Genomic DNA, 72089 nt, shown 5'->3' with positions numbered 1-72089 from the left:
TTGTTATTCTTACTCACATGTCTGGGCGTTTTGCCTGCAGGGTGTGTGTGCCTGGTGCACATGGAGGTAAAGAGGGAGCTGAATGCCCTGGAACTGGAGTTTCAAGATAGTTGGGGGCTGCTACATGTGTGCTGGAAACCAAACATAGGTCCTCTGCGAGAGAAGCCAGTGCTCTTAACCATGTGCTGATCTATCTTTCCAGCCTTTTTTTTTTTCATGGACTTTTGAAGTTTGCAATTTAATTATACAATTGCCCTTAACTAAACACTACTATTCCCTCTGTTTTACATTCAGGAAAAGCAAGACCTTAGAAGAACAGCTAAGTTGCATAGAGACAGTCTCACAGGTACTAAGAGAGAAAGCTGGAAATCAGATCCAGGATGCTCTGCTCCACACCACTGCTGTCTGGCTTCTTCAGTAGCCACATGTAAACTCAAGAAGGAGTCCTGCTTCAGCCCACCCTGTACGGTAGCTGTGGCCATCTGCTTTAGTAAATAGAGTGGGCAGTAATTGAAAAGAAAGTCATGGGCTGGTGAGATGGCTCAGTGGTTAAGAGCACTGACTGCTCTTCCAGAGGTCATGAGTTCAAATCCCAGCAACCACATGGTGGCTCACAACCATCCATAATGAGATCTGATGCACTCATATGGGTGTCTGAAGACAGCTACAGTGTACTTACATAAAATAAATAAATTATTAAAAAAAAAAAAAAAGAAAGTCATTACAATCTCCCAAGTGATCATGACTAAGGACAGAGCCAATCTTTCTAGACTTGGAGTTAGATTAAAGGCCCTCTATCACCCAACTTCCCTGCTTCACAGAAAATAAGAGGCCCTTGAGTGTTAGCATGTTGTCTTAAAAGAGAACTGTGTCCACAGTGACCAGACACCTTACAAGGAATTTAACCAACTCAGCCATTGAAAAGCTCACCTACATTTCCCCCAGGACACTAGCAATGTGATTAAGGGATCCAGGGGGGTCTTTCGTTTGTCCCCTCTATCTTTCTTCTTTTTCATTTTAAGTTCTCTATGGGGTTTCCTGAAGCTGGATCCAAGGCTGAAATTTCCTTTAGTCTGTTCACTTCAGAGAGAGAGAAAGAGGAATAGAATGAGGAAGACAAATTTCTATTTTTCTGATCCAGCAATGTTTACACACAAGGCTCAGTGGAGACACAGGAAACAAAGTTCTTTTGTCTGTGTAACAATAACCCCCGGGGAGCTGGTGCCATCCTGTTGGGCAAGGTTGCAGCGCCAGCCCTATTGTGTAAGTCGTGAGTGAGTGTGTCTATGCTTCTGTCGCCAGAGACTGTTGTGTGCTCAGAACAGCGCCCATTATGCCCACGTTGCTAGAAGGACTTGGACTCACAGATGGAAAACACTCACTGTCACTGTCCCCTAACCTCTGCTTTGCCATCCAAATCTCACGTTATGGATATAATCCAGACCTCTGTCATTTGAGGTCCTCTTGCCCTGTACTTCTGAAACAAAAGCTATTATACTGCACCATGAAAATGTGGACGTGGAGACATAAAGGGGCCTGGAACACCAGCCTCCAAGGGGGGAGTGGGAGCTCCATTTAAACTTTAAAAAATCAAGGAAAACAAAACACTTCCGATTAAAAACAAGCTTTCATGCCTTTGTGCGTGCACACAGAGGTGTATTCATGAGAACATTTCATCAAAATGCTCAGGACAAGAGCGAGTGACCTGTCCTTGCTTTCAGAAGCCGGGAGGTGTGGCTGGAGAAGAGGGCCAGACACGAAGGAAGCCTGAGCTTGTGCCGAACAAAGCTCGTTCCAATCAGTGGGCTCCGACACAGGCGGAAAGGGCGCACTTTAACTAAGACACATGACAGGCGGAGAGTATAATCTCTGAACAAATGAAAGATGCAATCACCCTTTTTTTTTTTAAAACAACTTCTCACATCTTTAAAACAAACACATCTGAAAGCAGGTTGTGTTTCCTTCCCATGAAGGAAGACCCAGTGCTCATCACAAATACCCAAGATATCACCCCTGGCAAAGTGGTAAATATACTAGGTTTGTCATTTAGCTCTCTAAGAAGCTCAAGGTAATTTTGAAAATGTAGCCGGGTGGGGACTAGGTGCAGGAAATAGCCAGCATGTTCCTCAAGTCCAAAATGACTTTGACAAATCATTTGAGGCTCACCTCAGGTTTTAGCACCACATTCTCTGCCTGCAGGATCCAGGTGGAAAAGATGCAGCATTTTCTTAAAGCTGTCCAATGCCAAGCATCACATCTTCCCAGCCACCCTTTCTTAGACCAAAATGTGTCTATTGCTTTCCTCCTGCCATCCTTCTACCCAGAAACCCTTCCTGCTGGCATGCCCTCTCTGCCTACCTCTCTTTGTCTATCCAGCTCCTATTTCACAAGTGATCTTTAACACAAACCCTTCCTGCAAACTCCAGCAGTGGATGGGTGAGGAAAACCCTTTCCTGCAGCCATCTGCCTAGCTCTTACTACAGATATTATCAGGCAGTACTGAAACCTTTCTCTGTGGCATTGGGAGCTGCCAACAATATGCCCTTTGGTTAATTAGAATTCATGCTAATTCTATGACCTACAACAGGGACAGAAGGGTGGCTTTGCACCTTGGAGATGAAAAACTAGCTTATGCCACTCAGTATTGGAATGCTGTTGTTGGGGGTGTTGGTATTGATGGTGGTGGTGATGGGTGTGTGCGTGTGCGTGTGCGTGTGAGTGTGTGTGTTGCTGAGGATGAAGTCAAGGGCCTTGCACATTCTGGGATTCTGGGTCATGTCTCCAGGCTAGCAGTGTCCTCAGAAATACTATTCTTATCACATCAATTTTCTAAATAAGAGTTTCTCAGGCTCTCTGTTGTCTTCAGGGACAAACTATCTCGTTCTCCCTTCACTCTGCCTCCTGCTAGACCAGATGTTGTCCTGGTCTCTGATGGCAGAAAGCCATCTCTGTGTGCCATTGTCAAACCGACTCCTGACTTCATCCTTCTGAGTCAGTCAAACCTGACCAACTTCTCATTCCAGTCTGTTTATTTCTTTTGCTTGGGTTGAACCCACAGTTTTTGCAGGAAAGTGGGGAAATAGTAGGAGAGGCAAGAGATGAGAGAAAGGGGGTGGAGAAAGAAGATAGGGCTGTCGCAGAGAAGAAATAGAAATGTGAAAGAAAGAGGGAGAATGGGGTTTGCACCAAGCCACCCAGTCACCTGACTTCCCAGCATGCATTGTGATCTGGTAAGTTCTGCTTTGGAATTTCTAAAGTCAACTGTCCCCTGCTGAAGTGGTACTGAATGAAGACAAGCCATTTGCAGTCAAAGACGGCAAGCCAAACAGATCCTCTTGGGAAGTCCTACTCATCCACATAATTCCCGTCCATTGTGCATGGGCATTTGACTCCTCATCCTTAATCCTCATGATGTTGTAATTTATACACAGAGAGACAAACAGAGACACAGAAAGAGAGATGTGTGTGTGTGTGTGTGTGTGTGTGTGTGTGTGTGTGTGTGTGTGTGTCGGAGAGGAGTAGTGGAGAAGAGAAGAGAGGAGAACATGATATCGGTGTGGTAGAAGTCAGTTCATCTATTTCTTTATCACTGTGCATCTATGTATCCCAAGCTGGCTTTGAACTTACAGTCCTCCAACCTCTGCCCTCAAGGGTTGGGATTACAAGTGCAAATTGCCACATGTATTTAAGCTGTCTAATAATGAGTACTATAAACTGAAACAGAAAGGCAGTGTGTTAGATTTCAACAGAGTTCTTTTCAAGGCAATTATTTTTAAGGGGACTCACCCTGTATTTATAACCATTTTCGTTCCCTTCTTAGCTTTGGCATCCTCACCAAAATCCTGCCCCTAAGGTCCATCTCATGTGCATACAACACGGCAATGTACCAGTCGAAACCATAAGTAATTCAACCTATGGCCAAAGCCAATTCCAAATTATTTGTCTCAACAGAATTACCTGAATTTGCCAAGCACTCTGATGCTCTATAACCATAATTACGTTTCATAATTTGTTGCTCTGTAGACACTTGGAGACAGAAGTGGTAAATTAATTATAGCATTTTTGTGACCTCGAGACTTTCTCCATTAAGACCAAGTTAATTCTCACCATGAGAAGATTCATTTTTCTGAACAGAATAATATGGGTAATAAACAGGGAGCATAAGTGAGCGGTGTGCACAAACGGCTACTATCAAACAGCTCTGCGATCACAACCCAGCTCCGCTGAAAAGCCATTTACGTCAAAGGCATTAACAGGGGATGTGCTAAGCATTTGATTGGTTTGGGCTTTGTGGACAAGCAGCAGCAACTCTCAACGATTTGAATATATGCTGGTGACAAGGTGAAACCGAGAGTAGGTATGCTCACCTCAAGGTTCATAGACAAGGTCTGAGGTGCTTTGGAAAAAGAGGAAGACTTCATGGAGACACCTGGGGAAACACTCGTTAGAGGCACTTCAGATCGTTAGAGGCTACTGGGCAAGTGCTTTTTTTGAAGGATTTCTCACTATCCTTCAGGCTTACTCTGATTATGTAGATGGTATGTAGAACAGCCCTTGAAGTAATCTGAGCCAACACTCCGGGGTGTTGGTTTACCTCCAGTGTATGTGTAAAGCAGGCAAGACTGTAGCTTGGTGGCCTTGCAGTGAAATGCGCCTTAGCTGATTAAGAAGGACTTTTCATAGCATCATTCTTGTTGGTTAATAAGCTGTCCAAGTTCTGACCTAGCTTCGTCCACTTCTTAGTGAGGATTCTGGGCAGCAGACTCTCACTCATGAACAACATCAATAAGAGGGGACAATGGACATAGAACTAGCCAAGATACATGTTAGTGTCCCACAATTTCTGAGACACTGACTTAGTCCACATTAACCAACATGTTATTTCCAAAAGCTAGTATGAACCTGATTTCTTTCCACAGAGTGTAAGTAGAAGATATAAAATTTGGAACAAAATTGAATCATCAGTGGCCTCTCCTAAGTGGGTATGACTGGCTTGTAGAGTCTGTCTACTATTTAGATGTTTTTATCCATCGATTTTGACTATGAACGTTAGAAAAGATGAGGACATCATGTCGCAGTAGAATGTGTGGTACTTATACTTACAAATTCTACCCAGTTCTAAACAATAGTTAATTTGTGCCAAGAAGCTAGTGAATAAAGTGACAAGAAAGTAATAACATGGTTTTTAAAGGGATGAACATACATACTATGAGGAGATCAGCCACTTAACGTGTCTGCATCAGACAGCTATAAGAAACTTGGGATAGATTAATAGTCTTTATAGCTGGGATTCTTATTTCCCCTGGAGAAAAAAAAAATTGGGGAAATTAAGCCAAACAGCTGGTGGATGGCAAGAACTGATATTTTCACCAGCCCAGCTTTGGAGAATGTCAGGGTGGCATGAGGCTCCTGCAGCCTGGAGGGGTGGGACCCATGCAAGCGTTCAGAAACAGACAGGATGCTGGCTATGTGGGGCCTCAGCACAGCGGCAGATCATTAAATCCCAGGCCAGGAAGACGGCACCTTTTGGCATACTGAGTTCTAATTGCAAATATTATCGCTGTTTAAAAGTTCTAAATTGTGGATGTTGTGGGCAGAGAAGAAATGCACAGCGGGCTCCTCAACCTCTTGTGGTAACACAGTCTCTCCTGAGACTCTACAGAGAATGTGATCCAAACCTAGGGTGCAGTTCCTGACACCTGGCATCTACTGGTTTATGGGGCAAATGAACACTGCGGGGAGAAGATTTGGGTTGGAAATTTCACACTGAAATAGTTGTTCTCAAATACTCTTCCAACACATCAGAAACAGTCCTTCATATGAAAGAAATGTCAAGCTGGTAATATTTGTGTAATGTCCACCTAGAACTTAAATGCCTCAAAATAAACTGTAGGTATCCAGGAATGCAGATGCACACATAATTCTAGTTGTCCTTGGAAGCAACAAGAGCATGGCTCCAGGTTTCCCAGCAAACATCCAAACCTTATGAAAGGACACAGTATTTACACCGGAGTCAAGCACATTCTTTGATATACTTTAGGTCAGATCTAGGTTATTTATAAAGCCTAATGAAAATTGTGAAATAGGTTGAAGCCATGTGAGTGAGACCTGTGGATGTGTGGGGCAAGGGTACATCACTCCCATTGGTCAGTCCTTAGATCAAGCCCCACATTCTCTAGGGGCTGCACGCCGTGCCTCTGGGGACAGCCTAGAGCTCACTTGGACATTATACGCTTATTGTTTTGAATTCCCACACACACTGAGGGCAGTGACTCTATCTTTATTTCTTAGTCAAAGCCCATTCTCCTGACAGAAAGAGAAATTGGAGAAAGAAGAATGTGGGAGGTTGGAGACTATGGAGGACGCTAGGATGGAAATGTCTATGCAAAGAGAAAGTTGAACCACCTTCAGATTGTTACAGGGAAGCAAAGCGAAATCGAGAAGAGTGTTTCCCAGCCTCCCTTGCAAGACTGATTTCTGTGTAGTCAAGTTCTGATCAGTGCAATATTGACGGAAGTTCTATGAACATTTCCGTGAGTACTGTCTCCCACAACAGACAGCGTGTGTTTATTCATTCTTCCCTTGGAGATAGAATGCAGATGCAATATTAGCGTCTGTGGCCGCCTTCTTGGGACATGAGCTACTTATGGGAACCAAGGCACTGTACAAGACCATAAATAGAAGTGCCAAGTCTCATGGCATTTTGTGAAGCAGAACTGTATGCCATGGATAAACTACCAGTCTCTGAACAATTGAGAGAAATATTGTATGTTTTATTTGTATTGTTGTTAGTGGGGTCTCTATTGATTTGATTTGATTTGATTTGATTTGATTTGATTTGATTTGTTTATAGGGTCTCATGTAGTCTAGGTTAGCTTCCCACTTGCAGTGTGGAGGATGACCTTGAATGTCTCAACTTCTGATCTTTCTGTCTCTACCCAAGTGCTGAGATTGTAGTTGTGCACCACTATGTCTGGGTTATGCAACTTGGGGGATTGTGCCCAGGACTCTAAGCATGCTAGCCAAGCCCTCTGCCACTCAGCATGGATGTCTCTGTTTTCTTAATAGCCAGAGTTAGCCCTAACTGATACAAATGGGCGCTGGTTAAGCATTCTCCTGCTTTAGGATGCTCACAGGTAACTGTTGTCCATTTTGGAGAAGGTTTAGCCATAGTGTAGAAATGCTGTCTTAAATCCTGTTTAGTTTTTTTGATGCTGTGATAAATACCATGACCAAAATGAATGGGAGAAGAAATGGCTTGTTTCAGCTTACAGGTTACAGTTCACTACCAAGGGAAACCAGGGCAGGAACTCAAAGCAGGAACCTGGAAACAGGAACTGAAGCAGAGACCATGGAGGAGTGCCACGGCTTTCTGGCTTGCTTCTGTGTTCAGGTGCAGCTGCCCTTCTTACACCTCCAAAACTACTCACAGTCGCCTGGGCCTTCCTACGTCAAAATCAGCAATTGAGAGAATACCCCATAGACACATCCACAGGCCATTTGCTGGAGGCAGTTCCTCAACTGAGCTCCTCTCTCCCTGGTATCAAGTGGACAACCATTACAGATTTCTTGCAAGATGATAGATTATCAGATTCTCATTACAGTCCATTGATGGTCAGGCCATGCTTGAGTACCCAGTGGTGACTGCCTGGCATGTAGTGTATGTGTCATTATTCCTGACTTCTCTAGACCATAATGATCTTTAATACCAGGGTGCCTGGTTCTGGACTTGATCTTTCCGATTCTTAATTCTTCAAATACTTCCTCCCCTTCCTAATACCCTAGCTTTCTGGCGCTACTCTGGTAATAGCCTCTTCTAAGTCCGTACAATTTCTTACCCCTGTGATGGATGTCTCAGGATACCTTTGAGCACACACAAGGACAAGTAACACACTGACCTTTATCACTTCTCCTGTTTTATCAATAACCTGGGCTTTTTTTTTTAAACCCACGTGTACTATTTATGTTCAGATGGCTAAATAGGTTGATTTTCTGTGTTACAATGTGTTTTAAATTAGTGATCGCAAACCTAAACTTGAACTCAATGCCAAAACTTCCGAGTGGACTTCAGAAAACAATCTGTCCTCCATGGGACTCAGTTTCCTCATCGGTTAGCAGACTGTCTCTAATGCTGGCTTTCCCCAGAGGAAGGTGCACCATACACACGCACATTAGTGAGTCGCTACTGCTCTCTAGTGGCTACAAGACAACTTGCTGTTCTTAGAGACAAGGGAGGAGGACCATGTTCTCTCAACTATGAAACAGGTAAGCTTCCCCCCCCACACACATATTATTAGGCTGCCACAATATAGTTCAACAATTGAAACTGTCATCTGGCTAATTTAAAGCAAAGAATAAAATCTCACAGTGGCCATCATAAATTAGACCGGTGGTTCTCAACCCTTCCAATGCTACAACCCTTTAATTTACTTCTTCGTGTTGTGATGACCCCCAAAACGTAAAATTATTTTTTGTAGCTACTTCATAACTGTAAATTTGCTACTGTTAAGAACCATAATGTAAATATCATTTTCCAATGGTCTAAGGCAACCCCTGTGAAAGAGTTGTTTGATACCCAAAGGGGTCTGGATCCACAGCTTGAGAACTCCCGAGTTAGACAACACTTTACATTTAGTTGACATAAGTCATATAGGTAGGTTTACTGGTTTGTCAAATCTTTGTAAGAATTTAAAATCTTATTCTAGTATGTCTTAACATGAATCAAGGCTTGGGGCTCGAAATGGCCTCCAACGTCTCCTTAGTTTGCAGTTGACACCTGTGTCATCATTCACTTCCACAGTCCTTGCTGTCTGTCACACGCTTTGATACTTCAGAGGCTGCTAATACAGCTTTTGGTGTGTGTCGGTGAATACACACATCTGTGTGATGTAGAGGGGTCATTCCATCGACAGAAAATTAAGCTGTGACATCTGACAAGTACTTGGTTGTGTGTCCGGTACAATTCTAAGCATTCACATATTCCGTTCTTCTGACGATCACATGAAATGGATGCAGTCATAGCGTTACAGATGAGAGAACTTGGCAGGGCTGCCAGGAGGAGTGCACACGCTCCCCTCTTGAGTTCATGTATGACAATGTGACCTGGGCCAGCTGATGAAATGTGAGTGGGCAAACTGAGGCTCTCACTTAGAACGAGAGTCACCCTCCAGTCTCACAGGGAATAGAATTAAATCCCCAGTGGTTATAGAATCAAAGCCCCTATTTCCATGCTCTGGGGTCCTTTGCGTTGCCAAGCCAACCACTGTACATTAAACTCTTCCTGTTTCATGAGTCTTTCTGACTTCTGCCTCATCCCTCAGTCTCCCATGCTTGTCTCCTCTATGTCCCCAACCAGAGAAATTGGTTGGGGACATGAAAAACCATGTAATTAGATTAGTAGCCCACCCTAATGAACCAGGGAAGTCTCCTCTTTTATAACCCATTGTTAAATTTAACTATATTTTTGGAGCGTGGGAATGATTACCATTTCCCTTCCTGTGTATTGATGATTATGACTCTAAAGAACCCAAGGATCTGTAGAGAAAATATCATGTGCATTGTATGGATGCATCACCTGTCAATTAAAAAAAACCTTTGACCTATCAGAAAGGGTAGAATAGGAGGTGGGACATCTGAGAGGCAGAGAAGAACATAGCTATATGGCCAAGATATTTGTAAATATATTTTGAGTCTGAGTCTTATTTCTGGAAGAATTGGGAGGGGAAGAAAATCTAACTTCTGCAATAACCCCTCTGTGAGCCTTATTCACTGGCTATCTTCCCCTTGACTGCAGTTTCTATGAGGACAGGACAGTGCCTTCTTTGTGTATACATCACTGTATTCCCTCACAAGAACAGTTTTCAACCAACTACAACAAACAACCACTGTCTGAATGACTAATGCTGTTAACTATCATGCCTATTTGGTGGCTGAGGGGTAAATATTAATAGCCAACCTTCATCCATCGACATTTGCAGTCTTAGTTTCTTATATCACAGCAAGTAGAGTTGTTCTCTTTAAAGTAGTTTTCAAGCACTGGCAAACAGAGATAGGAGTAGCTGTAATATCCCAATTCTTCCTTCCATGGATTCACTCACCTGCTTTTCCTTAAGGTTGCTCGCATCCAGCATCTTCTGCAGATGGCGGAATAAGATGGTGGAATTGATTCCAGAATGGTCAGGACCACAGCACATGTAAACAAAATGCAGGCTCCAATTTAATCATGAAAGTTATAAGAAGTTTTTTAAAAGCTAACCTAAACTAAAACTATAAGAAAAATAAGAAAATAAAAAATGCAGATCATACAATCATGTAAAGATTACCCCCAAAACAAACAAACAAAATAGGACTGGGGATATGGCTCAGTAGTTGATCACTTAGCTAGCATGTCCGAGGTCCTGGGTTCAATCCCCAGCTCCATAAAATGGAATCCATAATTAAGCAATATAAATTGCATTTTTAAAATGTAAAGAGGGAGATGGTATAAATATAAGAAAGGACTATCTAAATATTAAATACGTAATTATGAAGGCTGCAAATATACACCTGACAATAGGCTCAGAGGTGCATCGTCTTTTCCAGGGCTGGCCACAAACTATCTCCCATTCACATCTCTTGCACAATATGACTCTGCCATTTCCAGTGAAGAGACAAAGTCGGATCTCCTCTCCTTGGGATCTGAGTTGACTCTCACATGGTTGAAAACGTAAGATGTGATAGAGGCAATGCTACGAGACTTCAGCAGAGCAAAATCAGAGGAAGCCTGCTCGTCTTCCTCAGTCTGTGAGATGCTTGCTCTCTAGACACATACTCTGAGAGGCTCCCCCAAGAGCCCAGCTGTCACAGCTAAGGCCACACCCATGGAATCACCACAAGCAGTGGCCTGGGAGTCAGCTCTTCCACTCTAGCGGAAGCCCTACCCCTAGACCTGGTTTTCAGGTGAGTCCAGCTTCCAGCCACTCTAACCTTTTGTGTCTTCTATGCTGGAGCCTGACATACATACGTTGGAGCAGAAAGACGGCCATCCTTGCTGTTCTCTGCCCAAGTTTCTGAGTCAGGGTCCAGGGGCATAATAAGAATGGGGCCCAAGAATGCCATGCAGACATGCAGCACTGATAGCCAGAACAGGCTCCAAACAGGGAAGAAAAAACAGGAGAGAGAGAGAGAGAGAGAGAGAGAGAGAGAGAGAGAGAGAGAGAGAGCTACAAAGGATCAAAGTGTGCAAAATGGAAAGCTATAAAGTAATAAAGAAAACCAAAGGATCTGTACTCACAGCAGGAAAAGTTAACACAACTGTCAACAACAGAGCGAATTTCTAACGTTTATATCTAACCCGCAATGCAATGCTGATCTAATTAGATGCACCTGCAGGCTCATAATTCTGTGTGATATATAATACATGCCCTTTGCAGATTAAATCTTAACTAATTGTTTAAAATTATTTTTACAGTGATTCACCTTGAACCTATGTTAAGCAACCTAAGTTTGATCCCCCCATCTCCCCCCCCCCAGGACCATGTTGTAAAAGGAAAGAACCAATTCCCAAAAATTGTCATTAGACCTCCACATGCAACTTACGTTAAAAGAAATCCCAAATAGTGCAGAGTTAAACCAGCACAGTGTGAGCAAGGCTCCCTGATCTAACTCAGGAAATAGACAGGTGACAAGCAAGTGACATCCAGTAGTAACGTGTGTATACCATGTGTTCGCAAATGCATTATTAAATAATTCACAGTTTAAAGAGAAAGCTTAAAAGGAAACTGAAGATGCCGAGAGGTGGCCGACGAGAACGCTTCGTGGAAGACTTGGTATGGAGCAGAATCAGCACTTGGAGGGTAACATATGCAATTGTTAGTCTTTTCAGAGAGAGGGGCCAGGAACCAAAGCCTCCTGCCTGCTAGGCAAGTGCTCTGCCACTGAGCTACTGCCCCCCACTGGACGGACTCTTTTTAGTTACAGAAAAATTCAAACACACAAAACTAAGGAGGACCTTATGATAGACATCTACTCATCATCCAACTTTAACTCTTATCAATATTTGACCATCTTTGATTATATATAGATATTGCCCACAATCCTTATGTTCATCTCTAAAAGGCATGCCTTAAATGCATGGCATTGCCATCATGTCAAGTAAATAATTAATAATTCTCTAGTAGTTGTATCATTTGTTTGAATCAGGATTCCAAACAAGATTTGGTTCTTATATGGGTTTAAATGTCTGCAGATATCTATAAACTCCACACTGTCTTCTTTTTTCCCTTTGATAATTACTAGTTGAAGGAGTCTACAAGGGGGAGGTGAGATGGCTCAGTAGATAAAGGCGCTTGCTGCCAAATCTGACAACCTAAGTTTGATTCCCCAGGACCATGTTGTAAAAGGAAAGAACTGATTCCCAAATATTGTCTTTAGACTTCCACATGCATCATAGCACACATGCAAACAGACAACACACACACACAATAAATAATAAATAGTACAAACATACATGCATACATACACACATACATTTTTTTTAATTAAAAGGAGCATACAAAAAAGTTTCTCTACCAAAATTTCCTACATCCTGTGTTTCATTGATTCTAGTCCCATGGAACCACTGAAAGCATTCGGGGTGGTTTCCTCTTCTTCTTATGGTTTAATTGTGGATCAAATCTGTTTTGGACACTTCCCAGGCAGTGGCATGCACTCCCCACTGCAGCAAAGCAGCAGGCTTTGGCATCATTAAGGATCATGGCCTACATCCGAATATTCACTAAGGGCTGCAAATGAAAGATGCCCCATGTATAATTAAAATTCTTCCAAACACAGCTTGCCACAACTACTATTTTCCTGTAGGAACAGCCTGTATAAGGAAATCAAAACAAATGCTACATTCTCCCCATTTAACGGGTTTTTAGGATAATGAACTAACATCCTCACATTAAACATCACTGTAAGGCATACTTCTAATGTCCTGATTAGCTCGTGGATTTTAATAAACATGATCTACTTCAGTCCTCTGCAGATTGGATTCTCATTTGATGGTCATATTGTCTCACTGTTGGCCAGAGAAAATGAAAGCCTCTAATTAGGCATCAAGATCCTATTGTTGTGACCCAGCTCATCTTGGGTAGGGTCTTCGTTATCTATTGTGACAGATGTTCCAGGATCATTTTGTATATTTTCTGCCCCAGATCTGGACTCAGCCATTCTTCAGTAAGCATTAGTTCTGTTCCATGGTGTGACCGTTGGAGAAATGTGTTTTCTTACAGGCAGCTTGGAAATAAGATGGTTAGTTATCCTGTCATTTCAAGATGCTAGAGACAGAAACTGTTTCAGCAGAGGAGCACAATAGTGTGAAAAAGAGAAAGGAAGACCTATAACACACTTCCTTGCAAAAATCTAGTGTGATTCATTTAATGATAATAAACTTTTAACCAGTCTGCATGAGAAGGAAAAGGCAGACATGAGAGGATGAAGCTCTATCCACAGAGGACATCAAAAGTCACGTCTTAAGCTCAATACATCGTGCTTCCTGAGCTTCCAGAAAAAAACACAGCTCAGTTCCCAGCACCCATGTGAGGTGGAGCTCACAGTATTATAACTCAAGTGCTGTGAGATCTAATACCTTTTTCTGACACCATATATGCATATTTTACACACATACAAACACATACACCCATACACACATGGAGAGAAAGAGAGAGGGAGGGAGAGGGAAAAGGAGGGGAGAGAGACTTTTAAATCCAAAAAGAAAAATAGAATATCTGGACAAAACTATGAAAGAACTGAATAGCAATCAAAAGATTTTGCCCATTCCCAAACACATGGAGCCAGGAGAATGGGTCCTGTCAAATAGAGAATGCATGCTGGTTGGCCACTGTGTCCACAGTGACTAGAAGAGGACCTGAAACACATTTAAATTGTTAAATTTAAACAATTTAAATGACTGCAAACAGTTTCAAAGATAGAAATTACTTTATGGAGACAGGTGAGTATATTTTATATATTAAAATGAGAGAAGGAAGAAAAGTGGGGAGGAAATGACAAGAGAAAAAGAGAAAGAGAGAGAAAGCAAGGGGGCTATGGATCAATCACTTTATAAAAGGAGATGAAAGATATCTTAGGTTAAAAAAAAATCATTAGGGACTGAAGAGATGGCTCAACGCTTAAGAGCATTTTCTACTCTTCCAGCAACCACATGGTAGCTCACAACCATCTGTACTGGGATCTGATGCCCTCTTCTGGTGTGTCTGAAGAGAGTGACAGAGTGCTCATATTCATAAAATGAATAATTTTTTTAAAAAAATCATTAAATTTAATTCCATAATATATTGTAATAATGCAGAGTGTATCCCAGGAGTGTGGGGAGAGTTTATAACACTAGGTGAGAACAGGGTGAGATCGTCTCAGTAAACGCAGGATAAGGTTTGAAGAAACTGAACCTTTTCAGGAGCAAAGATCATTTTTTTTTCCACCAAGACAGAGCATTTATCCGTGTCTAAAATAACGAGTATATTAAAGGGAAAGTCACTGGAAGAGGTCTCTTGAAGACAAAAACAAGGGCAACATGCCTTTGTTGCTGCTTCTACCGACCATTGTCTTGAATGCCAGCAACTTAACTGTACATGCAGAGAAGAGTTGAGATGAGGAAACAGCAGCTCAGCTCCTCTCTCCAACAAGAGAATTCAGAGGCCCTCAAGGCATGGCACAGTGTTCAAGCGTTTACCTGGCACACATCAGGTCCTGGGTGTGGATAGCAGCACTTCAAATGGTGACGATTCAGCAGGCTCACTAGAGACAAAGTGTATATAGAAAAATCAATAGAGAGTCTATGCAGTAACAATTTATTAGAAAACATAATAGGGCCATAGCTCATCCATTGTGTTAAAATATAAAAGTCCATACGAGGAGCCTTGAAACAAATAGTATATTTTGTGGAGGAAAATCTTGTGAAATAGTATTGAAGTTCATGAAAGCAGATCTGAAGGAATCGAGACATTCTACAGTCACAGGAGGGAAGCATCCGTCTCCTAAAGATGGCAAGTCTTCCCTAAAGTAACCCATACATTAAATGTAATCCTAATCAATGCCTAATCAATATCCCAACAGAAGTTTTAACTTAGTAGAAAGCTGGAGGTCTTACTTAGCAGGCGGTGACAAAAGCCTCATTAAATTCACAGAGAAGCATAAAAACTGGAGAAGAGAGACACGGCAGGTAGAGGATGAGCCACCGGGGCCCGGACATAGAGGGAAGTCATTGTCCCATAAGATTTCAGATGTTCTACAAAGTTATCGTAACTAAGAGCGATGGGTACTGGTGCTACTATGGAGGAGATACCAGTTAGCATCATATCCCCGAGCAAATTCCTCAGAACAACCCCCCAATCCCATCTGGAAACTCAGCTTTAAAACGTCTACATGGTCTGCCCCTCGGAGCATAGCAGGTGGTGTGGCTGCTGTGTCACATGTGTGTCAGTAGGTGGCAGAGAGGAGAGAGGCTATGCCTACACTCAGTGTTCTGACTTGTGAACATCTGAATGATTAGTAACCTAACATCCCTTTAAAAAGCAAGCTAAGATGACCACCAGTCTGTCCCCAGGCAGGTCTCAAGGAACAGACCATATTGGAGATGACCGCTGCCTGGCGCCATAATGCACAAGTGGGGTATAGCACTCCTGAGACCACTCCTGAGATAAACCCAGACACTCAGACACCCCAGGCGCCACTAAGTCAATAGTGGAGAAATAGAAGAGAAAAAGAAACAGAAGGATGTGGGGATGTGGGCACAGCAAAGAGAGGCAGAACTGGAGACTTGAGAGTAGCTAAGAACAGCCCAATTTAAGTAGCCAGTGATGCCACAAGGGGACCATGGTGGGATTCTGACATGTGCTGGCACAGAGTGTCACATCTGGGTCTATGGCCCTGCAGTAGGAGGATTCTGTTACTGCCAAAAGCCAGGCAGATGTCCCTGGTCTGGGCTGTCACCCAGGGGCTTGTTGATGTCTTAGGGTTGTGAAGAACTGGCCTCAACCCTTACCTGGGCATAGTGGGAGAACTGCTCCTGGAGGTATGAGAGCAGGAGAGATGATCCTACCCTAGCCAGCTGCAGACAGACAGACAGACAGACAGACAGACAGACAGACACACACACACACACACACACACACACACACACTGCAGTTAATTACAGGTGAGCTGGCCCCACGTATATGACCACAGGAGACTGAGCCCTACCACTCTCATGTTGTGGCACGGATGAGGAAGAGATACCCTCCTCCATACTTGCCCCTCACTACCTGTGGCAGGAGGGAGAGCTGGCCCTCGGGTCATGAGAGCAGGAGAGCTGGCCCTGCCCCTCACCAGCTGCAGCACTCAGGAGAGCAGACCCTGCACCTCACCTGGGTAGCAGAGTAGAGTTGGCCCTGATTTGAGGGATTGCTGGTGAGCCGGCCCTGGGCGTGTGATAGTGGGAGAGTGGGAGGGTGGGCGGGATGAACAGCTCACAGACCCCTCAGGCCTAGATCTAGGGCTTCAAATTGGTTCAGCCAATTCAACGTCTACCCCATTAAGGGACTGCTGGAGTGTATGAAGGGACTGGTCCTACAGATCCAAAACTACAGAGTTTCCATGACCCGGGACAACAACATGATATCCCCATGAGGATCCAGTGAGTCTCCATGAGGAGCCAATATCGATAGAGTATCAGAAGCCAGAGGCCGCGCACCAGACCAATGGGTCATTGCAGCAAACGTTTGCAAGCAAAAAAGTGTGGACACAAGGGTGTATGTACTGTGGGACACCGTGACACGCCGCAGCTTTCACAGTGAGATTTTTTTTTTCTCTGTTGTGGGGAAGTTGCAAGGGTGGAGGACAGGTACAAGGGGAGGGGCGTCGGATGGGGTGCATGATGTGAAATTCACAAATAACCAATAAAATTTTTTTAATCTACATCGTAGGTATCTTATAGGAACTGCACTTTTTTTAAAAAAAAAAAAATGATGCAAAGTCGTTGATTCAGAAGGAAATAGTAAGAACATTTTTTTAAAAGAGCAGAAATGTGTTTGATCTTAGTTACTAAAAAGAGCAATGAAAGTATAATGATGTGCTTTATTAAAAGTATTAATTAAATCCAATGGCCCTCAAGCCTGCTCCTTTCTCTCTTCTGATGCTGGCTTTCCTCAAATGTAACCCCGCCTCTGCCTTTGAATCTAGAGGCTGCCATTGCTTTCTTTGCTGGTCACTCCCTACCTACTTTCCAATGCAGAGAGCTAATTAAAACCATCAGTTCTTTCCTGTGAGTCTAACTACAGCCCACACAGCAAGGAGAAAACAGCAGCTTACTGACCTGGGCTGTGGAAAAGTCAGATACTGAGGATGTCTAACAAATCAGAAACAACCTTTTAATATTAGAAAATGGTAACATCCTTCAAGCCCACATTTAGATCATTTAATTTGATTACCCTGCTAGGTTTATTTCCCAAGTGTTCAGGTCTTCAAACTTTAAGATTATCTAGTATAAAATCTCCCACGTAACCCAGGCTAGCCTTGAACCCTCCGTCTTCTGCCTCAGGTTTCTTATCATACCACCATACCAGGATCGGATATTTTACAGCCACAAAAAAAGTAAAAGCACTTTGGAGGCATGTTCAATAGTAAAGTAATTAAAGGATAGATTTTATTGAAATAAATAATAAAATTGTTATTTTGAGACAGCTTCACTCTATAGCCCAGGCTGGCCTCAAACTCAAGACAGTCCATAGGCCTCAGTCCCCAAATGCTGGGCTAGATGTATGAACTACCATGTCCAAATTACTTAATTTTTGAAAAGGAAAAATAGATTGCAAGAGTTCGTCTCTTCTCTGCAGGAAAGGGCTGCAAGTTTTCACTGAGTTTCTAGGTCAGAGTCTAATCCATGTAGCCAGCTCCAGAGTTTAATATTGCCACTGCCTCTGCTCTCCTGAGGCATAATTTTCTTTGTGAGTGCCACAATTATGCTAGACAAGTGATGACTTTGATAGCAAAGGAAGAAGATTAGAAATAATTTCTTTTAATTGTCCGAGTTTTAAAACTCATTACATGTGACACAGATGCTTTCAACAGCACGGAACCAAATTCAGATTGCTAACCCCAAAAAACCAGCTGAAACAGGAGGCCGAGGTCAGTCAGGAGTAGAATAAACACTAACCCCTCACACTGCTTCTCTGATCCAGGTATTTCTTCCCACAACTCTTGGTTCTCACTAAAGTTGGTGGCATGGCCTTTTAAACAGTCCTGACTGGAGTGTCTAAACCTCAGAGGATTCCTAACACCTCATTACAAGATGCATGATATCCCCACGAGGGTCATTTCCAAAGAATATGCACTGATTATAGGCCAGTAAGATGAAATGGGCCATGATGTATATATAACTCTTACCTCCCCGCCTCAAGAAAGCACAAGATAAAGGCAGTTTTAGGAGGCATATTATCCCTCTCTGGAGGGGCAGAATCAATACAATATAGGCGAAATTATGAGAGAATTTATTAGATTGAAGTGTCTAGACCATAGCTGTTAATAGAGTGCCAGCCACAGAAACATGAAGACGTGAATGGATTCCCAGATCCCACAGAAAATATCCAGGAATGGTGGCAGATTTCTGTAACTCCATTGCAGGGGAAGGAAGGAGGAGACAGGAGATTCCCTGAAGCTCACAGGCCATTCTGCCTACTTTAGTCAGTGAGTTCAAGATTCCGTGAAAGAACTTGTCCCAAAAAATCAAAAGCAAAAACCAAGAAAGACAAGTTAGAAAGCAATCAAGAAACACTTGGCTTTGACCGCTGGTCTCCACACACATGCACAGCCACACACATATAGGTAAATAGACTGCATGCACACACACAGCAACATACATACACATGCAGCTTGGCTCACACAATGAAAGACTGAACAGTCCCGACATGGTACTGAGCCTGCAGTACAGAGAGTTAAGAGAACCAGTTATCTTTTCAGTCCCAGAAACTGAAAGGCTCCAGACAAGAAGAACCAACCCAGTGCAGCCTGGGTCCAAGGCTGAAAGCCTGTAAGCACCCTGGAAAGTTGCTAGCTGGAGTCCACATTGAAAGGCTGAAGAGTTTGGGGCTGGAGAGATGGCTCAGGGGATTAAAGGCACTGGCTACTCTTCTAGAGACCTGGATTTTATTCCCAGCACCCACAAGGTGATCTATGAACACTTGTAACTCCAGTTCCAGGGGCTTTGACTCCCTCTTCTGGACTCTGTGGGCACCAGGCATGCATGTGGTAGGTGGATATACATGTAGGAAAAATACTTGCACTCATAAAATAGTAAAACAATCATAAAGTATGAGAACAAACAAAAAAAAAGCTGATGAATCTAGAATCTAGTGTCCACTGGCTGTGGCAGAAAAATGCACCCATTCAAGAATTGGCCTGTAGCAAGCCTCCCCCTTCTCCCACTTTGTGCTCCATCAAGGACCTCAGTTATTTGTTAACACCCCCAACATTCAGGATGAGTCTTCATCTATTAGTTCTGTACTGCACATCCCTGGAAACACCCTCACAGACAGACACACCCTGTTGTCTTGTCAGTTTTCCAAGTGTCTCTCAATCCAATCTAGTTGACAACCAAGGTTAAGCATCTCAGAAGGGTACCCTGCTCAGAACTTCACATCTTGGGTTAGTAAGATGTGGGCAAGGCACTTGCCTCCAAGCTTGATGACCTGAGTTTGATCACTGGGACCCACTTGGGTGGGAACAGGATACTGGCCCCTGTATGTTGCTCTCTGACTTCTGCCCACACGCCATGACATGGGCACACGAAAATAAAAATAAGTTTTAAAATGGTTTATGTTGTTCATACACTCATTTGTCTTTGTTATGAGGGGGCAGCCGCTCTAAGAACAGAACTTCAGGTAGCAGTGACATCACTATTCAGTGGTAAGAACCCTGTTCTCAGGTGTCACAGTATCTCAGTCCTCTTGAGACAGAGTGGTTGATTCACACAGGCACTTCGACTTTTATTATTGCTAACTTTCATCTCAATGCTTACATTTCATGGACTCCTCAAGTCTGGAAATGAGAGCTCTCTGTGGGTTAAGTTTAAGGCTTCCTGACAGACGACAAAGCAGGGATCTTTGGGGCTCAGTGGCAATTTTAAAAAGAAGTTTAATTGAAGTCTGAGATGTTGCATAAATGGAAGATATAAGTTTTAATTGAAAAATAATTATAACCACTTAATCATTTTTAAATGAGGGCTGTAATTGCAGTCAGTGCACAATGGCCACATACAGACACCGAGATCCCCGCAATAAAGCAGGGATGGTACAGCTTGATTTGCTAATAGCACTTCCACTTCTCCTCCCTTTTGTCTCAAAGATTAATTCAGGCAAGGGCTATTAGTGCTGTTAATTGGTTCTGCAATTTAGACCTTGTGTCTGTGAATGAATGACTGATGCAGTCGCTCAGCCAATAAATGGAAGCACTTCGTCAATGCTTCCCATTGTCCAGTAGGGCATCATCCTGGCTGCCCAGCCTTCCTCCCACCAGCCACTGGGAACAAAAGGCCCCAGTGCCTCTTCTAGGTCACAGCTTCAGAAGGACCTGTGGTAGATCAACATGATGCCTTTGAAATGAATCTGACTCATTAGATCTAATGGATATTCACTAGCTTTCTTTCCTGCTTACCAGATTTCGGGCGGGGGCGGGGGCGGGGGAGAATTGGTATTTGTGAATCCTCCTCTCATCTTATTACAAGGCTATGAAAGAAGAGGAGGTCCAGCTATTATGAAGCTTGGCAAAAGAAAGCACCAACTGTGACATTAGCTAGAAGATAAATGTACCCCCAGGTCTGGGGGGGAGGAGCCCCTCCTTTAGTTCCTGCAGTGCCTTCTTGGCAGGGGCATCACACCCAGGGAGGCTTTGGAGACTTATCAGGCCCAGCGGGATAGCACATGGATCGAATTCCCCTCAAGGATTTGGAAGATAAGTGTGTGTTGAAGCATCACCAAAGACCGTCCTGATTGAAGACCATAGTCACCAGCGGTCATTAGTAAAAGCCATGCTGAATTTCACTACTCAGGGAAGGTGCTGTTGCTCCCCAAGAAAACCCCTCCTCTGCAACTACAGAACCCTTTCAACTGTGTTGAAGCTTTCCTGAGCTCAGCCGGTCAACGGCTTGCCCACCATTTTAGCTCCCGGGAGCAGTCTTAAGCCAGGAAAAGCCAAAGATGATAGGGTGTGTCATGCTCCAAACCAGGGGAGGGAGGTAAGAAAGAAAAGGCTCTCTGAGGCCAGTTGATGCTGAACTTGGAAGCATGAACATCCCTTGAGTGTTTTGCAAACTGTACGTCAGAGCTGCACATTAGGGGTTTTGCCCGTGAGGTGGGAGGTCTGTATTCTGTTTGGTTCGCATTCACAAAAAGGATCCTTCACTTCAAAAACGAGTACTTAAAAACCAGTTCTATCCCAACAAGAAAGATTACACCGTGAGGAAGCGCCACCACTCAGATGAGAGGGAAAACCACAGCATAAAGAAGCAGTTTCTAGAAGAGCAAATAACTAGGCCCAGGCCTCCAGCCACAAACTTCGATGAAAGAGAAAATAACTACGTTTAGTAAATAAAGATGATGTTCACTTTGAGACTCAGTTTACTGGTGACGAAACCTGGAGTCTGCTGGTTTTCTTGAAGACTGGAGAAAATAGAGAAGCATCAGATATGTATTGCCTGTGGAGAACTTAAAGGTAATAATCATAGTCACTTAAGTTTTGGTTTGTATTATCTTTAAGTGATCTTCCCTATGATGACATTGTTAAATAGTCCTCCCTAAAGCATCTTATGTGGTGTTAACATCTGAATAATTTATGGTAATAAATAAGTTTCAAATTGGCATGATTTTACTATTTCTCTTTGAATAAGCATTTTTCTATTGAAAAGTTAATTAAGAATATTCCCCATTGGCCCCAAGGCACACAGACATACCTGGAGATATTTGTTTCAGGTGTACATTCTGAAGGGTCTGGATCACATGTGTTTGCTTTAGGCATAGTTGAACATGTCTCGCTGCCTAGTGTACTGCGTGTTCCCACCTGTCAGCCAGAGACTGGAAACTCAATAACAGCATTATTGTTAAAAGAGGATGTTACTACAATCCTGCCACTTTATGAAACCACATGAAGATTTTCTTCTGTTTAAAATGGAAACGGAATGCAAACATCATTATAATAGTCTGCATTAGAAAAAAAAAATATTGGGGACAGAGAGATGGCCCAGAGGCAAGAGCACTGGCTACTCTGCAAAGGATCCATTTGGCAGCTCGCAACCATCTGCAACTCCAATTGCAGGAAACCCAAGGCCCTCTTCTGTCTTCCATAGGTCCAAGGAATGCATATGATACACAGACATACGTGCAAGCAAAACAGTCACATGCATAAAATAAAATTAAATATACAGACAAATATAGATATATTGTAGTCCGTGATATAGTGTATAAATATTGTAGCCAGTACATGTGTAATTCCAGCACTCAAACAATGGAGGCAGGAAGATCACCAGTTCAATGACAGCACAGGCTACATAACAAGCACTAGCAACAGAAGGTTGATAAACTGTCATAGCCCAGTAAGGACCAGGTAAGGCAGCTCCCTATCCTGATCACCTGCAACCTCTCAAGAAATGTATCTCATCAGCAAAGATAGTACCACTGAGGCTGGAGCAATGTCTCAGTGGTTTGGTGTGTGTTGCTCTTTCAGTGGATTCAAGTTTAACACCCAGCACCAGTGTCAGGTGGCTCATAGTATATGTAACTCTCACTCCAGAAAATCTGAAGCCTCTGGCCCCAGTAGGCACCTGCACACATATGCACAGACACACATAAATATAATTTTAAGAAATAGAAAATACTTTATTTTGAAAAGGCTAGACACTACCTGGAGTAAAAGGAAAGGAAAAGATATGACAAGCAAATAGTAAAGTCAAGCAGGTGCAACTATTCTAATATCTGACAAAATAGATTTCAAATGAAAACCAATCAGTAGAGACAATGAAAGCTACACCATAGTCTCTAAGGGGAAAATCTATCAAGAGGATATCAGGGTTCTGAACTTATATGCACAAAATAAAAGTACACTAAGTTTTATAAATAAATGCTATTTCTCTAATAAACAGGTCATTGAGACAAAAATGATTCAATAAATTATATGGACCTAATGTATATTTAAAGAAATTTGACCCAGAGGCAGAAGAGATGGCCTATCAATTGCAGAGGACCCAAGTTTGGCTCCCAACACCCCCAGGGTAGCTCACAACATCAGTAATCCCAGTTCCAAAAGAGCTTTCGCCCTCTTCTGACCCATGTAGGTGCCAGGAATATACATGATCCACTTACATACATGCAGGCAAAACATTCATACACATAAAATAAAAATAAATTATCTTTTAAAAGAAGAAATTTTACCCAAGCACTAATAAAATATATCCTTCTCAGGAGCACATGGAATATTCTCGAAAACAGATCACATTTTAGAAAAGAAAACAATCCTTAACAAATATGATGAAATTGAAATGATGTCCTGTATTCTCACTGGCCACCATGAACCAAGGCTAAATATCAACAGTAGTAGGAACTGCACAAGGAGCACACACATACACACACATACACACACACACACACACACACACACACACACACACACATTGATAAACAAATCAAGAAAGAAATAAAATAATTCCTATAATTAAATGAAAATGAGAACACAATATGCCAAATAAGTGGGACATATTAAAGGCAACCTTAGAAGAAAAGCCTATGGAGCTCAGAGCCCACATAAAGAACTATTAGATGGGCTGGAGAGATGGCTCAGTGGTTAAGAGCACTGACAACTCTTCCAGAGATTCTGAGTTCAATTCCCAGCAACCACATGGTGGCTCACAACCATCTGTAATGGGATCCGATGCCCTCTTCTGGTGTATGTGAAGAGAGTGACAGTGTATTTACATACATAAAATTGATAAATAAATCTTAAAACTATATTAGATCTCAAATAAATGGCTTATGGTGCATTTTAAAAACCTTCAAAAACATAAAAGTAGTAGATAGGACAAAATCATTAAGATAGGAAATTCATAAAATAGAAGTGAAACGTTAAAAAAAATATGAAGAATCAAAATGATTCTTTGAAAAGATAAACAATACTAGCAAACCCTCAGCCAAACTGACCAAAAGTAACAGAGATAAAACCCAAGTTAACAAAATTAGAGGTGAAAATGGACATAGCAAGAGATACCAATGAAATCCAAAAAAAAAGGACATGCCTTAAAATGTAAAGTCCACTAAACTAGAAAGTTTAAAAGAAACAGATGAATTTCTAGAATCTAGATGCATGTTATCTACCAAAAATTAGATTAAAATGAAATAGGTAACTTAAACAGGCCTGTACCAACAATGAGACTAAATCAGTAATAAAAAAGACTCCCAGCCAATTGAAAAAAATCCAAGGACCAAATGCATTCACAACAGAATTCCACCAGACCTTCTAAGAAGAACTGATACCAATACTATTCAAAGTATTCCACAAAATAGAAAAGAAAGAAATGCTTCCAAGCACTTTTAATTAAGTTAGTATTATCCTGATATTAAAGTCAGATAAAAGCATGTACACACAAAAAAGAAAATTACAGATCAATTTCCTTGATGAAAAAAGATGCAAATGTTTTCAGTAAAATGCTTACAAACCAAAATCAATATTGTATCCAAAAGATTGTCTACCACAATTAAATTGACTTTATTCCAGAGATTCAAGAATGGTTTTATGTATTAAATCTGTAAACAAAATTATCACATAAATAGACTCAAAGATAGAAATCATGTGACCATCACTAGATACAGAAAAGATCTTTGATAAATCCCAATGTTTTTTCCATGATTAAAGTCATGGAGTTGCTGATGATAGAGACAGCATATCTCAATATCATAAAGGTTATACGTCTGAAGTTTACAGCCAACATCACAATGAATGGAAAAAACCCTCACGGTATTCTCACTAAGATCAGTGTATTCATTCTCTCCACTCATCCAATATGGTGGGTGCTTGAAGTCTTGACCACAGCAATAAGACAAAAGAAAAAAAAAACAGAAAGAATACAAGTAAGAAAAGAAGAGACTAAAGGGTCTTTTTTCACATTATATGATTCTATACATAAGAAACCTTATGGACTCCACCAAAAACAACTATTAAAGCTGATAAATATTTTTGACAAAGTGCCAAAATACAAAATTAATACAGAAAACCATAGTTTTTCCAAACACCAAGACAGACACACTGAAATAGAAATCCGAAAAGAAGAAAGAGGAGGGGGAGGGGGAGGGGGAGGGGGAGGGGGAGGGGGAGGGGGAGGGGGAGGGGGAGGGGGAGGGGGAGGGGGAGGGGGAGGGGGAGGGGAGGGGGAGGGGGAGGGGGAGGGGGAGGGGGAGGGGGAGGAAGAGGAGAAGGAAGGAAGAAGAAGGAAGGAAGAAGGAGAAGGAGAGGAAGAGGAAAAGGAAGAAGAGAAGAGGAAGAAGAAGAAAGAAGGAGAAGGAAGGAGAAGAAGAAGAGGAGGAGAAGAGGAAGAAGGAGAAGGAGAAAGAGAAGAAGGAGAAGAAGAGGAGGAGGAGGAAGAGGAAGAAAAAGAGGAAGAAGAAGAAGAAGAAGAAGAAGAAGAAGAAGAAGAAGAAGAAGAAGAAGAAGAAGAGGAGAACTCTGTGAATAACTATAACCAAGGAAATGAAAGGCCTCTGCAGTGAAAACTTTAAGCCACTGAGGTAAGAAATCAAGGATGACAGGAGAAGATGGAAAAGACCACTCCCTCCCATGGACTGGGAAAATCAATGTTGTGAAAATGAACACCCTTCCAGGATCAATCTGCAGCCTCAGCCAATCCCAATCAAGAGTCCAAGGACATTCTTCAGAGAAAAAAAAAAAAACTCAAAATTTACAAAGAAAATGAAAGATCAAGGAGAGCCAAATCAGTCTTGGACAAAATAAATACCATGAGAGGTATTGCTATTCCTGATTTCAAGTTATACTACAGAGCCATAGTAATAACCACATGGAACAAAAGCAAACACATAGATCAGTGGAATGAAATAAAGGACCCGGATATAAATCTGTGAAATTATAAATACTGATTTAACAAAAATCTAAAGATACACACTAGAAAAAGTAACCACCTTCAGTAAATGGTGCTGGGAAACCTGGATAGCAACATGTAGAAACTAGATCCCTATCTCTCACTGTGGACACACACACACACACACACACACACACACACACACTCACACACACACACTCATACACACACACATACACACACACACACAAAGGCAATTCCAAATGTGTCAAAGATCTCAAAATAAGAATTGAGATCCAGAAACTGCCAGAGGAAAAAGGTAGAACACAAAAAATAAAACCAACAATCAACAAAGGCATCTCAGTAGAACTAAAATGTTTCTGTACAGCAATGGAAATTAGTAACTGAGTGAAGAGGTAGTCCACAGAATGGGAGAAAATAATTGCCAGATAGATTTCTGATAGAGTGTTCATAACTAGGACATGCAAGAAACTCAGAAAAAATACACACACACACACGCACGCGCACACGCACACGCACACGCACACGCACACACACACTTATGTAACTAGAATTCTCAAAAGCTAAGAAGCACAAATGGCCAGGAAACACTTTTCAAAAACTGCTTACCATCCTTAACCATCAGGGGAATACAGACTCTAACTGCTTTAATCTTTCTTGATTTTGTTCACCATCTCTGGCTCTTATACTCTTTCTGCCTCCTTTTTGATGATGATTCCCAAGCCCTAGAAGATGGGGATGAAATACAGATGATCCCTTTAGGTCCAGGCATTCCACAATCTCTTATTCTCTTGGCCAGTTGTGAGTCTCTGTGTTAATCCTATGACAACAGAGCCGTCTCCGAGGAGGATTGACTGATGCACTAATCTATGGGTGTAACAGTAAGTTATTAGGAGTTGATTTAAAACTATGTTTTAGCAGTTATGATTGCATGCACAAGACCCATGCAAGCCAAGCCAGACCTAATCAATCATAGCAGGCAATTGATAGCCACTGGGAAGGAGAGTCAGTTTTCTCTAAAAACATTACCACTGGCAGGTCCATCACACTTAATGAAAGACCACACGTCCATGAATGCATGGGCAAGACAAATTCATGAGTGAGAGAAGAAAAGAGGGTACAAGGTCAGGGAGGAAAGAGGGATGTCACAGACCACTCTGCCAAATGTTGGAACCCGCTCTGCCACAAGCTGCTCCAGTCTTGTCTCTAAATCACACCTTTAAGTCTCACACCTTTAAGTCTCACACACCCAAGGGAAGATCCTGGGTATCTAAAACAAGATGTTATCAGAGTGTGCTCAGCTGTTGTAAGCTGTTGTAAACAAGTCTCTTGTCAGGGTATATGGCTCAAGATGGCTGCAAGGATGATAGCTGCCTTCTGTCAGCTCCCCACAGAGAGAGATGAATGTGGAGCAGTTGGGGGAGAGCATAAATATGGTCAAAACTTATTTATGATATTATTAAAGCACTAATACAAAGAAATATACTATTTTTAAATCTGAAAAATCTAACATAGTAATCATAAAATTCATTTTATGTATAATTTGGGAGTAACTACTTCTGCCAACCCTTTTGATAATTTTACTTTTAGAAGATATTAAATTCAACCTTGTAGTGGATTTATTATTCTGATTAAAACTTTACTCAGCAACATGAATACCAAAATCAAAAGAGAAAAATGAAAATGGCTACTCAGGCAGGCAGCCATGTTCATCAGCAAGCAAACCAAAAGCTTCAAGTTGGGGAGGAGGGGCATGACCTCACGTGCTTGTTCCTGAAATGATAAAAATATTGAAAAGTTTTAGCTTTGAAGTGAATGAAAAATGATCCTTTTAAATCTGAACCTGTTTTATGCCCATATCAGATATTCTGCCTCACAGGGTTTATCCTAAGAAAATAACAAAACAATCCAGAAATAATTAATATTCTAAGATACTGGTATCATTATCATTTACAATAAGAAATATTGGAGACGTCCATACACTAAGACAGCATTGATTAAATAAAAATACACTCAAATGTTGAGATAATATTAAGCTTCTTGTAAGTTTGAGGTTGATCTTTATGTAATAAAATCTTAAAACTATACCATGACTTACTAAGTCAAAAAAAAAAAGAAAAAGAAAAAGAAAAAGAAAAGAAAAGGTATGGGGTGTATGGCCAACACTTTGAAGAAATGCTGTAGTTGACATGCTAAAAATAGAGTCAGGAACTGGGAAGATGGCTCAGTGTATAAAAAACTAGACCATCAACATCGTGTGTAAGGCTGAGTCTGGCTATGTGCCTGCAATCCCAGCAATGGGTGGTCAGAGGCAGAAGAATCCCTGAGGATTGCTGGACCAGCCAAATCTATGAGCTCCAAGGTCAGTAAGAGACAATATTTCCAAAAGTAAGACAGAGACACCAGCATTGACCTCTGGCTTCCACGTACACCCAAAGAAACAGGTACACACACACACACACACATATGCAATTTTAATTTTTGTCTTTGTTGTCATCTTAGCATCTGGGCATAGGGTGTTAATTTCTTCACCAACTAAAAGTGAACACAGCAGCCTCGTGATTTCCTAATTCTCTCAGACTTACTAGACAGCCCTTCGATCTCTTTATGCTACGGTTATGACCTCAATTTAAAAAAGACAGGGCTGGAGAGATGTCTCAGTGGTTAAGAGCACTGACTGCTCTTCCAGAGGTCCTGAGTTCAATTCCCAGCAACCACATGGTGGCTCACAACCATCTGTAATGGGGCTTAATGCCCTCTTCTGGTGTGTCTGAAGAGAGCAGTGGTTTACTCATATACATACAATAAATAAATAAATCATTTTTAAAAAAAACAGACAAGATGACTCAGCTAGTAAAGGCACTTGTCATAAGATCTGGATTCAATCCCTAGGACCCATGCAGTGGAAAGAAAGACTGGCCCCATGCAAGTTGTCCAGAAACCTCCACAACTGCAGCATTGCACACACAAAGAAAGAAAGAAAGAAAGAAAGAAAGAAAGAAAGAAAGAAAGAAAGAAAGAAAGAAAGAAAGAAAGAAAGAAAGAAACCAGAATGTTCTAAAATTACAAATCTGACTGGGCTAATCTCTGGGCAAATTTGACGCTTGTCTTTTGTCTTCGTTTCTGACGTTTTGCTGTATAGAAAACCAGTTTCATCCAGAAGCAACTGAAAATGAGTGGGCAGCTCTCCTCTTTGCTCTCCTCTTTGCTCGCCCTTGTAGGAAATTTGCACACACACCCCAATCCCACCCTCCACCCTACACATACACCTTTTTGCTCCCTAAGGCTCCGTACCCTTCCGTGAATAAGACCAGCTGTCTCAATCCTTGTGGGCAGGATGGAGGTCATGTTTACCACCCCCCTAACAATGGTGCTTTGCTTAGTGAAATAAGCCAGAATTTGACTATGACACCATAGATGAAAATTGATCTAAGTTCAAAGACTGGAGGCAGGGCTCCTGGTTATGTGGCCAGCTCTGGTTAACAGGGAGACAGAACAAGATACCCCAACTAGCAGGAAAGAGATAGCAATGGAGGATTGAGAAAGTGGAAAGCAAGACCTGTGCTATAAGCAAGAGAATCATACTGTCATTTCTGCCTCTGAGGCAAAGGCCAGAGGCATGAGGCCCGCCCTCCCTCAGCCAGCTGCTTTAAGCGCATGTGTTCCTCCTGAATCCAGCGTCTGTCCATCTCCTTTACCAACAACATAAATGAGGCTCAGAGAAACGAATGAAACAGGAAAATAAGACACTGAACCCAAGACCCGAGAGCCAAATCCCCTGTGCCTTCTTCCTTCTTTGATTCTCCGTGCAAAGATTCCCCATGCAACAACCAGCTCACAGCCTGCCACTCGGAATCATCCGCAGAACTTGCAAACCCTACTCCAGAACCCCGAGCTGAAACCGATTCCAGGCCTAGAGGAGCAGTGAGGTTTGGGAATTCGCTACATGACGCATTCAGTTACCCCCATCGCCTTTGCAGGGAAGGGGAACTCAAGTGAGATTTAGTAGCTGGGCTCAGGGACCTCACTCTCTTACTGTGTCACCCGCTGCCCTTCCAGGGCGCGGCTGGGAGAAGGAGCCTCATGGTGATCAAACTTCGGTTTTTTCCTACCTTATTACTGAGCTGAAGGGACTGGCCATAGGAAGGGAAAGGGTGTGGTCAAGATACTACTGACAGAAAGAGCCAACAAACAACCGAGTTCCTCCAGAGTGGCCCAGATGGGAAAACCCTGGTTAGGGAGTGTGACAAACCCAAGCTCTGAGTTTCTATAACCCGGAGCTGAGCTGTAGCAGGCTTTACTCCGAACTGCTGGCTCCCTCTTGTGGCGGTTGCCACCACAGGAATGCGCGCCTCCTGGCAGCTTTGGGAGATTGGAGACAAACGTGAATTGGAATCCCTTAAGGGCTTTTAAAACAAGCTCTGAGTCACCCGGCCACTGCACTGCACCGGATCTATGCTGTCCAATGCTGCCACCAGCAGCCAGGAACAGCTATCGACGATTATTCGGCCCTAAAGAAAACTGAAGTTTAAAAAAAAAAATGCAGAAAAATAGATGGGTTTAAAATTTAAACATGACATCACACAATCTAGAAAGAAGCCACGTGTTGTTCTCTAGCATATGCAGAATCCAGTCGTGTGTGTGTGTGTGTGTGTGTGTATAATCTATATGTAATATATATGTGTAAAGAAATGTACATGTGGCTGTAGTATATATAACATGAGAAAAAGAGACCAAGAAAAAAGCTAAATAAAAAAGAAATAAGAAAGGACTTAATTAAGTACTAGACACAAGCTTATATCTATAAAGCTAAATATTTTTCTAGTTCTAATTCTATCTTGAATTTTATTTGTTTGTTTTGGTGGTGATTACATGCATAAATTTAACATGAAGCTACACAGATTCCTTTTCAATGTCAATATTAACTATATGAAATTCATTAAACTGTATAATTTAGGTCTCGTTAATTTTAATGTATGATGTTTTATTTTATTTGTTTTATTTTCAAGGGTTTTTTAATATTAAAGCAGGAAAGAATAAACATTCTAATTGAAATGGAAATGCAGAATATCCACTGGATTTCAAAACCTCAGGACTGGAAAAGAATTTCTATAGGGATTATATGTTGAAAGGTTTTTTTTTCAATGGTAGGTTTAATAAATGACATTACTTAATTCTCCTCTTCCTTCTTACTTTTAAAAACACAGCTATTAGAAAACTTAGAGTCTTAGGTGTAGTTCATAGCTGAAGTTTTAGTCATATGTAAGGCTTCCATGCTTAACAGATAAAAATACCAGGTGCTGTTAAATATGAATTTCCAGTAAACACAAAATTTCTTAGTATATCTAATAAATGATTAAGTCTAAATATGTTCAATTCTAAATTTTGGAGTATACTTGTAATAAAGTGTTTATTGTCTGGAACTTAAGCTTTATTAGCCATCCTGTGTTTTTTATCTGGCCACCTTCCTATGTCTCCGACAGCACCAGTTATACACCCTTGCTATTCAGAATGTAGGTTTCACCTGGGCGCTTACTTGAAATGCAGGCTCTCCCACCTTGCCAGCGCTGCTGGACAAGGCTCTGCAAGCTAGCAAACTCCCTATTCTAAAAGCACTGGGTTTAACAGCCACCAGCTGTCAAGCTCAAATGGAGGTACAAAGGAGATGAAAGATGGGCTTCGCAGTGCGCTTGGGCAAGGCAGACAACCTTAAATCCCAGGCTCTGGACCCGCTCACTTCTTATCCTGAAACATAACGGTTGCTCAAGAACCTGAATCATGTATGAATTTGTGAGTGAGTGGATAAGTAAAGTCAAGAACAAATTGAGGGTGGTTGAGAAGAGAAATTAGCTTTCTTTGTCAAATTGTATAAGTTCTTGTCATGATCCTATTTCTCATCTGCCCTTTCTTGTGCAAATTTATGATTTAAAAAAAAAAAAAGTCTCTACTGTAATTTCCCCCTTTCTCATCTCTTTCCTCTATGTTCCAGCATTCTTCTTATGTACTAAAAGCATCCTTGAAAAAGGCACGAGTGAACTTCCTTGTCAATCAACCCATAAGATACCCTCAGTCCTCCACTTGCTTGGCCTCTAGCAGAAGAGTGTGTTTCACCTTTTTTTCTCTTTTTCTTCTTCCTCCCCTTCTTCTTTTCTTCTTCTTCCTCTTCTTTCCTCTTCTTCCTCTTCCTTCTTCTTTCCTCTTCTTTTTTTTCCTTTTTCTTTCTCTTCCTCCTCCTGTTCTTCTTCCTCCCCTCCTCTCCCTCCTTTTCCTCTTCCTCCTGTTCCCTTCTCCTTCTTCTTCTTCTTCTTCTTCTTCTTCTTCTTCTGCTTCTTCTTCTTCTTCGTCTTCGTCTTCTTCTTCTTCTTCTTCTTCTCTTTCTCCTACTCTTCCTACTCTTCCTCCTCCTCCTCCTTCTCACACTCTTCTTTTGCCTTCTGTGACCCTACATCCACAGCTTTTTCTACCTCTGTACCCAACATCACCAGTTTTCTTGCTGATTCTTCTCACTCTGTCTGCCATCTAAGGGTTGATAGTATCCCAAAGACCAGATCTGGATCCCCTATAGAACTGATTTTGTACTTTCTTCCTATGCCATCTCATTACTCTAACCATCATCTTGCCTCTCTCATCAGGTGTCATCCATGTGCTAAGAACTCAGAAGTCTGTGCCTCCAGATTCCTACAACTAACCAGGGAACTCCTCCACCCACACAGCTCAAGACATCTCAGAGACAGCCTCTGCCCACCTAAGCCCTCGCCTCCCTTTCTATAACCTCCAAAGTGGTTCCCCTTCAGCTGCATTTTTTAACTTCCATAAAATCTGCCACACTCCCCTTAGATATCAATGCTAGATGTTGAGGATCTGTCCTCCTTGTTTCTTCTCTTGTTCTTCTGTCCTGGTTAGCATTAACTGTCAACTGACACAGAAAAGAATCACCTGAAAAGAGAGTCAAATGGAGCAATTGTTTTTATCAGGTTGGCCGGTGGGCATGTCTGTAAAAGATTCTTTTGATTGTTATCTGATATAGAAGAGTTGGTCCCTAGAAAGGTGGTCCCAAACTGTATATGAGCCTGATAGCGTGAGTCAACAAGGAGCATTCCTCATGGTTTCTGGTGGACTTCCTTGGCTATGAGTCCCTCAGACAATGTTGTGTGAAATAGTAAAGCCTGGCTCACATCTTGAACACTAGCTTTCAACTTCTACCATTCAAGATTTGAGAGTTCAGACTTTCTAGTTTTTTCAAAAACTCATGCTACACGTAAGAAGCAAACTCTGGAAACAACCTAAACATCCAACAGTGGAAACAGCAGCAAACAAACTTGGTGATGCCACAGGGGAAAATGTTGAAACATGCTCTGGCAATGAGTTCTTAAGGAAGGCAATACCTCTACTAAATATAAAGTTAAATTTTAAAAAGCATATTAAAAACCACATGTGTCATCTGAGACCAGCTATATAAAAATGTATACAATATTGGGGAAAGAAGTTGAGAGATAAAGGAAGACAAATTATTGGGAGTTGGTAACTCCTAAAGGGAGAACTGTAAATTGTTTTCTGTGCTTTTATGATTTAGAAATTTGAAATACAGTATTTGTTTTATATTATAGGTATTTGTTTTTCTTAGATTTTTATCTAAGGTTCATGGTGAAACTGAATGGAAGAAACAGAAATTTCCTATACATGCCACATCCCATACTTATCCAATGCAGGGCCTTCCCCATTGCCCCTGGCCCTCTCAGTGGTGCTTTTCTCACAGCTGATGAACCTACATTGACACATCATACCCTGAGTCCACAGGATTCAGGCTTAGAGTTGTGCTTTCTGGAGTGTAGACAAATATTTAGCAGCAGGTATCTACCACCACAGAATAGGACATAAATCAGTTCCATACCCCAAAAGTCCTCTGGCTCCACCTGGTCATCCTTGTTTGGATATTAGAAAATACTTATTTATTGGAAAACTTTATTTTTCTGTATTTTGTATGACTTTTCTGATAAGAAAAAAAATAAATATGGCATTTAAAGTTACGTCTTTGTGAGGGAAAATCAGGTTGGAGTCTTAATTTCTCTCAGGACTCCAAAATGCCTTGTGTAAATTTGTAGCTCCCCTAGATAAAAGGACCCCGAAGTGAGCCTGTAGTTCACGTCTTGAATACTGGGAGATGGCTGGAAGCCAAGCAGGCCCACAGCTAGTCAAACAGAAACCAGGCTTCCCACCTTGTTTGCTCTCGCCTGACTCTGCTGCTGATTCCTGAGAGCAGGAAGCAGCCCTGAACTTCCTGATACTACCATTGCTCTGATAAGACGTGCGGTGGGCGCTGGTAGAAAAAAATGGGACATAGATGGTCATCATCCCAACCGCTTCTCACACAGGCATTCTCCTCTCCTCTGCTTGTCATTACCAAATTAATCTGTTCCCTATGATAGCTAAAGATAAGTATAGATTTTATACTTCAAATTTTGCTTCATTCCAATTAATCAAAACGGGCAAAGTCTCTTTCTCAGATCATGTCCACAAACAATTTGAGAAATGTGATCACTGCGTAAGACCTTTCCCTGAGAGTGTTTAACATACGGAAGTCTTTCATGCTTCAGAGTGAAGTGTTATTCCAAATACTTAAGGTTTCTCACAGCACCATATTCAGTCAATTGTCTTAACTTTCTTGATGGTATCCTTACACACACAGAGAGAGAGAGAGAGAGAGAGAGAGAGAGAGAGAGAGAGAGAGAGAGAGAGAGAGAGATTTTTTGTTAAAGTCTAATTTTTTCCTTTTCATTTGTTGATTATACTTTGGGTGTCATCCCAAAGCGACTATCCCCTGCTCCGGGATACATATGTGTCAATGTTTTCTTCTAAGATGTTTGTAGATTTAGCTCTTGTCCTTAGTTCTTTGGTCCATTTTGAATTGGCTTTCATGTGTGGTGTGAGGCAGGGATATGACTTTATCCTTTTAAATCCAGATAATCCACTGCCCCACCATTTCATTGAAGAAATTATGCTTCTTCTTCACTGAATTGTCTCAGAAAACTCTTTCAAAACCCAGTTGGCCAGAATATGAGAGTTTATTCTTGAACTCTGTGTTCCATTTATTGAATCGTGAATATTCTTGTATCTGTGCCACTCTGTCTTAATCACTGTAGAGCTGGAAAATGTTTTAAACTCAGAAAGGCTGAATCCTATAATTCTGTTCTTCTTTCTCATGGAACATTTTCTATTTCTTGGGGTTTAGAATAAGCTTGTCAATTGCTATGAAGATGTCACTGGAAAGGCAGAGTCAGGTGGGTCTCTCTCTGTACATTTGAGGCCAGCTTGGTCTACATAGGGAGTTCCAAGCAAGCCAGGTCTCATGTAGTGAGAAAAAAAAGAGGGTGGGGGGAGGGAGGAGGGAGGAAGAAGGAGAAAGCAGAGAAGGGGAAAGGCTGAAACTAAACTTTCAGTGGATTGTCTTGAGTCCAACTGGGAGATGTTACCTTCTTAACAATATTAAATCTCCAAATCAGTGGAAGATGTTTCCACTTAGTTCTATCTTTTAAATGTTATTTCCATGGTGCTTTGTACTTTGAAGAGTTTAACGAGTACAAGTGGCCCTGGGGGCCTGGCTTAGGTGTAGCCAGTACTGCTGCTCTTCCACAGGACTCAAGCCTCACACATGCAAAATTAAAATCATAAATAAAGGCAAATCTTTTAAAAGTAAAAGTTTTTGTACTTACATTACAAAATTTGTTCCAAGGTATTTTTTCTTTTTTTGTTCTGTGTGCATGTGTGCATATGTGTTTGTATGTGAATGCTTTCGTGTGTGTGTGTGTGTGTGTGTGTGTGTGTGTGTGTGTGTGTGTGTGTGCATGTGTATGGAAGTCGTATATGTCTATATGTATATGTCTGCATGTTAGTGTGTATGCAAGTGATGATGTGGCAGTCAGAGGGTAAGCTCAGGTGTGAGTCCTCAGTTTACCTTGTTTGAGATCAGTGTCTCTCATTTTGTTTGTCACTGTATAGACAACCAGGCTAGTTGGCCCATAAAGTTGCAGAGATATTTTATCTTGCTGTCAGAGCACTGGGATTACAGGTGGGTACTGCCATGCCAAACCTTTCCACGGCTTCTGGGAATTTGGACTCAGATTCTCACACTTACAAAGCAAGTGCTTTGTACACTAAACCATTCCCCCCACCCACCCACCAGCCCAATATTTTAATCCTTTTAATTTAGAAAACACTTGGATTGTTTTCTAAATGTTATTTTCTGATTTTTTACTGCAAAGTATATAAATATTTTTTATTGATCTTGAACCCTGCAACTTGCCTTTCCCCATTATTTGGGTCTTTATGGATTCTTTAAGCTTTTCTTATATGTAAGGGTATAAAAGTAAGGATCATATATATAATACACACACATATAAATATATATGTGAATATATATACGTGTGTATGTGTGTGTGTGTGTGTGTGTGTGTGTGTGTGTGTTTCACCTGCAAACAAAGATGGTTTTGCTTCTCCAATGTGGACACCTGTCATTTTTTTTTTTTTTTTTGCTTGCCTAATTGCGATGGCTAGAGACTCCAGGAAAATGATGAAAGCAGACATATTTAACTTAGTCCTAATTTTATGGAGCAAGTATTCTGTCTTTTACTTTTACTTCTGATATGTGTGGTGGGGTTTTTTGTTATTCCCCCTTTTTTTTTTTTAATTTGGCTTTAACAATTACTGAGAGGTAACCCCTAATCTACTTTTTTTTAATTTTTATTGGTTATTTTATTTCTTTACATTTCAAGTGTTATCCCCCCTTCCCAGTTTCCCCTCCACAAGCCCCTATTCCTTTCCCCCTCCCCCTCCCTCTATGAGGGTGTTCGCCCATTGGCCCACCCACTCCTGGCCTCAGCACCCTAGCATTCCCCTACCCTGGGTCATTGAGCCTCCACAGGACCAAGGGGCTCCCGTCCCAGTGATTCCCAATGAGTCCATCGTCTGCCACATATCCCGCTGGAGCCATTGGTCCCCCCCCCCAGGTGTACTATTTATACCCCCACCCTTTTAATTTAGAAAGCTTGTAAACATTTTTTCTTGACTTTAAACATTTATTTTTCAGAATTTGCTTTGTTACAAGTCTGCTCTTGGAGAATTCATTCTATTTTATTGGTTTGACAACCTTTTTTTATTTATCCCTATTTCTACAAGATTTTGCTTCCCAAATTTAAGATTCTACATTGTGGCTACCTTTCTTTAACTCTGACAGGATGTTGTCACACAGTGTCTTCTGTCCCCCGCTGGTGACAGTCTAATTATTGTTAATTACCATTCCCTTGAAGTTCATCTGTTTTTATTAAAATTTCCCTTTATCTTTGATTTTCTGCAATGTCAGGTTATACCTAGATAAAACAAGATTGATCTTGTTATGATTGGGAGCTTGTTGAAGACAGAAACCATTGGTACCTTTCGGTAATCCCAGTGACTGTGCGCTCACACTGGCATAGCGTGGTTAAACACAGGCTTATTCCCTATCTTGTCTTAGGTAGTGCTTATTTCCTATTGTCTTCCAGATTCCTCCTTTCTACCATCTTCTTCCCTCCCGCCCTGTTTTTTCTAAAGATCTATTTTTTATGTGTGTGCATATTTGCCTGCATGTGTATATGTACATCACGTGTGTATCTGGTGCATACAGAGGCCAGAGAGGGCACCAGATCACCCAGAACTGGAGTTACAGACAGTTGAGAGCTGCACGTAGGTTCTGGAAACCAAGCCCAGATCCTCTACAAGAGCAATTATGAGTTCTTAACTGCTGAGTCATTTTGCCAACCGCTTTGTTTTCCTAACACCCACAGTGCAGCCTGGGGAAGGAAGGGTTCATTTCAAAAAAAAAAAAAAAAATGGGAGGACAAAACTGAAAGAGAGGCCATAGAAGGATGCTGCTTACTAGCTTGCTCCCCAAGGCTTACCCAGCCCACTTTCCTACAACATCCATGACCATCAAGACCAGTTGTGGTGCCACTCACTGTGATCACTGTGAGCTGGACCCTCCCACGTCAACTATCAATAAAAAAAAAAAAAAATCGTACAGATTTGCCCAAAAGTTCATCTGGTGGGAGTATTCTCTTGAGCTTCCTCTTTCCAAATGACTCTAGCTTGTGTTGAGTTGACATAAAACTAGCAAGCACATCCATATTTATAATTTGTACATAGTTGTGCATTTCTGGGACCAGAGACTACACTGGATTTGTTTCCACACCTCAGGTGCTTAGTGGACTGCATAGCCCAACAGCTGCCTCTTTAGACAAATGTATCCATGAATAGATCAAATTGATCACCTAAACCTATTAGTCGCTCTATGACAGTCCACATCCCTGTCCACAGAACACTACCTGAGTCCATCTAAGATCATGGAAACCGTCCCTGGGACAATCTGTTCTTTCTTTGCTCGTCTATCCTTGATATGAATTAGTTTTCCCCAGATAACACTCTGCCCCTCAGCCATGTCATCCAGAGTCATTAAGTTTGCCTACCCCAAGCCTAACACCTCCTCCCAGAGCCACCAAAACTCCCACCCTCACTTTCCACTCACGAGTTGTATTTTTGGCCCTCATACTCTGGCATGGCTACTCAATGAATCTTATCAGTAAGTATCTCACTGGCTATAGCCAGAAGCCCAGCAGCTCCAGACTTCTGCACCTACGCTGGTCCCTAGACTACCTTGACCTATGATCGCACTGCCACATCTGAGAAAAAAATAATGTGAAATATTAATACAGATCTAGCTGTGGATGAAATTCTTTTATTCTGAGATTGTAGTTTTCTATCTTCAGTATTAAGGCATTCTCTTATGACTGTGGTGACTGACCTAGCCGTTTCTTGGAAAAATGAGTTGGCAATTTTCTTTAGGTTCTTAAATCTTCTACATAAAAACATATTCATCCATAAAATTGTATAAGCTGGGGACCACCAAATCATCAGTAAACTCAGAATCCTTTACTTGACTTGTTCTTACAGTGGAGAGAGAACTTGAAGGGCTACAAACTAGACTTTCTAGCCAGCCGCCATGCTTAGAAGGTGGTTTGGGTTCCTGGGACAGTGAGCTCCAGGTGGAGGGAACGTGTTGGAGAAAGGGCAGGCTGGAAAGAACCAGAGAGGTGAGGGGTCCCTGTGATGGGAGCCATCCTTGTCACAGGCTGGCTCTATATAAAAATCCTGTCCTCTAAGGGCCTGTGTCTCAGCACGTAAGCATATGCTGGCAGCAGAAAAAGCAGAGCCCTGGCTGATGTCCATTTTCATGTGTTCCATGTTTGCATTTCAACTGTAGATATAGTTGAAATTTTACAGATCTTCTTGCTGAGTCCAAGAGTATGTATGTTTCTGTGTTCAAATTCTTTCCCAAAAATTTGCTTAAATTTATGAGCTGATTTTACTCTTATGTTTTGTTGAAAACTCATATGTTGTTAGTCACTCAACTGATACATGAAGCAATTATTAGTAACAAAAACCCTAATGGACACTAGGCAGTATTCTGGTGGTTCACGCTTTCTGGCTTTAAAATTGAATCCTGAACTGAACAGAATAGAGCATTTATATCCTCAGTACATAAACAGAGGAGTGTTGTCTCATGACTCCCAGAAGCTAAACCGAGTGGAAATGAGTAATTACTTGGAACACCCACGTTAGACTGAAACTCAAGTTTGATGGTCGTTTCTGTGAGTCATATCTGAGTTGGCAGTATGAGCTCATGACAAGAACATGTTCGGTTTTTTTTGGTTTTTTTTTTGTTTTGTTTTGTTTTGTTTTGTTTTTTAGAAGATCTGGGTTGGTTGCTTCACCTGGAGAGAGCAAGTGGGACTTCCCACTCCTGGACATTTTAATTTACATATCAGAGTCCACTCTGAATGCTAAAGACCTCTAAATGTAGTAATGTTTGGCTTATTTTTCAAGGTATCTTTATGCTGTGGACAAGAGATAGTCTCAACCAGGCAGAAGTGGTCCATATCTGTAAGAGGGAAAAATGTGTGTTGGCAATAAGAGGGGGCAACATAGCAAGATGGTCAGAAAAAGAGAGAGAGGGGGCAGAAGGGAAAATGTGGGAAGGAGGGATAGAGAGGGGGAAAGAAGGAAGGAAAGAGGGAGGGAAGGAAGGTGAAAAGAATTGTTTCCATGGCAGTCAGTCACCAAGCTGCAGTCCATCTTTGAGACCTGAAGACATGCTCTACAAGATTTCCCTTGGAAATTCTCCAATCCTTAAAGAAGGCCTAAAAGAGACTGGTTTAGATCTTCATTTCATACCCTAGAAAATTCTTCTGCCCTCCCTAAGATTTGTCAGAATATCTAGGAATCTTCATGTTAGTAGCCACCTCTAAATGCAATGCCCTACCCACTACTGAAGTCAAATGTAATCGCAACACTTACAAGGTGATGTCAGGAGCAGGGGGTTCGAGTTCATCCTCTGCTATATAGAGAACTGAGACCAGCCTAAGCTACATAAAGTCCTACAAAAAAAAAAAAAAAAAAAAAAAAAAAAAAAAAAAAAAAAAAAACCTAAATAAATAGAAATAGAGAAACTGGGGCACAGAAATGTTGACTAATGATGTAAAACAGATCGTGGAGTTATAGAAGAAAGTTGACTCTTGAACCCAGAGCCAAATTAGAAATGGGGCTGTGGAGAGGGCTCTGCAGGCAAGAGGCCCTGCTATGCACACATGATGACTTGAGTTCCTATCCCAGCACTCGCATAGAAACTATCAGAGTTATGTGTATGCACGTAACTCCAGCACCATGAAAGAGACAGGAGGAACCAGTGCAGGAGTTGCTGGTCTCCAGCCTAGTTCCAAGTTCGGTGAGAGGCCCTGTCTCAAGGACACAGTGTTCACATAGACTACATAAACTCACCAACACACACACCAACAAAAAAAAAAAAAAAACGTAGAAGTAATATATAAACCAAAGACTTTATTCTTTCAGTCAATAGAGACATCTTGTGAGAGAAGGCTGCGGTTTAATTTGTGATTCACATGAAGAAATACAGCATGGCAGTCATTACCAATGGCTAAAGCATTTGCTGGTAATACCATCAGTCTCTCTGGAATCTTGATGTTAGCCAGCGCCTTCTGAGTCCTGTTCTGTGTGTGACGCTCGGCTTTGCACATTTATTCTCATGTGTAATCTACAAGACAATCCAGATAACCCAACACTATTTCTATCTCATTTTGCAAATTGAGGCGTTGAGGCTCACAGAGGTAAAGCAAGCTGCAACTGGTTGTCTGCATTTGGATGTTAAGCAATGAGGTGGGCATTAAGTCCAGACTACCCATTTCCAGAAATCAACGATCTTCTTGCAAGTTACTTCTGCTCTCGTCTCTCATCATGACCTGTCTGTTGATTCACGCAGAATTCGCTCTGATGCCACCAAGGCCGCAAATGACTTGGCCACATTAACTAGTCCATTCCATCAGACATTTGCTAAAGTCGATTTTCACTACATACGTATTCCATGTTTGCAAATTTTGTTAACATTTATCTTAACTAAATTCAATACTCATGGCACTTCCACAGACCTAAGTAGGCATGTGCAGAAGGTAAGACTTTGGGTTTCCCACGTTGCATGTTCCCAGTTGAGGGAAAGCAGGGTAACTCATGCCTTCTGTAGTTTTGCTCTCACACTGTAAATAATCATCCTCTCTGAAGTATATTTAGTAAGTCCTTTCTCATGTTTTTGCACTTTCTGTTGATTTTGCTGTTTTAAATGGTTCACCACAGAAAGTGCTAAAGTTCCTTCTGCTTTTCGTAAGTATCAGTAGGTTCCCACATTTCCTGTGGAGAAAATATATATGTGAGATTGTAGGCATAAATGACATTACTATTGACTATAAATTCAATGCTAATAAATCAAAACTATGTATTAAATTATATATCACTAAATAGAGGTACACATAAAATAAGGTTCTGTTGTTGATGAAAATTTGACCAGAGATTCACAAGAACCTAGTGGTGTATTTTCCCTACAGGCAATGTTTCAGAATTCGCTACTTCAGTATTGTGGTTCTTTTTAACATAGTGACTGTGAAGAATGAGAATCAGTTTCATTGCAACATATCTTACCAAAATTTTTAACTAAGGTGGCAGTGTTCTAGGAAGTACCCAAGGAAATTGATGTCTTCCCTTGCAGGGCCACATTGATGAGACACTGGATCGTCAAGGTTTTATGGTTCAGCCCTGGAAGCCCCTCGTGAGCAACATGCCACACCTTCCAAGCAGCCACCCCCACCCCTAGTTGCTCACCCTCTACCGAGGAGAACCTGATTAATCAGAACAGAAACTCCCTTCAAAGGCAAACAGTGAGTAGAGTGTACATATGGCGGAAAACAAATGGCTCTTGGTACCATGTTATGGAAATTATCTTGCTTAGGTAGATAAAGAAGCAGGGCAAGCCCAGGCGGCACTGGTGAGTCCCCTCCCCGCCTGCCCCCTCCATTACATGGTCCATTCGTGACGTGTGCACCAGCCTCTCAGAGAAAACGCCATCCCTATACCCGGTGCTCTCAGAACCTGCCTGTCTCTTGTCCTCTCCATTTGTGTGGACACTGTACTCCATCATGTCGGTGACCGCCTGCCAGGGCCTGGGGTTTGTGGTTTCACTGATCGGGTTTGCGGGCATCATTGCAGCCACTTGTATGGACCAGTGGAGCACCCAGGACTTATACAACAACCCAGTGACCGCTGTATTCAACTACCAAGGGCTATGGCGTTCCTGCGTCCGAGAGAGCTCTGGCTTCACCGAGTGCCGAGGCTACTTCACCCTGTTGGGGTTGCCAGGTAAGGACCAGGTGTCTGATTCATAGGGTTGCTGGGGGTTGAGAAGAGGCAGCAGCCTGTGCCTGAGATACCCGGAGAGGGACCAAGAAGCAATAGGAACTAAGATTCCACTTTGACAGAAGCAGCAACCACTACCACAATGGTTGGGATAGACGTATAGGGAGAGGAACTTTCAGGAGCTGTTGACACTTCTGTTCCTTTAGTCTATGGTATCTAGTTCTCCCAAGGACACATTTTTCTAATGGCTCTTACATGAGCAATGGCATAGTCTCAACCACCCTCAAGAACAGAACTGAGGAGACCCAGACTCTCACCACTTTCTCCTTATAGAGCCAAGAGCCCCCTTGCTGAGTCAGAGACCACATACCTACTGAACAAATTCTACATCCAGGCTTTCTCTGCCTGGCCCCCACTTCCAGAAATTCTGAAGCCAGCAGCAAGAATAGAAACAGGCCATTTAAAAAGGCCTGAAGGAAAGAGGCATAGTTTTCAGAGGTGCACTGGGTGGACCAGTGCTTGGGAGCCGAGATGCTCTGACTTCCAGGTGTCTGGCCTCCAGAAAGTATTGGTCTCAAGGAACAAGACTCTAGACTCTCCTAGTGCAGGAATGTCTGCCTGGCAAATGAGTCCTGCCCTGAGGGAAAGCTGTTGTGGGCTTTCCCTCTCTATTTCCAGCAAGAGAAGACGGCAATTATATGGAGCTTTACCCCTTCATAGACCCACCCTCTGTATAGAACCACCATCCCAATGGTTGATGCGGAGACTCTATTTGAATGGGTTTGTTTTACAAAATGTCTGCAGCCGTAAGATGTCTGGAACCTGGCACTTCCTTGTAGTGGGCTTGCTCACCTGAGGGAAGACTGCCACGGCATTCCTGAGATCTAGCTCCAACACAGTTACTCCTGGAATTAGATAAACAAAGTTCTTTACTCTGCACTCTCTATTTCTGTTGGTAATGGCTGCAGTCGGGTCTGTGCAGAAAAAGCAGGTTGTGAAATGAATGTGGTCAGCACAGACAGACTGACGGCCAGGTACAGCCTTCGAGCGTAGGCCCTGGTGCCTCGGGGTGAGCGAAGTCCTTCCAGCCAAAATGCTCTTTGGCAAACAAGGACATCAGTTCGCTGACCCCTGTAGAAATATTGGGAGCAGTGGAAACAAAAACTATCTATGGCTAGCCAGAGAGCCTAGGGCATTACTGTTTGAGTGTCTTTTTCATTGTCCCTGAAACTAAAGCACCAATGTTTTAAAGTTTCCACTGGGGACGCAAACATAGTGTCAGGCTCAGCAAGAAACACTTGAACCCAACCCAGCCCTCCAGAGCAGCGGTTCTCAACCTTCCTAATGCTGCAACCCTTTAATACAGTTTAATACACCTCATGCTGTGGTGACCCCGAACTGTAAAATTGCTTTCACTGTCACTTCATAACTGTAATTTTGCTACTGTTATAAATCAAAAGGTAAATATCTGTGTTTTCTGATAGTCTTAGGTGACCCCTGTGAAAAGGTCATTTGGTCCCAAGGGGTTGTGACTCACAGGTTGGGAACCACTGCTCTAAAAGAACTCCAGGCATAGGACTGCCCGTCACCTTCCTAGAAAAAGAGGCATTTCACTAGGCTCACAGACAGAGGTCAACCTGTTCGAAAATGACTGGATGTAGATAAGATGCTGTCTTGGGGGACACACGGAAGGAAGAGCAAACCCTTTGGTTCCCTCACACAGAAATCACAGGGAACTAAACAAATAGAAATGGTGGCATTAGAAAAAATATTTATTCATTCAATGAACATTTGCTGGGCACCAACATATTTCAAGCTTTCTGAGTGTGGATAACATAATTGTCACAGGATTTGAAAAGCTAGAGACAATCAGTAAACAGACCATTATCATACGTGGCTTCTCTACACTTTAGGGTGTGCATTTTTCTTGAGGGTCCTCCTGTGAGTTTGGGGATATTTTGCTCATTGGGAGGAAAGAGTGTTGCCTCCTAGTTCTCTTTGTCACTAGCAAAACTGTCTCCTGACGTTTTCAAATGTTCTCAGGGGTAAGGGCTCATCTCTGGTAAGGACCACAGTGTATTGTAGATGACACATACAGAATATCAGATACAGACCACAGAGGAAAGCTACATGGATGCATTACTCCACTTAAAGACCACAAGACAGAACAAAGACATCAATGTGGCAAAGGGATTTGTAGGAAGTGGTGACAGGGATGGAGACAGTGAAAATAATCAGAATACACATTTTGAGAGAGAGGGGTGGGTTTTTTGAGACAGGATCTTACTATGTAGTCTTGGCTGGCCCGAAACTCCAATGTAGACAAGGCTAGCCTCAAAGTATAGAGATCTGCCTGCCTCAAATATATGAAAGTGTCAAAGAGTAGATTTAATTAATGAAAAAATAATTTGAAATGTTCAATGTACAACTATTTCAATAGTCTTTTCACTATTTGTATGTCATCATTTTTTTAAAAGTTTGGGTCATGTGTATTAGATTTGTGTAATCATGCCTTTAGTGAACTACTTCATGAGGATATATTAAAGGCAATTCATTTCAGAAAGGAAAGAAGGGAAGGAGGGAGGCAAAGAAAGAGTTTTCCAGGCAGGGAGACTCTTATCTGAGAAGAGACAGTGAGGTGTGAGAGAATGAAAAAAAGCAGGCTCTGTGTGATAAGAGTCAGGGGAAGAGGGTCAAGGGAAGAGGGTTAGGGGAGGAGGGTCAGGGGAAAAGGGTTAGGGGAGGAGGGTTAGGGGAGGAGGGAGCCACACAGTGCAGCCATAGGCCACAATACTTGAGGAGTAACACTTATAAACAGTTGACAGGAGTCGAGTGAAAAAAGTAAAAATGTCTTGCCAAAGTGACATTTCTTAAGTTCTTCAGATTCCGGGTGAGAATGTTATTAAAACATTTATTTGTCTTCAACTAATATAGTAAGTAACAATAGTGGGTGTCTCGGTCCTTGCTGTGTGCTGGGCATTATTTTAAGAAATCAGTATATATTGGTATATACTTTACAGTATTATATATTCATTGATTTAAATAGCCTATACTTAAACATTTTCAACAATCTTACGAAGTAATAAGAACTCCTGTTTCCTCTGTGGAGCAGACTGAGGAGACAGGGGCACAAAGAGGTTAAAGAATTTGCCAAGTGGCCCTGCAGTATGAATGCAGGACAGGGTTCCCCCCCTTCCCCAGCTGCTTTCCGAAAAGCTTGGGCCCCTCGGCATCACAGGCTAATCAAAGGCACAAGGGTTTCCCTCCGAGAATTTGACCGAGTACTTATCAATAAGATGTGAGTGAGAAATGTTACCTGTTTTTGTTTAAGAGTAATGAGGTGATGGTCTTCATTATTCTATACCAAATATTTAACCCAATTTTAATGCTTCCATAATTAGAGTTGAGTTTTGCCACAAGGATAAACAAACAGATTAATGGAACAAAACCTAAAAGACACAAATGACGGTTTAATGGAAGGTGCAGGGAGTTTTACAAAACACAGGGGAAAATGCTGCAAAAATTACTGAATTTACAAATTTACAAATTTACAAAAAAATTACTGAAATTACAAAAAATGCTGCAGAAATTACTGAGTGGAGTTTATGGAAAGAAAATAAAATTATCAACCACTGCATATCAAAATTAATTCAATATTAATTAAATGCAAAAATACAGTAACTACTCTTCAAATATTTTAATTATAAAATAATGTATAATGGTTTTGCCTCCTGGGAGGAAAATATTACTTTAAGAATAAAAATAACAAAGGAAAACATGAAGGAAAAAATCAATTCATTTGGCTACATCATTCAACAAACACTTAATTGAACACATTATATGTGCCAGATACTGAAAGACACATAAAATAGAATACAGTGTATTTTCTTTCCAAAACTGGAAATGAAGGTAAAAAAAACCAATAACCAATGAAAAACATGTTTGTTGAATTTACTGCAGTAGAGTGCATTACTGCAATTAATAGATAGTTCACATAAACTGATGGTAAGAGATGTTAAAGTGTTAGTGAATAAACGAATGAACCATGCAGATTGCCAATTCAAGAAAGAAAAGAACTGCTTCATAAGGATGGTGTTGTTGTTACGAGTTTCTTGAGACAGGGTCTGTCTGTGTGGCCCTGGCTGGACTAGGACTCAATTTATAAACCATAGTGGCCTTGAATTCAAAGCCCACCCAGAAAGTGTGCTCCATCTCACTCAAGCCCAAAGGGGGCGGGGGGAAACAACCTTCAAGGGCTTAGGGCCAGTGGTAAGGGCTCAGGCAGTAGAAGTGTTTAGTGTGCAAATATAGTTGATCTGAGTTCAATCCCTGGGTCTCATGCTGAAGGAGAGAACTAACACTCTTAGAAACTGTCCTCTGACCATCAGAAATGTACCATGTATGTACGTATGTACACACGAGCATGCGTGCGCATACACACACACAAACACACACACACACATGCACACACACGCACACGCACTCCAAACCCACACTAATAAAATAAACTTTTATGTGCTCAAACTCTGGGGCCAAGGAGACACAAACTAAAACAAATGATCATATATAATTTACTAATTTCACAATGTAGGTGAAGGGATAGAACTATTTTCCCTTTTGTTTTCATTTTATATATGTGTTTTTGCCTGCATGTATGGCCTCTGAGGCAAGAAAAAGGCATCAGATGCCCTGAAACTGGAGTTAAAGACAATTGTGAAGCATCATGTGGGTTCTGGGAATTGAACCCTGACCCTCTGGAAGAGCAGACTGGCTTCTTAACCACAGAACCATCTCTTCAGCTCCTAGAACAATCTTTTTAAACACCAATGTAGGGAACAAAATATATGGGGAAATGTCATTCTACATAAAGGAGATATTGTTTTACTACTTCACACTCTTTGGCAATTTAGTTCTCCTAAGAGTCGATCTTAAAAGAGTGACCAGAAATGCTGGGGCAAAGTTATATATACATGTTTATCATTGCATTGCTTTTATATAAAAGAAAATTAGAGGAAGATAAAGTCTAGGTACAGAGAACAGAAAATCTTCATGTGAATAGCAGTAAGTCCACGTAAAAGACTAGTAAATTATACAAAGTATCCTTGCCAGAGCTTTGAAGACAAAGCACAACTAAGTAGGAATAGCAAATTATCAAACATATCATCTCTTGACCATGTAAATTATAGTCTCTTTACCAAAGTTATTCATCCAGAGAACTCGTTGTTGACATCAAATAGCTTGTCTGGAGTTTTAAAATGTGAGTGGTGTGTTTAAATGACTCCAAACCCTCTATTACAAACACCAAACACTTTTAGAATCAGAAGTTCAATATTCAATGTAGTGGCTTTTTGAAACTAATAAATGTGTCTGTTATTTTCCAAGCTAGTTGAATTAATACCTAGCTATAATGGTTTCACTGCTCTTTGGATCACCTTTCTTGCCAAATTACTCAGTTGCTGTTAAGGCTGAAACAGTTAAGAGAACTGGGAGAATCATTTCTCCAGTGTAGGCAAAATGACATCAGCGCCTGGAAAGGCACTGGCTGAAGTGGCAAGGAGCTGGGTTTAAGCCGGACACCAGATGATTTCCCCAAGGATGTCAGCAAAACATCTGGCTGCATTCTATAGGTTATTAAACAAAGTTGTACCAACGCAATTACTGTAAATAGTATCAGACCCAGGGATTGAACTCAGACAGGGATACGTGGTCCGTTTTAACAACACCTGTTGTCAGAAACGAACTCAGATTCTCCTCCGTGGACCACCAGTCACTCTCTGGCAGACAGCTAAAGCAGTAATCACTCCCTCAGAGCACAGAAACCGCCCCCAGAAAGTAAAATTTTCACCTTCAGAGTGTTTGAAACATATCCTCTAAAGTGTGTAGATTTATAATTTCTCTCTTTTCATTCAGACCCTGTGTAAGCAGATTTAGCTTTAGTTTATCACTTAAATTTAATTTTTCTTTAAAAAAGAAAAGAAAACAACAAAATTCATTGCCACATTTCAACCAAGAAAGCATATTACCTAAATAAGATTCAATCCCCAACTTTAAAAATCAGTGTAAAACAGCATAGAGAAACTGCTACAAATAAGAAGAAATAAATCAACTTTTTTATGTTTTCAACCTATTTTGGTAGCATCGCAACCAGTGTTCAGGAAGAATAAGTGATAAACCAGGCAGCTGAGAACCAAACGCACAGAGCTCTGTGGGAGTGACTGATATGGCCTCTGATAGAACCAAGGTTGCCAATGCCCCCAGCAGCAATGTCAAGAATTAATCTGGAATACATCCCACCAACATTATTCAACCTAATTGATCAATCTCAGTCCCCCAGCAGAGCCAATAGCATTGACAGTTGACTTGGCCTTGTGGCTCAGCTCAGCAGCACTCGGGGCTTCTCATTTGTCACAACTGGCTTATCCCCTCATTTGGATTGTTCTGATTCATGCTTCATTCTCTACAAACACCAACCACAGAAAGTAGTGTGCAGTCAAGGAAAGGCTTGCCCAGAAAGACCATCCATATTAACTATTTTTTTTTATATTTATAGGGATAAAGCCTTGGGAGTAGGGGCAGGGTGCATCCAAGATAACATTGAAATATAGGCTGGCTTCCTGGAGAATTTGCCATGGGGTGGGGGGCAGTGTGATTTTGTGAGTGTGTGTGTGTGTGTGTGTGTGTGTGTGTGTGTGTGTGTGTGTTTCAAGACCTCAAGAAGTTCTAATTAAAATGTCTCTGAATTCAGAAGTCAAACATTCAGGACCCTCCTGAGGCAAAAGGTTGATAACTTCTCCAACAAAATGTAGCTGTGAAGCAAAAACCCAGCTGACCTCTTCAGTCAGGGTTCTGTCTACTTGATCATATAGCTTCCAATACATTCGCCTACTGTGGTGAAGACTTTTCTACAATACCTGGAAGCTAGTGAGATCAGAAATGGCTCTGGAATGTTCTCTTTAGTTCTCTACAAATAAAGAAACTGACCCACAAAGGCCAAATCACCAAACACAGAGCTGGGGGGCAGCTTCTGTGCCTCTCAGTGGCCAGGTCAGGGACTCCAGCCAGCCCTGAGCCTTCTTTTCACCTTCACGACAACGTGTGTGTGTGTGTGTGTGTGTGTGTGTGTGTGTTATTTGTATAGTTCCATTTTATGAGGGACAGCTCTTCGGGCATCCTAATACCTGCAGATCAAGGGTACATCTCTACAACCTGGCTTCCTGTTCTCAACTTTGCTTGTTCCTGCCTCTCGGTGTGAAGATAGAGAAGGAACGCTAGTCTGGAAGTGAAGGGTAGGAACCACCGTTGTTGCCTCTTACAGTACTTGTGGTTCAAGACAGCTGGATAAATTCTTTTTCTACCTCATTCTTCTCTTTACAAATGAAATAATAGCAGCTGCCCTGCCCCTTTGGGATCAGAACAGAAAAATGACATAGAAGTGCAAGGAAAATGTATTACAGTCTAAAAAATTACGATAGAGGCAAATGGGTGCACCCCGGGGAAGTGTTGTTATAGATAAGGTCGGCCTTGGTGGTCTCTCAGTATGCTGTCACGGGAGGGGACAAACTTTGATTTCCCCTGGATGGTGCATTCTGGGCAGAGGCAGAGCCGGGAGGGCCTGGAGGAGGGGAGAGTTCATCCGTCCACTCAGCCTGCTCCACGTTCCAACCACCCGGGCTGCAAAGCTCAACCAGACAAGTGCCTCTTGGAGCTGCTTCCCCAACAAATGAAAACCATGCCCTTGAAACAGGAGCGAAACCGAACTATCTAAGGAAAACAGAATGAGCAAACACTGAGCTGAAGGGAGCTTCTGATTAAGAGCGCTCCCCAGCGAGGCCGTGCACCTTCCCAGCAAGAGGGTGGTGGCTTGCTCCTAGAAGCCTGAGACCAGCAGCTGAAGCCATGGCCACCACCACGTGCCAGGTGGTGGGGCTCCTCCTGTCCCTCTTGGGTCTGGCCGGCTGCATAGCGGCCACTGGGATGGACATGTGGAGCACTCAGGACCTGTATGACAACCCAGTCACCTCCGTATTCCAATATGAAGGGCTCTGGAGGAGTTGCGTGCAACAGAGCTCGGGGTTCACCGAGTGCCGGCCATACTTCACCATCCTGGGCCTTCCAGGTAGGCGAGGGGATCGAGGGGACGGGAAAAGCTGAGGGCCTATGCATCCTCAGGAAGTCCCAGGACTGAGCAATCCAGCCTCGGGTGTGCCCGTGGCAGCCCTGGCTCCCAATAAAAGGTGTGAATAAGAGAATTTGGCCCTGTATCAAAGGGAGCAGTAGCCACATAGAAGATAGGAGATTTCATACAGCAGCCAAAGAGAATGGGTCTAACTTAAGGATGTGGTGAAAGCTAGTTTGAACCTTGCTGTTTAAATAGAACGGAAATGGCTTCCTCGCGTTAGCAGGAGACTTCTGCCTGAATAGACTTGAGATGCGTAAGGCGGGTGGGGGCGGTATTTTGTTGTAGACAGAGAAATTTATTGAGAGTGACTTCAACTGTACTTTCAATTTGATTAAATTTCCTTTTAAAGCGGGATCTCTGTGAGATGTAAAAATACGATCATTATCGTTAAATTACGATTTCTTTTTTCTGCATTTGCAATAAAAATATCTGCTATACTTGCCCTAAAAACAAGAGTTGTCAGATTATAATATTATAACAATGTAGAACATGATATATGAGAGCATTTCACCTTTGAAGATGACGTTGAATTTTGTTTCTAATACAGATAATTATTTCATGCATCATAGGGACTTTGCATCCTTGATAATATTCGAACTCAATTTGTGCTTAACAAAACAGCGAGCAAGGGTATAGGTGTGGCTCTGATTCTCTGAAGCAAGCCCCTTGCAAAGAGATTGATGAAACAAACCTACAAGACGTAAAGAGGCTGTGGAGGCCTTGGAATGGAATTATATTTAAAAAAAAAAAAACAATTCAATGAGTCCATCTTTGTGTTGAGGGGTAGTGGACAAGTGTCAGGGCGGACTCTGCCTTGGGAAGCCACTCACTGCAGGGTCACAGTCACTGACGATGAGAAATCTGAGCAGGAAGCAAGGGAGGAAGAAATAGCCAGAAGGAGGGAAAACAGACTGGGAGAGATTATACTAGGTTGAGAGGATAGGTCATGGGGAGGCCATGCAAAACCTGGATTGCTGCATGGCTAGCCACACCCACATTTAAAAAGACTGAGATCATATTCACATGTTACCACGGTGTCTGTCCCGCTCTCAGTACCCTATTTCTAGCACTCACCAAACACTGCCAATCACGTGCTTTCTATCACAGTGCCTGCTCTTCACCTTCCAAGCCCGACTCACCCGTGTGGCTCAACCCCATTGCAGCACCTTCGATCCTGTTCTGCCGTGGGATCCTTTCTCCCCACACTGAGAATCTCCTCCCCACCCCCATAGCTCCACAGAATTTACCTTCCACTCATATTCTGGAGGCCCTTTGCCTTCCTGTCTAGGAGCCTGTCTTGCTGAGCCGCCCCTCTTGTCACATCCTCCACCTCGCTTGGGCTCCTACCCTCCTTTCCTGGAAAATGTCTTCTCGTTTCTAACCATTGTCATGTTCTGTCTCCTTCCTGGTCACTGACAACCATATTAAAAGACTACGTTTCTCCACTACTTCTAGACAAACTCATCCCCTTCCTCAGTCTGGTTTTGATCCCAGGTCCTAGCTTATCTGCACCATTGACCACAGCATAGGGTTTGGGGTGATTTTTCCAGTCCTTGGTTTCCCACACATGTTAAGCCCCAGGCAATTTCCACGATTATCTATTCACTGCTTGATTAGTGAGTAGACATGAGAGTCTGACACAGGAGCCTTTCCACATCCCCCTTCCTGCCTTCTCTGCTCTGTCTTCCTAAGGCATCTGCTCCATCCCGTTCTTCTCTCTCTCCTTAGTGTTCTCTGGCCCAGCTGCCCAGAATCTCTCCTTTCACCTTCCCCCAACTGCCCTTTCCACAAATCTTATCTGAAGCTTTCCCACATCTTCAAATGCAAGAGGATCCACAAACCAGAGCAGCCCAAGAGGACACTCAGAGCATCCAACCCGTTGACTCCATTCATGAATCTAAGCAGTAGCTCTTGCATATCTCAGAGTACACAAGGCAAAACTGGCTTTGTGGCTACCTGTAGGTCCTGGTGGAGGGGGCATGAGTGTGAAGCTGCGTCAATGAGAAAGCAGTGACTTTGATGGCACTTTGACATGAATGTTAGCAGGAGCAGTAAGAAAATGATTATTCAGTGATGGGGGAGGGAGCCCGAGTCTGAACTATTTACTTCATTAGTTATACATTTGTCTCATTCAGCTGTGTGTTAACACCCCTGTGAACCAGAGCAAGAGTCTCCTCCCAGTTCTGAACATGGGGCCTGGTAGGGAGGCTATTCAGCAAACAGTTGATAAAGTAGGCTGAATTGAATAATTAGAATTTAATTCAATGGTAATGCAAGCCATTTGCACACACACACACACACACATACACACACAAATAATTTTTACAGATAAAAAATTTCCTCTCCCAAAAGGCAGAAGATGGATTTTGCCTTTGGACTATGCTTCTGCTGTTGTGCTTCCATGTGTAGAAAATGACCTGGTCCTCTTCCTTCTGAAGGAGGCACTTGATCACCAGCCTCATTATCAATAAACATCTTCTGCGTGCTTACTGTACGTTGCATGGACTAGAGTTTTGAAAACAGTTAAGAGTAGTTCATGCCAGCTGCTGCGACAACCACACTACACAATTCAGTAGCTTCACACAATGTAAATTTGCCCTCTGCCCACATGAAGTCTGTGGGAAAAGACTACTCAGCCGAGACAGAAGAAAGACATTAACGGGAGCACCCGAGCTCTTAAACATTGGCCTGGAAGTGACACGTGTCACCTCCATGCAGGAAGCAGTGGCTAGAACTAGACATATGGCCCTGGACGGTGAGAGGTGTGGGGCTTACAGCTACTTGGATAAGCACTGGTCACCTCAGCCACAGCGGTTCTTTGAGTAGTAACTGTCCAGGCTGTAGTCTACCCACCATGCTAACCTCCCAACACCCACTTCTGTCTTCCACATCATTGGGTTTGTTGTTGTTGTTGTTGCTGTTGCTGTTGCTGTTGTTGGTTTGGTTTAGTTTTTTGTTAGCTGATTGTGGCTCTTGGTTTATTGGACATGGAACCCAGGGCCAGGCCTGTGTACTCACTAGGCAATTGCTCTCCTCTGAGCTACACTCCTAGCCTCATTTCCATACTGATCTCAGTTCCACAAGGCAGGTAATTCCTCAACTGCACCATGGTTAAGAGAAGGCGTACCTTCGATTTCTACTCACGTTTTCAGCAAATATTGCTAAATTCCTCCGCATGTGATATGTTGTCTGATACAAGAGTAGGGTTCCACAGGGCAGACATTTGATGGGAGTGGACAGTGATTCAGAAAGAGGAAGGATTTGAGGAGTCTCTGTGAAGAAAAAAATTTCTCCGGACTTACTATCAGATGAGTGTAGGTATGGCCATGGAGTAAAGACTCAAGCTTCTTCTTCCCCAAGGAAACTTGGCAGTACTTATTCCATGTCGAGCCAGACAGACAGCTTTAAAGAGGAAGCCCAGTTACTGCCAAAAAAAAAACAAAAAACAAAAAAACAAAAAACAAAAACTGAGATGTTTCAAACTTGTGAGGCGGGGGAGGTGGGTCCTGGGTTATGTTGAGTTTTAGGACAGAGTGAGCAAGGACTGCAAAGATAAACATTAAGGTCCCGTAGCAATGCACTTTCGGGCTCTAGATATTACTGTTCTTCTTCATCAGCTCTGTGTACTCGATAGTTGATTTTTCTCTTGCTGTGTTTGAGTCTGTGCAGCATGAAATGCCCAGAAGTAGAGGGAGTGACCATGTTCTGAGCTGCACCAAGACTCTCTTATAGGTAAACAGGTACAGACCGCTGTGTTCTTAAAACATAGAAACTGAGAGGAAGGAAATAGAATGTGGCCAAAATCAAATGGACAGAAGATGGCCACACAGCCACAAGTCTGAATGCTTTTTCTAAACTGTCTTTTCCTCCTGCCTGGCCTGGTTCTAGTTCCAGCTGGGAAAGAGCTTTTTGAAGCCTCAAGAGAGATGATCTGAACTTGAGGACAGTAAGCATAAAAGAAACGTCATCATCCAGGCCCCTTTTATAGCACAATTAACTGTGCACAAGAGAGTATCACCTCTATCCAGAGGGTGATCAGTGCACCGTGTCCACTAATTCCTGGAGGCAGTGCAACAACAAAGCAAAGATCATTCAGCAAGCAGGAGAGAGACAGCAACTTCTACTAACCCCATGCCACTGCCACCATGAACACATTACAGTCAGATATTACTTGCTTAATATGTTTGCAAACATTTGGAGCATGTTTGGGGTGATGGCAAGCCCTAGGGTTAGAGGCAGGTGTGTTAGGAATATCTCAGCCCCTCACATCTCCCGGCTTAATTTTCCCCAACTCTAAAACACCATACTGTGTGTTTGTTAAGAGCTAGGTAGCCTATTCACGTAAGCCAGCTATTGGCATTGATAAATTATCACTGTAGCTATACTCCCCCAAATTATTCAGAGTAAAGATGACTTAGGGTGCTAATCTTTTTCCTCCATCCCTCTTACATCCGTGTCCTGGGCCCTTCAGAGTTTCTCAGCCCTGCCACAAGCACTAAGAATCTTGGGGTTTTCCATATGAAAAAAGTTTCAGCTCCCCACTTCTGTGTCACTGCCTAAAAGTAAATAGCACTGGAGAACTTGAGAGTTTCCCATCAACCAGTGGACCACATTTATAGGCACAGAATGAGAAGTTTCATCTAACTAACGTTGAACCCAAAAATCTACAAGGGAAAAAATATGACTGTTCTGAAGAATCTTTTCTAAAATTGTGCTGCTTGTTTCTTCTTGCCCCTGGCTGAATGTGTTCTCATGAAGTCCAACGTCCATGCTCATATGAAACCAGCCGATCTATTCCCAGTTGCTTACCAAAAAACATGGTCCTAGGAGATGGGTGATTCCATTAGTCGCAAAGTTAAGCTGGGATCTGGGAGTGCCTCGTTGGTTTTTAAACGAGCTGTTTTCCCTTCAAACTAAAAAAGAAAAAAAAGAAAAGAAAAAACACAGGATATCTTTTAATAAGGACAAGCATTCCAATGTTTATACCTCATCATACAAGTGAAGGAGGTGCCCCAGGGAGCTGAGCCCATGTCTACAAAGCTACTGAAGACCTGTAACTTGGGTTAAAATGGGACTGCTTGCCCCCAATTTCTCAGCGAGTAAAGCCGAAGATAACATTGTTTTCCCTCTGGACATAAGACATTATAACAGTAACATGATGTACATTTACAAGCGGCCTTATGTACATTTCCCAACAATTTTTTAAGGCAAAATTGTGACCATATGTGTATAATTAAAATCGTTTTTAATCCTTTGCCTATGAAAATATTTTTGGAAAAAAATCACTTTGTATATTCAGTTTCTGAAAGATAAAGAAAGCGCTTTGTATTTTGTTGAAGTCGGTATTTTGTATAAACTTGATGTTGATCCACTTATGTTCAGTGCTGAAAACTGAGATGAACATGCCACTTCTGGCAGATGAATTGTAGAAGGGAATTTTTTACTCGAGGTCTGCAGAAGGAAAACAATCAGAGCACAATATTGAGTATAGTCTATTCTTTTGTTACTCATATCATGAACCTTAAAATTTGACATGAAGTTTGGGGTGCCAGGAGACTTTCACATTGATACTGAGTTACTCTAGCTTTCTAACCCAACATTCGTTGGTGAGGCCATTAAGTCTGGCCATGTGTCACCATTCTCGGTCACACTGGTTCATCAGCATGTCCCTGTCACCGTAGCAATATTCTCTCTCGTGTAGAATAACTCTCTTCCTGCCTTTTCTACTTTGTTTTGCCAGCCTCAGAGTGTCTCAGCCCTGGGTTGAATTTGACTTTCCCTCATCCGCCCATGGTTTCAGATTAAAGTTGTCAGTGTTAGAGATTGGTAACAGCTCTTCCTGCAGAAATGCAGCCCAGTCTGGTTTGTTCTCACTCTTTCCTTTGAATGCCCAGGCAGCTGTCACTTGGCTCAGAAAAGTGGCAAGTCCTAGAGAAAGTTATTTGGAACTGACTCCTCCTCTAGCAGGTCCTGATTCATACTTCCCAGTGCTGACAACCCAGTCTTCCTGATACTTTTAGGCATATTCTAGAAAAAAATACCTGTTCATGTAGAATATTTATGATCTGCCAGTTTTGGTGCCCACCCCGATTTCCACCTTCTAGAATGTTGGCATGGAACTTTAGAAAAACCGGACATTTCAGAATGAAGACATCTGATTGGGCAGAACCCACTTAGGCTTCACTCTTGAGTGTCCTTTTGATATAGATTGTTTCTGGACCAGTTTGTCTAAGTCCTGGCTCTTATTGGCTCATATGAAATGTTATCTTCACTTTGTATATTACATATAAATTAAAAAATGAAACGTGTGAATAACATTGTATGAAATAAACCTGGTCTTGTGTTTTTCTCTAGAAATAAAAAAAAAAAAAAAGGACCAGAATACATACATGCTCAGCTTGCTGCCCTGTTGGTCCTGGTCTCCATAGCAGGACCAGTTACCACAAAGTGGCAAGCCTGGGGCTGGCCTTGTCAGGGTACAGGATGGTTTCTTGGTGGGGAGGCACGTCCCTAGAGTTGTATAGCTGGGTCTCACCTGAAAGGCTGAGAAAATACTATAACACAAGTACGGTAGACTGGGAGATATATGAACAACAGCCCCTTTGTTTGTCTTTCACTGCTCTGGAGCTTGGAAGTCCAAGGTCAAGGTGATAGCAGAGGTCACTTCCTCCTGAAAGATGTTACCTTTTGCTGTGTTCTCACACAATGAAAGGGAAGGAAAGACCGAGTACAAACAGACTTCCAGGACCCCTTAGATAAGACCTGTCATTCATAAAATTGAACCCTCCTTTCAAACCCCACCTCTTTATACTATTTATAACTATTGTGTTGGGGCTTAAGTTCATTTAGCTCTTCTGTTCACTGTTGGCCAGATCCTGTGTCCCAGACCCCCGCTTTGTCTATGCTTTTAACCTTCCTTGCTGCCACTAGGTCCAGCCTCCCTCTTCTCAGCCATCTTTTTCTTTTGCTCATCACAGTCACACAATCTTGGCAGTTTTATCACATAAGCATGTATAGTTTGTACAAGCCAAAGCCATGTGGCAATGGTTCTTTTAGGGAAACAGAGTAAACTGATAATCATCAAGCCTGGCTTAATTTGATGCAGACACCAAGTGGTACCCAGTCCTCGTGACATCTGTCGGCAAGAGACATCTTTATTTCCGACTCCAGAGTTGAGGGGCCTGCATCTTTGAGGTCAAATGACTTACTTGGGGACATTCAGCTGGCATCACAGTGTGGCAGAATTTCAGAGACATGAGGGGCCTCCTATGGATTCCTTGAGCTCTTTGGAGAACCCAGGTCTGCTTTGTTCTGAAACTTCCCCTCTGAGGTCAGCCACAGACTTCCCTAGGTGGACTCCCCCTCCTGCCTCCAGTCAGAGATCTAGCTGCCTGAAATTGTGGGTTCTCTCTCTACTCCTCCAAGCCGCAACCCACGGGCCTTTGGTTCTCCGTGAACTACTATCTTCACAGAGGTACTCTGATGCCAGCCCAGTGCTCACAGCTCCGGATACTCTTTTCCCCTTGAGTATCCCTCAGAGCCATCGTCACCCTTTACTCTAAAAGTCTTACACTGTACCCAATGACAGGCTCAGAATAAGGCCAGGCCATTGTCATTTCGCTAAAGGTTCTGGGCATGCTCAAATGCAACCAGGACTGAGACCCACACCTTGGTGCCCCTCACCCATCAATCCACAGCTACTCTTCTGAATGAGATATTTTGCAACAGGGAGGGGAACTCAGAGTTCCAAGCTTTCTGTTTGCTTTTATCAGCCCAGAGTCTCTCCCGCCCTTCTGGATGATAAGGCTGATTATTCACTGGGAAGAATGTTGTAGTCACACCTTTGGTGAAGGGAATCAGACGACAGAGCCTGCTGACTCACTCGGTATCATTTGGACTAGCCTGGACTGCTTGATCAAAATATCAAATAAGAGACTATGGTAAAAAGAGAAAGCTACAGTTCTGGGTGATTTTCCTGTTTCTGTCTATGGAGAAGGGTTTGGATTCCAGAAGGTAGACTCTTCAGACTAAAAGGGGAGCTCAGATCACCTTCTTGTCTCTGCAAGATCATTATAGATGGTGCAGCACTTGTCCACCCACTTCCTGGCACCTGCCTCTGTCATACTAGAGATTTCTAAGCAGAGAAGACCTCAAGCCTGGGTTCCTAAACCCCAAGTCACAAATCAATGCTGAATCCCTTCAAACCCCATAGAGAAGAGGGGACAGAAGTAACGAAGAGGTTCTGAAAAATAAGGGGTTCAGAGACATGCTGGGACCCTTACTCCAAGCAATCCCTGCCCACATCGCAGGGTAAGAAAGAGCAAACAAGAAGGAAGAACCCAGAAACCTGGCACAAAGGCCGATGTGGCCATCTGCCTAGGGCTCCAGTCCCCAGGGTTCCTAGGGCACCAGCAGCCACTCCCACTGCAGTTTTGCCTTCTGCCTGCCAGCCCGTCCCCCATTGCTCCTCATCCAATAATATCAGAGACGCCCCTGACACAGCATACATAGGATATGTTCCTGGGAAAAGATTATTAAAGCCACTAATGGAGTCAAGGGCTTCATCCTTGCTGAGGGTGCAAGAAATGTAACTTCCATAGGATCAGAGAAAGGATTGCCTTCATCCTATATGGTTGTGTGGTTCATTGGTGCTCAGTAGATTCTGGTTGTTTTATCTTAACCAGATGCTTGGCCAAGTGTTTCTTAACATGAAAAAATTATATTGTATATTTGTATATTTTAGTAGCTTGGGATTTGAAAGATCAAAACTAAAACAGTTTTTAAAACTTTTAGTAGGATCCTGGGTAGACTAGAAACTTCTAATGGGAGCAAGACAGAGGTGATGTCTCTAGTCCTTTTTTCTCTCAGATGTCCAGTTTCCTGATGGTAAAAGCAGAGCAGCCTGAGGATATTTATTTCCAGAGGGTGTGGGCTATCTCACAAATGTCCTCTGAGTCACAGTTCTGAACCACAAAATCACTGTGACATTTAATTGTGTGTGCAAAAGGCAACCAGACCCACACCGTGGGCTACTGTCCCAAAGTTCTCTGGCATTTACTCAGCTAGAGCATTCCCAAGGTAAGAAAAAGCATAAGGCTCAGGACTGTGAAAATAGCTGATCTCAGAACGCCAAAGCCTCAAAGACAGGTCATTTGTCTGGAAAGTTTATTCCTCTACAATGTCTGGGGAAATTTTGCAAAGAATTTGAGCTCTAAATACTTGATGAAAGGCAGGCCTGGTGGTGAGCACCTGTAATCCGAATATTTGGCAGGCTGAGTTAGAAGGATTGCTGGGAATTCCAGGCCAACTGGGCTACATAGAGAGTTCAGGGCTATCCTTGGATACACGATGAAACTCTAAACAAAAGAGAAGGAAAAAAAAAATCCCTAAAACATGATGAATGAATGAATTCATTAACAAGTATGTCACAGCATCATTAGTTCATAGCTACAATAGTTCAGTGTGTGCTGCCTCTAAATACACAAAGACAGAAACAAATACACCAGTGGAAGGCATGCATTTGCATTTGTTGATAAGGAAATGAGCAATGTGTTTGCTCCCAGCATCTTGCTTGGCCAGCAAAGCCACTGGGCGTGGTTCTGGAATACAGAAGAGCCATGTTGTATTTTAGGAGTAGACAGGTCTTAGTGCCCCTTCAGTGCTCGTGTGTTCTTCGTGTCTCACTGTAGTTACCGGTTACACTAGCACAGAACACAACTGTATCCTCAAGATGCCAAACTTAGCTCTCCCATGAACGATCAGATCGGCAGCTCACAGAAACTTGTACTGGAAAGGTACCTGCTAGCGAGACCACAGCTAGTGATGGTGGCTTACAGAATACTCCTCTCAGCAGAGAAGCAAAGTTAAAAATCAACCTCAAGTTCCTCAGGGAGAAGAGAATTAGAAAAGGTAGATGGAGGTCTGCATTGTTGAGCTAGAGTCGGTGGGATCTCATCTCAGCCAGCCAAGAGCCATAGTAAGAAGGCCACCAGAGCCATAGTAAGAAGGCCACCAGAACCATAGTAAGAAGGCCTCCAGAGCCATAGTAAGAAGGCCACTAGAGCCATAGTAAGAAGGCCTCCAGAACCATAGTAAGAAGGCCTCCAGAGCCATAGTAAGAAGGCCTCCAGAGCCATAGTAAGAAGGCCTCCAGAGCCATAGTAAGAAGGCCTCCAGAGCCATAGTAAGAAGGCCACCAGAGCCATAGTAAGAAGGCCTCCAGAGCCATAGTAAGAAGGCCTCCAGAGCCATAGTAAGAAGGCCTCCAGAGCCATAGTAAGAAGGCCTCCAGAGCCATAGTAAGAAGGCCACCAGAGCCATAGTAAGAAGGCCACCAGAGCCATAGTAAGAAGGCCACCAGAGCCATGATAAGAAAGCCACAAGGAAGCTTTTCTGCTGTTTTTTTTTCCACTCCCAAATTTGAATTTTACCTGGAAATTATTAACTGGTCTCACTGATACTAAGAATAACATCTCTTTCAGGTGATCCCCCTCATCATTAGAACTTTGTAGGGCCTAGAAGTCTCCACACATCTCTAACTGGCTCCTGATTTGGTGCCTTGGGACAAAACAGTAGTGTGACCCTCCATGGGGCTTTGTTTCTCTTCTCTAAGAAGAAATATTTCCCAGAAAAATGACTCACCAAGATGCTGCAGTTAGTTATCTATCACCCCCTCCCCCAAGAAGTGAGATAAACACTCTTTGGGAGGTTCCTACCAGCTCAGAAATGTTTATAATATTTATAATGAGCATTTACTGCTTATATAACTAGGAAATAATTTTGGTGGTTTTAAACAAGAGAAAAATATCTTTCTATCTGTCCTCTGACATTGCAGTGTAGGATGCGGTGCCTGTGGTGTGACATCCTGTGATGTTACATCCTTTCCCATCAGCAGGGACCTTCAGCAATGATCACGCTTTGGATACTGCCCAACAACTGGGCTTTAAAGAATAACACCAAATGAAAATACTTTGCATGATTTAGAATCCTCTGATTTCAGTGAACACTCTCAACAGGAATGACCTTCAAAATGTGTTTTTCAATGACATCAGAATAACTCCTTGATCCCAAGAAAAGAAGGGGTTTAGCTCTCTCAAGTAACAGTAATCCATGGCTCAGACTTTGTCAGAACTCTCTACCTCTTTCTCTTGACTGTTACCCTCTGGTCATTAGGTGACAGCTTCTCAACCTGGTGAAACCCTTGAAGTCTCTGGACCATGTATTACACCCCTGGAGAAAGAGACTGAGTGGTGTCCAAGGTACAAACACCTCACATGAAGGTCTCATCTGCCATGTTCCAGTCACATGCCCATGCTGGATTAAGCAATCGTTAAGAGTCAAGTTATTAGCCTGAAAGATCGGGATTGGTAGATAACTCAAAGTGGGTCAGTGGGTCATGCTGTCCTACAAGCTGTCTGCTTTCCATCTAAACAGTCCTGCTTAATAAATTGAGAAGAAAATAGACAAAACAATTCTAAGCTTTTATACCAATTCAACATTTCTGTGACACTCAAACAAGTGATTCTTTATTTTTCCAGGGCATCAATATATGGCATTTAAAATTAAAAGGTTTTTCTAAACACTGATTGGATTGGTATAAGACATGGCAGCTCATGATTTGTGTAATAAAGAGAAGAAGGGACTAGACTAGGAAGATAAAACAATTGTGTCTGGCATCTTGAAACTGTGTCGGGCATATCTGGAGGTGAGGTCACTATAGCAGGATCCAGTAGGACCTACGACAACAATTGATTCCTAGAAATGGGGCACTGTTAATAAACTGTGGTCATGTTGAAAAGCTTAATATAGAGAAAATAAAGTACTGTTGGTATAGTCTTGGTACCTTGATTTCTTTGTACCAGGCTTAGTGCTGAGTTTCTCTACAATTTGCTTTCAGTTCCTGTGCAAAGACAAGCAGAATGATGCTTGGGTTACTTGAGTTTCCTTACAGCTCGATAAATAATTTGTTGATCACGTTAGACAAATGTTTTCCCTTTCTGGGCTCAGATTATAACATTTTGAAATGATACTAATAAATACCCAGAGCTCTCTTAACGGCACTCAGCCATAATTCTCTCCTTCTATGGGCATCTCTGAGCACATCCTTCATCCCTCAAAGGAGTTACAAGTGATGCCTTTTGGCATTTCCCACAACTCCACATTTTTGCAGTGTCAAAGAAAACAGTCTGTGGTCTTGATGTCCTCAAAGGGTCAGTGCTGGTTAATTGGGGTTGCAGTGTTTTGCCAACACAAAACCTACTCAGTGTAGTTACGATCTGCCTGTGTCATGCTCCTTCCCCAACAGCCATGCTGCAAGCAGTACGAGCCCTGATGATCGTGGGCATTGTGCTGGGGGTCATCGGTATCCTAGTGTCCGTCTTCGCCCTGAAATGCATTCGAATTGGTAGCATGGATGATTCTGCCAAGGCCAAGATGACCCTGACTTCTGGGATCATGTTCATCATCTCTGGTAAACACAGATTCTTACTCTCATGCACCTGCAAATGTTAGAACAAATTATTCTGATAAAAGAAAAGTGGTCCCTCCCCGATACTGAACAGAGCCCAAGGTGTTTCACACTGGGATTCAAGATCTGAGTGTGTATAAGCCAAATTATACTCCACAGAACTGTAACACTAGTTCTAAGGTCCCTCTTAGCTGCCGCTGACACTATAATAAGAATGTCACCCCTAAGACAAGCATGGGCCTGGACCCTTAAAAAAGGTTTTCTGGGTGAAACTCTAGAAAGTGGTTTTAAGGGGAAAGCTCTTGCTGGTAACCAAGATCAGCCTCCAAATGCTTGGGTTATTTACCCTTGGTCCCAGGGTGTGTGGAAGCATCTCTTTCTGCGCGCGCGCGCGCGCGCACACACACACACACACACACACACACACACACACGAATCCTTCCAGAATTAAATATGAGATAAGTACCTTGCCCACTGTCTAGCACAAGCACAAACTTAACAGTCAGTGGTTGTTTAGCCATTCTGTTCCAGGAATGGAATACCCTACAGTCTTCATCTGAACTCATTTCAGCATAAACTGCCACACAAGCATTGCGATACCTTAATTCTTGCTCTTTTTCTTCGCCCACAGGAATCTGTGCAATCATTGGTGTGTCTGTGTTTGCCAACATGCTAGTGACCAACTTCTGGATGTCCACAGCTAACATGTACAGCGGCATGGGTGGGATGGTGCAGACCGTTCAGACCAGGTAACCTCCTAGCCCACTTCCTAGTGATCCACAGTGAATATTGTAAGAGGATGATTAAACCGTGTGCTTAATGCGACTGTCAGTGTCTGAAATAACAAACATTTATCAGAGGCAACCATGCCGTACCGTAACTCAATGATCTGTAAATTCATAAACTTCATTTCCATGAAATACCCTTGCTGATATGACTTAAGGCTGATCTGGCATTTGCCCTGAAATACAGTGACAGCTCGAAGTATTTATCTAGCATGCTTACACAGGTCCCATTGTGGTGGCAATACGATAGGCCTGGCTAACCCAAGATGTAAGTGAGCATCATAGTCCATAAAGGCAGTTTGGTGGGAGCTGGGAAAATTTTCAGGAGGAAGGAGTACAGTGCATTACAGGTGAGGAAAATGATATTTCCTCCTGTACTGCTGCTTTCTCTCATTCATTTGTTTGGTAAATGTATTGAACACCTGCTGTGGCCCAGGCAGAAATCAGACTGCAAGAGGCAGTCAAACTCCCCACTTGTAGAGGTCTAGGAGATGGAGTTGAAACCTCACTATACCTGGAGGGGAGCAGGACCTTTTTTAATTTTTGAGATTTTATTTCTTTTTATTTTATTTATTTTATGTGTAAGAGTGTTTGCCTCTGTGTATGCCTATATACCACATTGTGCAGTGCCTGAGGAGACCAGAAGAGGGTGTCATATTCCTTGGGGCTGGAGTTACAAATGGTTTGGAACTGCCATGTGGGTGCTGAGAATTGAACCCAGGTCCTCAGGAAAAGCAGCCACTGAGCCATCTCTCCAGTCATAGAAAAATGTTTAAGAGAAAAGCAATATCAATACCTATATTTGGCAACATTGATACATATATTTGTTTAGCCCAAGTATCAGATTGATGCATCTGATCAGTAAGCTCCACCCCAAACTCAAAGGAGAGTAGTATAAATCCCTATACACGGAAATGCCTGGTATTTCTCCAGCCACCCCACAAGAGGAAAGGACAGGGTATGAAGCTATCATGATCTGACTCTCTGTAACTCCAGGCCCTAGTTATGTGTCTGCTTTGTTTCAAGATCGAGGAAAGTAATCCCAGAAGCTGTCATTACTCTTCTCCATGTTTCTCCCGTAGTCTCTTGGTTAGAAAGAACAACCTGGAGCTGGAGAGATGGCTCAGTGGCTAAGAACATGGACTGCTTTTCCAGAGGTCCTGAGTTCAATTCCCAGCAATCACATGGTGGCTCACAACCATCTGTAATGGGACCCTATGCCCTCTTCTGGTGTGTCTGAAGACAGCTACAGTGTACTCATATATATATAGAATAAATAAATAGATAAATATTTTTAAAAGGAAAGAGAGAAAGAGAAAGGAGGGAAGGAAGGAAGGAAGGAAGGAAGGAAGGAAGGAAGGAAGGAAGGAAGAAGGGAGGGAGGGAGGGAGGGAGGGAGGGAGGGAGGGAGGGAGGGAGGGAGGGAGGGAAGGAAGGAAGGAAGGAAAGAAAGAAAGAAAGAAGGAAGGAAAGAAGGAAGGAAGGCAGGGAAAACCTGGAAGTCACTGATCAAGTCATTCCTGCTTGCCTGGGACTCTCAATTTTGATCCTAGGAGTCTCACATCCTTTGAAAACACACCCTCAATGGCCTGAAGTCTCCCATAGGTTCCAACTCCTGAAGGTCCACCATCTTCTAATAGTATTGCCTTGGATATCAGCCTTTCATGGCTGGGCCTTTAGAGAAGAGTCATTATGTTATGCCACCTGAAATAAGGTCCTCTCTGAAAACTCAAAATACCAAAACTCCCTCAGAAGCAACTTGAGGGTGATTCCGTCACTCTTAAGTGCCTCTGGCCAAGTGTTGAACGCTCTCTCGTTGAACAGCAGAGAGACCAAGGGGGTGCTAAGCAGGAATGGGCAAAGCTAGAAGCAATGGGAAGAACCTGGAGGGTTTAGACGGCTGTATTCACAACATCTTCCTTCTCAGGTACACCTTTGGTGCAGCTCTGTTCGTGGGCTGGGTCGCTGGAGGCCTCACACTAATTGGGGGCGTGATGATGTGTATTGCCTGCCGTGGCCTGACACCAGATGACAGCAAGTGAGTCCTCCCGTGAGTCCTCCCTCCTTCTGCAGCTAGAACTTCATTTGATGTGTGCTTTGTAGCCACACGGAAGAATGATATTGGCTAAGGGATCATCGAACTTCCTCCTTTATGGGGAAACCTAAGAAATAGAACAAGATTCCCCCAGAAAATGTTTAATAGATACTTTTTGAAATTGGGGGGTGGGGGACGTGTAAATCCCTCTAAGTTCCTTCCAGCTCCAACCCTTCCTAACTCTGTAATCCTACACTGGAAGAGATTTTTGGATCACTACCACCTGCAGAGATATTTGTCAACATCTGAAAATATTTGGTTACTTTTGGTAATGGTAGGGAAAACGAATCTGGTTTCTAGTGGGTGTATGGACATCCAACAATGGACAGAACCAACCCTCACCACAAAGGATCTGCTTCAAAATTTCAACAGCCCTGATGTCAAGAAACTCTGCTCTGAACTTTAGTCAAGGACTTGGGATTGGTAGAGCCTGGGTGTGTAAAATGAATTATTTTAATATAAATGTAACCAGTAAATTAATCCAGCGGAATTTCTTTTAACCTTTGCTAGTCCCCAATAAACACACAGAGAAATTAAGATTTATTTCAAGCTGTACCTCAATATCTGGGCAGTTAAATGATTTATCTTAACCCCCTATGCTAATCTGGCTATGGCCCAGCCATCCTCAAGATAGTTGCAGTTTAATGTTGTTCTAGCTCTCTCTGCCTCCCATGGTATCTTCTCAGACTCTCTCCTCATGAGTCTCATTCCAACCTCTCCCCCCACCCTTCCATCCCCCTGGCTGGCAGAAGTCCCTATTCCCTCTTCTGTCCAGCCATTGGGTGATCAGCATTTACACAAACTTGAAACAGGAGATTCCTGACATAGACATTACAATGCCGTGTCCAGATTGAAATAAGATATGAGAATAGAGAGATCACATTTGAATGACACAATTATAACCTTTTCACAATGCTCAAAAACATTACGCCTATGGGATTGTGTGGTGGTTCTACTATTCACCAGCCCTGCAACCACAACAGGTCCTTTCTGTTCTCCCGGCCTCTGACTCTTAATAGCACAACACCCTACAATAGCTAGTTTATAAACAGAAAAAAAAGTATTTGTTATGGCTCTAGTGCTGGCAAGTCCAAGACAAAAGCACTGGGGTGGGTATCTGGTAAGAGCCAGCCTCTGCTGACGAGATGGGACCTTCCTGCACTGTCTGCAGGAGAGGAACACTGTTCACGTGGGAGAAGGAATGGGAGGGCAAGGAAGAGAACCATTCAACCTGGAGCCTTTTACAAAACACAAATCTTTCATGACTTGATCGTGTTTTCAAAGGCCCATCCGTTTTTTGTTTTTTGGGTTTTTTTTTTTTTTTTTTTTTTAGATAGGGTTTCATTGTATAGACTTGGCTGTCTCAGAACTTACTCTGTAGACCAGGCTAGCCTCGAACTCAGAGATCCACCTACCTCTGCCTTCCGATTAAACTGGGATTAAACTGGGATTAAACTGGGATTAAAGGTGTGTGACACCATTGCCCCAAAGGCCCATTCCTTAATGTCATCACACTGGAGGATTAAGTTTCCTGTGGATTTTTGGAGAGCACATATTCACACCACAGTAGCCTCTGATACCTTGTCCATGAAACAAGCAAATTAGAAGTTACACATATGAACATTCCAGCTGACAGATTCCACAATTCTTTATTAAAACAAGTTCCATTGGACACTGTCGCCTTCATTTTAAATAACAGAAACAACTCCGTAGTCAGTAACAACCATCTTCTTACAGCTCTAACACATACATGTATAAGACAGATGAACAGACAGACAGTTTTATTAGTTTTTTTTTTTTTTAGGTTAGAACAAACAAAGCCATGAAGGTGCACACTTGTAATGCCAGCACTGAGGAGGTGGGGGGGGGGGGTGGAGATCAAGAGTTCAAGGTCATCCTCAGCTACCCAGAAAGAAGCTCAACCTGACTTATATGGGCTACTGTCAGGAAGAAAGGAAAGAAAAGAGAGAAAAAAAGGGGGAAGGAAAGAAAGAAAGAAAGAAAGAAAGAAAGAAAGAAAGAAAGAAAGAAAGAGGGAGGGAGGGAGGGAGGGAGGGAGGGAGGGAGGGAGGGAGGGAGGGAGGGAAAGAAAGGAAGGAAGGAAGAAAGAAAGAAAAAGGAGAACAAGAACAGGCCAATCTCATTTAAGTTTGCATGAAACATAAAATCATGACAGGTTTCATTATAACATTTCCAGACACATGCCCAGTTTTGCCTTTATTTCTCTCATCACCCCCCACGTTTCTCATCTCCCCTCCCTCCTTGCTGATCCCCTCTTTCCCTCCAATAGTCCTCCTCCTGCTTTCATGTCGTGTGCACTCCATCACCCTCTCGGACACCCTTCTTCACTTGCTCTAAATCTCTCCCTCCCCCTACCAAGTCTCCTCTCTTCTTTGTAGGCCTGATATAAAAGCAAGAAATTCTGTTCCATCATAGACAGCTAATGTCCCTAAGAACATGGTGACTAACTACCTTGGCCTAATGGTGACTACCATATCTCTTCAAACACCGAACTGTCCCCTGCTGAGATGGAAACAATCAGGAGGAAATGGGGAAGTCTGTCAACCTACTAAAAGCACCAGTGTCCATGGATTATGTCTCCCTACTAATCACACAAGTGTTCATGGGCTCTTTCCTTTCCTTTCAGCTTCAAAGCTGTGTCTTACCATGCCTCTGGCCAAAACGTTGCCTACAGGCCTGGCGGCTTTAAGGCCAGTACTGGCTTTGGGTCCAACACCAGAAACAAGAAGATATACGATGGGGGTGCCCGCACAGAAGATGATGAACAATCTCATCCTACCAAGTACGACTATGTGTAGTGCTCTGATACCCTCCCTGCCAACACATGTGCAGAAGAAACCCTTCCCCAAGAAGAACTCACCCCAAAGCAAGGAGATTCTACGTTGTTCCCTTGTTGCTTTTGACTGACAGGTGAAAGTTGGCAAAGCCTCAATTTCGTCCATGGAGAGGCTAGACAGTCTTGGCCACAAGTCTCTGTCTCTAAATATTTCATTACGAAACAGCTGAGTTATAATTAATGAGTTAGAGGCCTCTGCTTTTTGCCATAGACTTTTTGATCTGGTGATGGAATGTAATTTGACTCACTGACTAATACTTTGATGATTTAGAGAAACTTTTCTTCCTCATACTTAATAAGCCCGTTGATGATCTATTTCCTGGCTTGACCCCCCCATGGGAATTTTTAAAGGGAAATAATAGATTAAAAGGCATTATTTCCCACTCCATTTTGCCTTACCCACCCCTAACTTGACCGATAATAATGAACACTGATTAAAGAAAGAAGGCCAGGGCAAAGATAGTTGCAATCTTCCCAGCCAGAGGAAACATAGTTGTGGTCTCCCCAGCCTGTCATCTGAGTCCTCACACATGGTGATCTAGAACATTATTTGCCACAGTGATTTTCAAAGGAAGCAAACAAGCCTGTTCACTTCTCTTAGCATCTGCTGATTCCAGCAAGACCATTCCAGAGCTTTCCACTGGAAGTCCTCTTCCTCTCAGAAGTCAGAAATTCTTCATAGAAGAGTAAGAAATAGATTTTTTTTGTCACCCGAGTCCTATGTATAGTTATAATAAATAGTACATTAGCAAAATGGTTTGATATCTCAGTGAATTAGTTTCAGCCTTACATATAGAAAAATCTGGGAAAAAAATCATTCCTTGACATTGCCTATAGTGTAAGATCCTACATAAATCCAAACTTCAACAAAAGCTCACTGATCCTAATTGTTTTCTTCTGAGTTCTCCACAGCCTTAGTACTCATAGATGCAGCCCTTGCTTAAAAGAAAAAAGAATCAAATCAAATCCTAGAAAGTAGCTTAAAACTGGTTCTTTTGTAAAAAAAAAAAAAAAAAAAAAAAAAAAAAACAATAGTGAGCCTGTGTGTCCGGCATAGCTAATCACTGCCAATCGACAGGGCCACGTCTTTGGCCCTGTGATCAGTTTTGTGGTTCTGACAGCTGTGCCAGGCATTAATATGCAGACTACACCCTTCTCTGTGCTTTAAGGACTACCCTTTTAAGGAGAAAACATGAACTCCGTCTCAGTGTGCAGCGTGAATACTCCCAGGAAATGGAGATAGGGTGCTCTCTAAAACCCACTTGAGCCTGGAACAGCCTTAGCGCTGTGAGACCCCTGGCCATGAGGAGAAAAGGGCAGTCCTTATATGAATAGTGCATGTATTAGTGGCCTCGGGGAGCTGGTGAATCCTCAAGGTTGGCTGCAGTCTGCATAGACTGTCTAAGAAGCTGTGTTGACCAAGAGCCGGGGTAATACACAGAGCTTTTCCCACTGGAACACCAATGGTCTTAGGCTACATTAAAGAAGGCCCTCCTAAAACTCATGATATAAAATGGTATAAAGTATGAACATATCAAACAATTTAAGGGGCTGCAGAGTTGGGGAGGAAGGGACGGAGGTGTAAATGAGCCATCTAGGGCATGAAGATTGTTAAGGTTCTTGGGGTCTGAATGGAAGATCATCGCTTTGAGGCCATGGACACGATGAACCCCACCTCCCCCACCTGCGCACCCACCAGAAAGTCCCTGGTCAGATTGCAGGCCGTGAGAACCAGCTGCTTTCAGTTAGTGGGTCTCTGTGTAGCACCTGGCTGTTTCAAAGCTTCCCTATACACCAGACTTTGCCATTTTCCGCCATTGCTGTCTTATTGTATGCATTGAGTGTTAACCTCCATGTTTTGTTACTTAAATATTAAAACACTGTTATCATCCATTTGAATAATTGTCCCTTTTTCCCCCCTCTAAGCTTTGAGGTGTGGGTGTAAAAAGTTTCACTACTTTAAAGATGAATGCATCTTCCCAGAAGTGTTCCTGCATGCAGAATCTGTGTCTGCCAGAGCAGAAGCCTCCTGCCTAGAGGCTAGATAGATCTAGGCCCAGCCTAAAGCACTCAGAAGCCCTAATGAAGGGAAGTTCTCAGAACAAGCAGAGGTGAAGCCCAGGGGACTAAGATAGCTTAGCCTGTCTGACCTCGGATGCACCAGCCTAAAGTGTATATCATGGGCTTGTCCGTAGCCCTGGGAGACAAGAGAGCCTGACCTGGAGCTGGGATGAAAGCATGATGAGCTGGAGCCACTGGGTCTGCATCCAGTGATAGAAATGGAATGAGTTGCAAAGTCACGACAGCAGGCCTCCACCTCAGGTCCTGAATCTCCATTGCCTTATCTAAAATATGGGCACTGTAATAATGCTCACTCAGGGCCCACATAAAGGACAGGTGCACAACTTTCAGACAAACAGGTTATTAGTTTACATACCCAGGCTAGCTGAAGCCAAAGTTGGCTCAGGCATAGCTGAATCGAGGGACATGAGCAGAGTCTACCCTGCTCTGCCCCACACCTCAATTCTCTTTTCTTCTCTGTTGTTTTGTTTCCCTGAGAAGACGGTCTAATGATGTCAGGAGCACAAATCATATGGCAGGCAGAAAGCCCTTGCCGACAGAAGAAATCCTGACAAAATTTATTGGACTATCAGCCATTCCTCATCCCAAAACCACCTCCTTAGCTGGAACATTAGTGCTTAGTCGGGGATGCCCAGGCAAAAGGCCGACTTGTCATGTGCCACAAAGACAGAGTTCATAGGATGCTGTTTGCCTCGTTTCTCTAAATTTACTTGTATTGCATGCACATATGTAAAACATT

General features: G+C 42.6%; 1 protein-coding gene and 1 non-coding gene across 5 annotated transcripts; both read left to right on the top strand.

Moving 5' to 3' along the window:
- Positions 1-15406: 15406 nt before the first annotated feature.
- LOC117693931 (small nucleolar RNA SNORA17) lies at positions 15407-15541 on the top strand. Its single transcript, XR_004604514.1, has one exon. It is a non-coding gene; the product is annotated as a small nucleolar RNA SNORA17 (small nucleolar RNA).
- Positions 15542-42581: 27040 nt separating this feature from the next.
- Cldn18 (claudin 18) lies at positions 42582-71161 on the top strand. 4 transcript variants are annotated; one of them, XM_034484331.2, is made up of 5 exons: positions 42582-42889; positions 63370-63534; positions 64163-64280; positions 66244-66366; positions 69059-69146. In XM_034484331.2, exons 1-4 carry the CDS (start codon positions 42670-42672, stop codon positions 66356-66358), a joined length of 618 nt encoding a protein of 205 aa, XP_034340222.1. In that variant the 5' UTR covers positions 42582-42669; the 3' UTR covers positions 66359-66366; positions 69059-69146. The 4 variants fall into 4 exon arrangements, with proteins under 4 accessions (XP_034340222.1, XP_034340220.1, XP_034340221.1 ...); XM_034484329.3 differs by having other exon boundaries at positions 42587-42889; positions 66244-66354; positions 69059-71161; XM_034484330.2 differs by lacking the exon at positions 42582-42889 and adding an exon at positions 50629-51002.
- Positions 71162-72089: the final 928 nt, after the last annotated feature.

The sequence above is a fragment of the Arvicanthis niloticus genome, chromosome 21 (genome assembly GCF_011762505.2).
Source record: "Arvicanthis niloticus isolate mArvNil1 chromosome 21, mArvNil1.pat.X, whole genome shotgun sequence".
Classification (NCBI taxonomy): Eukaryota; Metazoa; Chordata; class Mammalia; order Rodentia; family Muridae; genus Arvicanthis; species Arvicanthis niloticus.
Note: the sequence above shows the minus strand (reverse complement) of the source record. Positions and strands in the feature narration are given on the sequence as shown.

Excerpts from the sequence above, each read along its gene's own strand:
- Cldn18 (XM_034484329.3), top strand. The coding sequence starts at position 42,670 with ATGTCGGTGACCGCCTGCCAGGGCCTGGGGTTTGTGGTTTCACTGATC. Across the intron at positions 63,535-64,162 it reads GATCATGTTCATCATCTCTG|GAATCTGTGCAATCATTGGT; the intron begins GTAAACACAGAT and ends CTTCGCCCACAG. Across the intron at positions 64,281-66,243 it reads GTGCAGACCGTTCAGACCAG|GTACACCTTTGGTGCAGCTC; the intron begins GTAACCTCCTAG and ends CTTCCTTCTCAG.